The sequence below is a fragment of the Thalia democratica genome, chromosome 3 (genome assembly GCF_965202585.1).
Source record: "Thalia democratica chromosome 3, ktThaDemo2.hap1.1, whole genome shotgun sequence".
NCBI classification, from domain to species: domain Eukaryota; kingdom Metazoa; phylum Chordata; class Thaliacea; order Salpida; family Salpidae; genus Thalia; species Thalia democratica.
In genome coordinates, this window is record NC_139167.1 from 24,084,452 (window position 1) to 24,156,540 (window position 72,089).

Below are 72,089 nucleotides of genomic sequence, written 5' to 3' on the forward strand. Positions count from 1 at the left end.
GTAAAAAATACTTTAACATTATTTTTCAAACACTTTTTATACTTTTATTTAATATTAAACTATATAAATACTTTGCTCTTTTTGTATATTAAAACAAAAAAAAAGATTTACGTATATTTTAATTTAGCGTAGTGTTTAGGATTATCATTAAAGTTAAAGTAGTACTTAACCATTTCCATTATGTTCATAACAATCTGGCAACTGTCTCTAGCAGACAGTGAAATAGTTAGCTCTAAACATTTGTTTAATAAGTAATTATTTTGAGTAAAATGTTATTTGCACAAGCTATACTCTATTATCTTTTTTTTTTATTGGAAATTGCTAGCAACAACGAAAAGAAATTAAGTAAGAAAAACTTAAATATTTAATGATAAAAAAAACATATCTGTTTTTTGATTAAATTTAACTTTGTTTTTTGATATACAGTTATGAATATATTTTTAAGCAGTTTGCAGTGCCTTTAAAAATTTGTTTAGAAAAGGAAAAATAGTACATTCGTATCTATACTCACTGTTGACTAACTTTTGTGTGTAAAACGCTTGTGACGTCAGTAAGCATGTTAAAATACATTTACTATTAGTTAAGAACTGTGATTTGTATTACTAGGAAAAAATATAAACTGTGCTATTAACAAACTTGACTAGTTTTAAACAATAGTAATCTAACTTTAATTTATTTGATGATGTAAACAAAACAAATGTTATTAACAAACTTTAGATGTCGAATGATAAATTTGTTTAAATAGTTTTGAAGCAAAATTTTATAAATGCTTATGAAACACTTTTAAATGACATAAAACTCATGTCACTTTTATCAATAAATTTTTATCAAAAGTATTAAAAATATTTTCAAACTATATCGGAATTTCACTTTGCCAGTACTTATCATTCTAACAATCTTATTAAGAGAAAAGTTTAGAATTCTTATAACTTTTAAATTAGGTTTATATGGTTAAAAACAGAATTAAAAAGTTTTAAATTTTTAAAAATAAAACTATTTTACAGTCTAATGGAGAAAGTTACAAACTTCGCAATAGAAATTCCCTCAAACATGCGTAAAGGTAGTTTATTGATGTTTTATGCTAGTTTCTACAAATTTATACTATGACGTAAAATTTTACATCTTATAAAAAGTTTAATTAAAATTTATAAATATCTAAATATATAACTGAAGTTCTAGGTCATCACTAAATAGTAATAGTTCACTTAATTTAATCTTATCAGGCTTTGATTGTTAGCAAGTACGTTTTTTAATATCAAAAAGTGCCTCCATATAACTAAAGCAAAACCGATGTTAAAAATCACCATAAACAAAATAAAAGCAATTACTAGTGGATATTTTTAAGAGTCTCTTACTATAATGCTAGTAGATTATGGCTAAAGCTTTGTTATTTTGTTTAATAATATCTTTTTTAAGTTTGAATAAAATATTATATTTTCCATCTAAAAACATAAATAAGTTAAACTTAACTTAAATATTGAGGTTAACTGAATTATGAAGTAGTCAAAAGCTCAAGGTTTAAAAATGTGTTAGTGTAATTTAATATACGATTTATCCATTCGTATGTTTTGTTATCGTTGACTATAAATAAAACCTTTTATTACCTTCAATGGAATTCTTAAGTATACTTGTTTTAAACTCGTATTTAAAATTATTTTAAGTTTATAAAAATGTAATGCTGTTACTACTAGTCAAAATTCACTATCTTTTAGTCAAGCGCGGTAATCTATAGAAGTAGCGGAAAAAACATGCTGAACTGGCTACAAACAAATATAATTCAACCTTACTTTTTGTATAAATAGAGAGTTGTGAATAAATAAAGTGTGATTGACTTAATTTAGTAAATGGAAACGAAAAATTAGTAAAACTATCTTTTAACGTTTAAAATAATGTTCCTTATAATGTCAATGTTTCTAATAAAAAAGATATAATCATACTTCACTAGTTATCAAAGTATGATTATATGTAACATTAAAGCAATTGCTGGTAAAAACTATACATATTCAAGTATACTTAAATCTGAAAAAAATACTTAAATCTAAAAATATAAAAAAACATATTGTAAACTGTAATTCTATTCTTTTAAATTAAATCAAAAAAAACTTTTGAATTTAAATACTTTTTTCTGAATACATATTTTACCCAGTGTAAAAGAAACTATTAATTTTTCTAATAATTGACATTATGTAAAAGAGCTAGGAAATTATAAAGAGTCAAAAATATGTTTTATTCAAAATAAGTTTTAAAATGTTTATGACAGTCAAACTCATAAACTATTTCTAGATTTTCGTGTTACTTAACATATGATAAAATTAAAGTTATTTTTCATAAAACAAATGCTAAAAGTATGTTTTTAAAGTAAGATAATACAGTTTACATAAATAATCAATATATAAGCTTGAAATTTTTTTAGATGCTTCTCTATTTTATGAAAAACATGCGCTCTAACTTGTATAGTAGATGCCCCAAGATAACGCTTAAATTATAGTTGACTTAAATAAACTAATATGACTTACTTACTATTTACTAAAGGTTTAATAAATCAGTTACTTATACTAATTTAAACTTTGTTCGAATCTGTGATAATGATTATATTTACAATGAATTTGCGAAACGAAAAGATGATAAAATACTGCACAACATTACACTAATAAATCAAATTATCAATTCTTTTAAAGACGACAATACTGCATTCAAAGAAACTAAAAACCAAATGTTTAAACCAAACTCAAAAAGTGTTCTAAAATCGAAATCAACTCGACAACAAGATTGAAATCATTAAAACTTAAGTGCAGCGAAAAGCTGCACTGACTTCAGTCTGCTGCAACGCAGTAGAAACTAAAAGTCCAAATTACGCGCGATATTCTTAATTTATACTCGCTTAAGAGAAAAGAAGAAAATAAAAAAGAGACAATTACCGCGTAAGCGGCACAAGCCAGAGGAATATTATAATTTTAAAAAATTTTAAAAAAGATTAATTTACTTCTTTTTCATTAATTTTCTGTTATATAAATAAGTTTAAAGTATTTGTTAAACATTATAGTGGTAAATTTACATATTTATTAAAAAATTAGTTTTAGTTTATATTTTGTTTTAACAAATCCTTTTTAAACTCAATTACTATTCTGCGATATAATATCATAACAATAAAAAACTAGTTATGTAACTTTGTTACTTAAACTTTACAGAAAATAGTTAAAAGTAAAATGATTGCTTAGTTAAAATATTTTCTCGTAAATTCTTATTAAAAACTGAACACAAAATTTCTTTCTTGTTGAAGTTTTTTTATCAACTAGTTACCATTACATAGTTAAAAAAGGTGTATAGAATTGATTTATTTTAAATGCCTAAACTTATATTAATCAGTAAAGTACAATTTGGTTAACACTTTTCAAATTTGGTACTTATAAAAAAAAATCTAATATTTCGAAGTAATTGATTTACTTTCTGCTTTAGACAGCTACAAACTTTGGTAGCGTCAAACATCCCAAATAAAGAATATCTTATTTATTTATCACTTATATTTATTTTATCAGTATTTTTTAGGTAGTTTTTGTTAGTTTACATTATTACGTTACATATTTTAATTTGATTAAAATTGTATTATAAACTTTTCTGATTGATTAGAAGTTTTAACTGTTTGGTACAACTTTAAAATTTTTAATTTTAACGGGTTTAATGGGAACGTCAAGTGTCTTTGTTTAATCATTTTTCTATAATATTTAAAAGGTACTAACAACTTCCTTTAAACACATTGTGCTTTTTTTACTTTACAAAAAAAGTTGTTAAAATAAACAAACAGTTAATTCTTTAGTAAACACTAATTTATGAATTAACAAAAATATAAAAACTTTTTAGCTGTTTTATTAATAAAAAAAGTTTAATCCAAAACACTTAATTGAAATTAAAGTACTATTTTAGACTACAAAAACATAGTAAAATAAGTATCTAGTTAGATAAATTTTCCTTGCAAACAAATAAGAATTTTTGTTATGTTGATATCATTTATTTGTAATAAAGTATGCCTTATTTCTTTGTCAATCTCATTATCTTAAAAATATATTAAATACAAATAATTAAAAATAGTTTTCGGTGAGTATACAATATTTTATATAAAACTATGGTACAAACAATCTTGAGTGTAAACTAATTATGTAACCAAATTTGAAATTTAACCGATTCTAAAAAAATATATTAGTTCTCGCTAAAAATTATAAAGTTTGTGTTATATATCTAAGAACTTCAATATAAAGAACACTTAAAATCTGAACACAAATTTAAATAGATTAATTCCAAAACTTAGTAATTTACTGTCTACATAAGACAGCTACAAACTTCAAATTTTAGCTCAATGAAACATTAAAAAGGTCTAATTTAATTTATTATGTAATTTTCAAACTAGCTTTTGTCAGTTTAGATTATGACGTGTAGTAACTTTACTTTTATAAACGATTTAGGGTAGCTTTATAAACCTAAAATTAGTTTACGTATACTAAACTGAACTTTTCTTCTTACTTAAAATAATAAAACACCTTATTATTAATACTATTTGTTTGTTTAAGGTGGATGGGTATGGGTTGAAGTTAAAGTAAAATGTATAACAAGTTATATGAAACTTAAATGATGTTTTAATATACGCAAACCAACTGCTGGTTTTACAAGCTGCCCTATTTAAATAAAACTATTAAGATTGACACCAAATGCTACTAATTAGTTTAAAATTAATTTCGCTTCATCTAGTTAACAAGCAGTAGTTTTAATAAGAAATAAAAAATAAGAAACTTAAACAGTTTGTAGACATTTAGTTTTATATGAGTTTAATAAAAAGCTTGTCAAAATATTTTATTTTCTCAAAACAAAAAGATTTTTTAAAGTAAAACGCACACACAAACTAAACGTACTGAATGATGAATTTATAAAACTACAAGATACATAAATCATTTCTAGAAGTCTTATCAGTTTGATTTAATTTTAAGCGAGGAATTGTAACTATTTAATGTTAGTTAAAAATGTTGGATGTGTTTATGTCATACATTTTTCTTACTTTACTAAAACCATAAACTTAAAGTACTACAAAGTTTTTGATAAACTTTCTTAAAAACAGTTTGATTAAAAAGAATAAAGCAATTTTGAGGAATAACTTAATAGAAGTGAATTTCTTATATTCAAGGAATAGCTGTCTGTTCAAGAAAGTTATAAACTCAATAGAATATGTGCTACTATTATTAATAGCAAATATTATATTGCTTTTTTTATAAATTTAAGTGACATGTCTAAGCGATAACTTTATAAAATATATGAACTTTACTAGCTGTTATTGTTGCTACTTTCATGTAAAAAAAATTCTTTAAAAAAGAAACAACTGATGCGTCAGTTTAATTTATACTAAAAAATTAGTATTTAAATAGTTAAACTTAAATTATCTAAAGTATAAGCAAGTTTTTGGAACTGTTTTAATTGCAAGTAGTTTATTTACTGTTTGCTGTATACAGCTGCATACTTTTATAGAATAATACAGTTTAATAAGCAGTTAAAAATGAGTTAAAGTTCCTTCTCAGCAAATCAATGTTACGTTAACAAAGTAAAACAGAAGAAAAGTTATTTAAACTAGAACAGCTTAGATACAGCCTGAAATTAACGAATGAAATACAATTTTTAATTTAAATATAACTTTCCTAGTTGCATAAAGCTTTTACAACGGTGATATTTATACTAGGCTGTATTTGTAAACCTGAATCATAACAATTTATTTAAATTTAGAAGTTTATAAGCTTTTATTATTGCTAGTTCATATTTAAAACTACGTAAGGTAATAAAAGTATGGTAACAAGGTAACATGTCCTTGAAAATACATTAAAAGGCATCTGTGGTATGCAACTCGATAAATAAAACGTTTTTTCGTGTAAAAGGTTCTAGGATCAAGCAATAGAGTCTTTTCGTTTGTCGTTCAATAAAGTATAGTAACAAACAATTAACACATAAAATTTATACTCCTAAATAAACTAGCATATAAAAAACATATAAACCGTAATGTCTATAAAATGAGAAAAAGTTTAGATAAAGGTTAAGAGAGCTACTGTCTGCTGGAGACCGTTAAAAACTTTAACTTTTAAAACACTTAAATTTAGTAAAAAGCTTTTTCAATTTAAAAATTATTTTAAGCTAGTTTTTGTTTATTAACATTTTAACGTCATAAATATTTGTTCAAATTATTATCTGCCATAACTATTTTAGATTTCTACCGGATGTAATAAATATACTTTGAATATATTATGCTTTCTTATATCATATAAGAGATGTTTATAAACTAATAAACTTTTATTACAAATCAACAATAAACTATAATTTTGCAGTTAATACAATTTTTATCATTTATTATATAGATTGTAACAGAAAGTTACAATTAAAGTGAAGCAATCTACTTACTTAATTATAGTTCCTAATGACTTCTTTAAAAAAGTGAATTCTACAGAATCTCTAAACCAAAATTGTAGACAAACCAAAATTGCAATCATAATACTTTATTAAACTGAAAACCAAGAAATTTAAAAAGAAATTATTTAAACACCACAAAATATTTTCATTGATTTTTAGATTTAAAAGTTTTAAAGGAAGACGCAAAATTAAATTAATTTAGAAAAAAAAACCTAACTAAGTTGGTATTAATAACAAAATAAAAAAAAATAAATCACTAAAACAAAGAAAACTCTAAAATATGGTTGTTTCGTTTTTTAAGGTCTAAGAAACTATTGCACAGTTTATGGTAATTTATCAAATCGTAAATGATTGATTTTTTCAAGGATGCAACCAACAATATACCTTTTTATAAACCATAGACAGACCTCTTTTAATTCGTGTATATACTAGTTGGTTTTAAAGATACCACGCCAGGTAAACGTTTTAGGCAAACTCTTTTATTTGTAATCTATGTATACTCTACTGGAGACAGCTACTGGAGCTGTTTTTGTAAAATTCCTAACCATGTTTATAACTGTAATAGTTTTTTAAGAGTAGAGATTAAAATTTTAGATTCAAACAATTATAATTTTTTTTTAAAGCAAAAACATAACTTTTTTTGATATGCATTTAGTTTAAAAAAACTTTATACAGATACCACTTAAATTTGATTTTTTTTAATTACTTTCTGAAAATTTAAATATTTTTTTAATTAGTGCAGTAGCACAAATATTTTATTTAATAACAGCTAGATTTAATAAAACTTTTAGATTTAAACAACATGAAGTATGTAAAAAAGTTGCTGTATAAAAAAAAGTTAATATATAATTGAAGTTATAAAATAAAAATGGGTCTCTAATATAGATTAAATAAGAATTTTATTTATATAGCTTTTGTTTTTGTTTTGTTTTCAAAAATAAATTTTTGATTAAACAGTTAAATCTATTTTACAGTATTAATAAATTTAACATTAAAACTTTCTTCAGAAAAGTATCCTTTTATTTTAAACTTTTAACAAACATAGTTTATATTTCTAATAGATGTTAATTTTTTGAAGTTAAACGAAGAAAGTTAAATAACACAATAAATTAATTTAATGTCTGCTCGAGGCGATTTAAGTGTCTAGTGAAGCTGAGGCAATTTCAAAACATTACTTTGTATTGTAAAGTATATCTCAGCTAATGTTTCAGAATTTAAATCACGACGTCCAAATTCTTCATGATGATTGATTTTTTATCGTAGCACTTTTCCATATGATATTCTATATATTAGTATATAATAATGTAGTGTAATAATACATTTTAGTAATTGATAAACCGTCACTTTTAAAATTAGATACAAACATTTCTTTTAACAAAAAACAAAATTCAATTGACTATTAATTTAAAGTAATAAACAAAACATAAATAAATTACAACTAAAGTTTAATTACTACTATAACTTTTTTTATTTCTACACAACTCATGTAAAAATGAAATAGAATGTTAGTGCCTTCGAGTTAATTTTTTTTCTAAAAACAATTGTGAAAAAAAAAATCAGTATTATTTGAGACTGAAACTGCATGGTTAATTATAAGTTACTACTAGAGCTGCGTTATTAAATTTTTATCTTTATTTGGTTTGATAACATATATTACTAATATAACTGACCTGCGACTTTTAAACGGGCTGCTGACCCGATTTTTGATAGAAAATTTAATTTACAAATAAGAGTAAAAATATATTTTTTTACTTTTCTGTACTTATAACTAACTTAGCACACTTGATAGTAAATTTTAAACTTAAAGATTTAATAAAATGAACTAAATTATTATGATAATGGTATTAAAATAACTTTCTTTTACTTTTAAAAATAATAAAAGAGGTTTAATAATATTATATAAAAAACTTAATAACTTTAATCAATCATAAATAAAAGTAATGATTTAATAATTAAATTTTAAGTTTCAAAAAACTATTTGAATAAAAAAATACATTCTTCAATTAATTTTAAGTAGTGATACCTTATTACTAACAAACAAACACTAAACTTATTTTAGAACTACTTTTTTTAAAACTGATAGTTTAATATAAAATTCATAACTAAACTCAGATTAAAATATTCTATTAAGTTATGATCAGCCCTGTAATAACTTATAATCTAACGTATAACTAAAACAATTATAAATATTCTATAACTCTGTATCAATATAAAAATAACAAAATAAATTAAATATAACTTATTAGAAAAACTAGATTATAATAATCCTTTGATCTTGAAATTAATTAGCATTTTAATTAATAAATTAATTGAGTAGTTTTATTAAGTTTATTAATTTAAAAAAGCTATTGTTTTATTCCAAATGTATGTAGTATATTTTGAAGAGTTGTAGTGAAAATATATTAAAACAGTTAAGGACATCATTGAATGTTTATTTCTATAGGTAAAAAAAACTATAGCAGGCTTATGTTTGTGATAATAAAAAAAGACTGGAAAAAAATAAATACTTATAATTAAAAAAAAATTACTACCCGAGGGTTAGGGGTAACAGTAATATTGAAAATTTAAAAAAAAGTATTAAAAATATTTTTATTCGTGCAAAAGTGTCTTTTAAATATAAAATAATTTATTTCAACCTGTTTCGAACTATAATAAAATGTATTATAGATTAAGTTTTACCAACATTAGTTATGCAAGACAATTTAAAATGAGTTATAGAAAATTTTGCATTACAACTTAAGTTACATTACAAAACTATTTGCAACACAAAATAAAATGCCTTTTAAAATAATTCGCACTATAAAATTTTTACTGACGACATAATCCTCACCACAAACGCTCAGTTATTTGCAATGAATTTATTAGAATGACTTTTGTAAGCGCATAGTATTGTTTAAGCTTTAATTTCTATTAAATTTTTAAGTCGTGCATAATGTGGCTAATAAAGACTCATAATTTAAAATAATCCTAAATGATATCCGTCTTATTTTATCCGTAAAATTAAATTATTCAATAATCAATTGAACTGAATTGGTTGGTAAAATACCTTGATATTAATTAAAAATGTTACTCTTTTTTTTGTTGTTTTTGTTGATCTAATTACTAACACAAAATAATGACTGAGAAGCCAATTATTTCTTATAAATATTTAATGCTTTCCCAATTATTTTGTTATTTCTACCACAAAACGCAGCTTCTTTCAGATCAATTAAACAGCGCATTTTCGCATTATAGATAGAAACGAGCGATGTTAATAAAGGAAAAATCAAAGTTATCTAAATTATTTCTGTATTTGTTAAACAGTATAAAATGAACTTAAAAAGCAACTAAGTAATAGTAAATAATATTATTTTCAATTTATCTTAGTAGTTTTACGACACTAAACTTTAAAAAAATCTAAATAACTAAGTTTATATACAGGCATTTCACTTAATTTATGAATTTAAAATGCAGTTTGTAATGAAAAATAAATTGCAATGTAAAACAACTTGCATTGTAAATGAAATTACAATTTAAACTATATTACAATATAAACTAAAATATGCTAAAAGTATTTAGCATTACGAACCGAATAATAATTGCATAACTATCATTTGATTGTTTGCAATTTAACAATACTCATAAGTATATTATCTAAAATAATGCATACTTGTAACCTAGCAAAATATCTTAATTAAAGTCGTAAATAAGACTGCTAACCATTTTTTTACAGCTAATCTGCATTTATTTAACAAGGTACAAGAAGAAATATCCTGAACAATGCATGCGACAGGATATCTACGAGGTGTCTGAATGGGCCTGAAATTATAAATTAAAGTTTAATTTAAATCTTTATCTAAAAACAAAAGTAATTTTCAAGATCTTAACGCTACCTGCAACATTATTGTTCTGCTGTGGATTAATAATTGTTCTGCTTATATGTTTTTCATTTGAAAGATCTTCTTCTTCATCTGAATGCTCATCCACCAAGTTTAACCTCGTGCGAGGTCTAAGTTGTCTTCGTAGATGACCTGATAACATACTTATTTTTTTTTTAAAAATTAATTAAAAACTAAACTTTATTTTATAAAGCTTTCATTGAAGTTAATTTTTGTAAATAAACTTATTGTGCAAGTTTTTATCTTTTAATTTAGAAACTATTAATCTTATTCATTTAATCAATGTTAATTTAAAAGAATCGGAATTAAATTGCTAAAATTACATTAAAATTAATTCGCAAAGCTCCCTTGACCTAAAAGACCTACGAAGCTCCTGCACATTTTCATTGATCTCACTCAACCATTCATTTGCATAATTCCTTTATCTATAGATTCAGCTCTTCTTTCAAGGCGCATTTGCTCGAACTCATGATTGACGAACTCTTCATTCTAGTTGGGATTATCTTCAAAGTTCTCAACAGGATCGTCCCACTCTATAATGTGAGTGTTTTGGCTCATGATCAACAGGATTTAATTTATTTTGTTTTGTAAAAGTTAAGTTTTAAAACCTAAAAATATTGGTAAATTATTAAAACTTAAAGTTAACATAAATCTAATGTTATGTTTAACAAAATATTTTAAAAAGTTGAATGACTCAGAGTTACTAGAAAGCTTTTCGTTTAGATATTTTCTTTTTAGAATTTTTAGGTCAAAGTATTTAGCCCCCCTTGCTATAATGATCCATTAACTAACTAACTTAGAATGAATTTACTTAAAGTTTGTTGAAGTTATTTTAGTTGGTAAAGTTTCGTAGATCCTAATTTAGGAAACCATTATTACCTCTATCTTTTTTTATAATTTAACAGATCAATTTTGAGCCATTACGTTCAGTTCAACATTCAACTAATAAAAATTACTTACACTGCGCACACACAAGGAGGTTGCAACTATTTACTTCACAAAAATTAGATTTTTATTTCTTGGTGCAGAACATAAATTTTAAATAAAGTAATCTTATTCATTGCTGTTATAGCTAGCTTCTAATTTCAGAAACCAATAAAGTTAGAAATTTTAATGGTTCATATTTCGAAAATAAGCTTATTATATATACCTATAATAAAAAACTTATAGCACGGTTAAAATTCTATAAAATAAAGCTTTTTTTTTTAAATTGTGTGTTGTCTGTTTATGTGATTTATCACCTATAAAAAAAAGTAAGCGAATTTCTAAAATCGGGAGAACAGATGCAGCCTATATTTTTGTTTTCACAGCACAATTACTCTATTAATTAAACATATAAAATAATATTTACAAATCTTGACAAAACTACATACTTTAAAACAGAACAACTTACTTAATCAAATTGTCTCTAAAACAACTGCAGTTTTTTATGTATATATTTCTATATCTTAAAGAAGAAGTTTGAACTTTAATCGTAAACTTAATTTACTAATTAAGATTCAAATTTGTATTTTTTAAAAGATAATTAATTTATCTTAAACTCCTAGCCATAAATAAGATTTAACATCTTTCATCACTTAAACTTCAAGCAACTTGATACTTTTAACAGCTGCAGAGAAATTTTACTTAATCGTGTTAGTCTTAAACTAATTAAGTAAGTAATAATGAAAAAAAAAATATATCTAATACCAGGAGAGTCTTATTGTAATGTGACGTAGATTGATAAGTAATACTGTAAATAAGGTACAAATTATCCTAGTACTTGATAACTCTGAACCTCAAAAACTTATATTTCAAAATTTAAAGAAATCTACATAATCGTAGTAAAAAAAAAAGAATATTTTCGGCTTATTATGTTTACCGATTGTGTAGGAAAGCGTTAACTAATACGTTGCAAATAAACAGAACTTTTTGTTGATGAACTACCAAGTTTTAAACAGTATTGTTTTAATAGTTATCAATTATATTGTACAGCAGCTTTATTTACTGGCAATAATCACTTTTTATACTTTTGTGAAATTACTTGCTAATTTCAGTAAAATTGTTATTTTAAATTTGCAATGTCAGCTTTATTACTTAATTATTATTTACTTTTTATGTTTATATATAATTTTATAGTTATATATTTAATACCCTAATGGGTTATTTAAATTGCTATATCAGAAACTATATATGACTTCAAGTTAATTTTTATTACTAATCAAACTGTTACTATAGTTTTTCACAGTTTGCCAATCTCTGATACATACTTTTAAAGTCTGTACAGAAAAGTGTACGTAACATTCGGTTACTTTGTAAATAAACTTGTAAAATATTTTATAAACTTAATATTCTAGATTTTTGTGTGATAACATAACTAATTTTACTTGTTTAAGCTCAGGCAAAAACTACTTATTCTAAAACAATGTTAGATTTTTATGTAACATTTATGTTATAAGAAGCCTTTTAGATATATTCTCTAAACTTGTTACTTGTATTAAATCAGGATTTCCCCAACTTATCTTCATAAGAATTTAAAAAAAATCCTAGTTTATTATATAATTATAGTTCTTTACCATATAATTTTACAACGCCTTACTAATTAATATCCCCTGACAGTTAAAATATCCACTAAAGAGGCGATATAACCCACTTTGGTAAACTCTGGTCTTGGTCCACTAGAATTGTGACAGTGTTTTCATAATATTACAAAGTCAGCAACTTTATTTTATTCAATTATTTTTAAATTATAATTTTAGCCTAATATTTAATAAACAAGGAATAAAAAAAAAATTTTTTGCTGACTCATCTAATATTTAGGAAAACAATATCATATTACAACAAGACTCCCCTGGTATTAGATATAAAATATTTTTTTCATTTTTGCTAACCTAATTAGTTTAACACTAACACGATTAAGTAAAAGTTTTTTGCAGCTGTTAAAAGTATCAAGTTGCTTGAAGTTTAAGTAATGAAAGATATTAAATCTTAATTATTGCTAAATGTTTTAGATAATTTGATTATATTTTAAAAAGTAAATATTTAAATCTTAATTAGTAAATTAAGTTTACAATTAAAGTTCAAACTACTTCTTTAAGATATAGAAATATATATATATATATATAAATTCAGTTACTTTAGAGACAGTTTGATAAAGTTAGTTGTACTGTTTTAAAGTATGTAGCTTTGTCAAGATTTGTAACATTATTTTATATGTTTAATTAATAGAGTAAACATGCTGTAAAAACAAAAATATGGTCTTTCTGCATCTGTTGTCGAGACTTTAGAATTTCGCTAGTTATTTATTATGTAGGTGATAAATCACATAAACAGACAGCACAAAAAAAAATTAGCTTTAAGTGTTATGCTTTATAAAGTTATTTTTGTAAAAAAAATTTCTAATAAAGCTTTATTCTACAGAATTCTATCTGAGCGATAAGTTTTTTTTAAAAAAGTTATATAACAAAAACCTTCTTTTTTTTTAATATGTTACATTGTAATTTTTAACTTTATTGGTTTCTGAAAGTAGAAGCAAACTATAACAGCAATAGATAAAGTAACTTTATTTAAAATTTATGTTCTGCTCCAAGATATATGAAATTTAGTTTTTGTGAAGTAAATAGTTGCAACCTTCTTGTGTGCTCTCAGTGTGAGTGATTTTTTTTGGTTGAATTTTAAACTGAACAAAATGACTCAAAATTGATCGGTTATTATATAAAAGAATATTGGTAATAATAGATTTTTAAAATAGGACCTACGAAAATATACCAACTAAAATTACTTCAACTAATATCAAGTTAATTTATTTTAAGCTAATTAGTTAATGTAACATTACAGGACAGGGTATCTACATACTTTGACCTAAACATTATAGGCAAAAAAGTTAAACAAAAAGTTTTCTGGTAACTCTAAGTCATTACACTTTTTTAAATTAAATTGTTAAAGATATTTTTAATTTTATGTTAACTTTTATTATAATAACATACTAATTTATTTTAGGTTTTAAAACGTAACTTTCACAAAACAAAATTAATAAAATCCAGTTTATCATGAGCCAAAACACTAACATTATTGAGTGGGACGATCCTGTTGAGAACTTTGAAGATAATCCCAACTGGAATGAAGAATTCGTCAACCATGAGTTCGAGCAAATGCGCCTTGAAAGAAGAGCTGAATCTATGAGAGAAAGGGATGATGCAGATGTAAATGAAAGGTTAAGGGAGATCAATGAAAGAGTGCAGGAACTTCGTAGGTCTTTTAGGTCAAGGGATCTTCGCGATGGGATGATCCTGTTTGAGCAAACCAGGAACCAGCCAGTCATTAGAGGTAATTCGGAAGTTTTTAACAAAGAATTAAAGTACATAATTAAGTAAAAATAATGAAAATTACAAAACTCTATTTAAAACCTTTTAATGGTATTTAAAAACATTTATTTAAACATAAGTTATTTAGAGACAACTAAGAATCAACCTGCTATCAGATGTAATTTTACCAACTTAATTTTGACTATTTTTAAATTAACGTTTATTATATCAATATAAAATAATAATTTCTAAATTAAATGATAACAACTTGAAGAAAAAGTTTATTTTATAAAATTAACTTAAATGAAAGTTTTAAAAAGTAAAGATATTTTTTATCAATTTTGAGAAAAAACAGAAACGAAATATTTTCTCAGGTCAACTACGAAGACAAGTTAGACCACGCACGAGGTTAAACTCGGTTGATGAGCATTCAGACGAAGAAGAAGATATTCCAACTGAAAAACCTATAAGCAAAACAACTTTTGATCCTCAGCAGAACAATAATGTTGCAGGTAAGTTGAAGTTTTTGTAGATTACTTTTGTTTTTGGATAAAGACTAAATAAAAACTTTAATTTCAGGCCCTTCGCAGACACCTCTTAGATATCCTGTTGCAAGCAGGGTTCAGGATAGTTCTTCTCGATATCTTCAATGTAGACGGTACCCATTTGATTACTCACGATCCGGATCAAGATGAAATGGTTCAAGAAAGTTTCAAAATCTCTTTTCTCGTGTTTAATAAATCGGATGCGCATTAAACTTGGTGCTTAATATTTAAAGTGTGTTTTTTTACAGGCTTAATTTAGATTTTGCTTATAAATTTCTATGTGAAATAAACCTTAAGTATTGCTCGACTTTAGGTAAAGGACTTGTTAAACAATTTGAGATGAACTGTGTTTATAAACTTTTAATATCGATTTTAGTTATGGCGTCATTAATAAGTTTAAAGTTTTGTAAAACTTTATTTGGCCGAGATTATACTTTGAATACGAAAAGTAACTATCATATTAGGAAATTAAAAAATTAAAACAAAAGAAATAGCTTTATTTAAGTAATAAGCAATTATATAAGAATAAATAAAATTTAAATAATATTGTTTTGCCTTTGCTTTTAGTATCCAAAAAAATTGTCTTTTTTTTAAATGTTTATTTACTTATGCTTATATTTAAGGCATTGCTACTTAAAATTTAGAAAACAATGGCTGATAATGTTATTTTAAGTTCCTAAAATATGTTTAAGAACAAATATAACACATATTTATATAAATAAGAAGTCTGATTTCAAATTAAAAGATTGTTTTTTTTTAATATTGTACTAAAAAAATACTTAGTTCATACTTTTTTCACCTATATTTTGACACTTAATTGCTAAAGCTTTTTTATTGTATTTTAATATTAGAATTTCTTTAAAATTATTTACTAGAAGTAAACGTTTTTTTAATGACCAACCACTGTTTTAATACTAAATTAAATTACTTAAATACATCTAATAGTTGAGACAAACTATAAAAAACTATCAAATAAACTTAAATGCTTTTGTAAAAGTAAGCTAAGGAATAAAATATTCACTAGTACACTTTATATTAAGGTTTCAAAAACTTATATTCAAAATGACCATCTTGAAAAAAGTATTAGATAACCGCGCTTTTTAATAAGAATTTGCCCAATATTATTGATATTGTATTAGTACTGAATTACTCTCTTACAATTTAAGTAAAAGTAGCTATACTAAAAGTTGGTAAAGCTCTAATTTTTATCAGTAATATTCTATGAATTAATAAAATTTATTTTTGAATACTCACTTGAATGTTTTTTATAAAAAATTCTTTGGCTGATAGTAATTTTTGAATCTCTAAACGTATTTATTTTATCAATATTTAGTTCAACAGTGTTTTGAAAACACTGTGATATTTTATCTTCACGTTTACTGTCAAGAAAAAACTATAGTAAATACTAAATAAAGCATGTTATTGTAAAGTCCTTTAGCAATTTTTTATAATTTTTTAGTAGTTTTATAACTTTTTTTTATGTGGTGTAAATTAATTTTTGCTATTAAGTTAAGTTTTGACCGAAAATTTACCTTCTGTAAGAATAAATCATAATTGAGTTTTTACATTTAATTATTTAAAGATATCTAATTAAGATTATCTAATCTAAAACAATGTCTTTATACTCATAATTGTTTTCAAAGCTTTGTTTACTAGTGTAAGTTTGTTAAAAAAAAACACGAACTTATTTTTTTTAAAGATATGTTGTTGTGAATTACGGAGGTAGCTGGACACTTTAGTGGCCATGCTAAATCACGGAGAATATTTTCGAAAGGGTAGCTTTGCTACATCTAGACTAGAATTGGTTTATAGTTAGGGTCCATGTTAGTTATAATTGAATCTAAGATAATTTAATCTTAAGTCAATATAGATACTTATTATTGATTTAATAATATCATGTTATATTAATTTATATAGAGTCAATGTTATATAATGAATTTATTACACTTTAAATTCAGTAAACAAATACAAATCTACAAAATTGGAAAACTAATCAGTTATAAAAAATAGTTAGAATAAGTATCAGTTTTATCAAGATTGTATAAATTAGCAAAAAAAAAAACAAATATAAAAAATTTTAGCAATGTAATAGTATAAACCCGTAATAAAATTGTACAAAAAAGGCAGTAAAAAATGTTATTTATTTTGAACTGGAAGCTAAGTGCTGAGTTGAATTTCAACTGTTCAAAATCAAATATAGATTTTGTGTCCAAACAAGTAACAAATCCAAATCAAATATGCTGTAGGTGGACTGATACCAACACTCAAATCCAAATAGAGAATTGTGACCAAACAGCACATGAGTGGCTGAAAGCCAGTAAAAAAAATATTTTATAAAATCCAGTTTTTATGATTAATGTGCTGATTATGATTGGATGTACAGTTTCAGTTTGATATTCAAAACTTAAAACTAGGGATGCATTTCCGATGTATTACATTTTTTTTGCATACTATTTTTTTTCTATTTGAAATTTTCTAATGTAACAACACTTTCAATACTCATTATTAAAGTACTCAGAATATTAGACTTTAAGTTCACTACTTCGAAAAAAAAAAGATTTTTGTTAGTAGACTCATTATTGCAATCATTTGCTTCTGAAAAATTATAACTAAGAAGACTCTTGTTCATAACCTTGAAATTTTCTACTTTACATTTTAAGGTTTTTTGTATGTTTGAATATTTTTTGTTACTTCACTACTTTTTAAACTGATATTAATAGGTAGGCCACCCCTATCTTCTTTATGCTAAATTTTAAATTAAAATGCTTGCTAAGTATTTGGTCTTGATCAATATTTGGCCTTGAGACTTTGCTCGTTGTCGAACTAAAAGGCTTGCCAAGTATATGTGCTTGATCAATTATTTTTCTTAAGACTTTCCTCGATGTTAAAGTAGTAGGCTTGCCAATTGCTTGTGGATGATGAATATATTTTTCTCATAAGAATTTGCTCGATGTCGAACTATAAGGCTTGTCAAATACTTGTGCATGATGACAAAAACTACTTTTCTACAAGTCTGTGTTTAATTTTTATACTTTTACCCTCGAAGACATTTGTGTTTGAAAGCTCTAACGTTTGCAGCTTCTGGCGATTTTTTCTACATAGCACTATATCAAAATTAACTACAGTACCATATGTCATTGACTTCAGGAACTTGGTTTTGTACTTTTTCATAATGGCAGACTGGTGAAAACAAATATCATTCTGTCAGTTGTCACAATTAATAAAAACATAACCTTTGTGGTTATTCAACCAAATTACTTGACCAGTCACTCCTAAAGCTATTGTTTTTTTTTGTAACTGGAAACTAGTGCTTGGTTTTTTGTGACACTTTTATACACCCTTTAGTTTCACATAATGGAATTAGGTATCTAGAAAAAAACACCACTTTCTTTTCTAATGATCAAATTGACTATTTTTTGATGTTTTTTTTTGGGACTTTTTAACCAAAGGCTTAGTAAGAGATATGAGACACTCATCTTCTACCCCTCTCAATTTTTTGAACATAAGGATAAGTTTTTTTTGGCTCATAAGGCTCAAATATATCAGTAAAGTTACAATCCTTAGGCTAATTACCATTACACGTTTTTTCTTTCCAGCGTTGATGTGCTTGGAAGATTTTTCTATTTATTGAATTTTCCAAAGTATTATTGACTTCTTCATCATTGTGGAATTTATAGTAGTTACCATAGCTATTACTATGGTTAACATTAGTATGATGCATTCTATACTGATAATCATGATTTTTGGTGTTTGTTTGAAAATATCTATACTGATTATTTTTTTTTTGCTATGAAAATCTTCGAAATTTTTGTTAGGGGTTCATCAATAAATCAAAATATTACCCTCGACCCTTTTTTGCTGTTGACTAACATCACATATATTTTTACAGCAAATTTTAAAATTTTCTTCACAAAGGCATATTTTTTTTTCTCATTTAAGTTTTTAACTCTTTTGGTGCTAAATGTATATAGAGGAACTTAGTTAGATTACTATTTTTTTGAGCCCGTTTTCTTGTTTTTTATCTCAATGTCTAGTTCTAGACCACTCAGTGATGCCCAATCTTGCTAAGACCTAAAAACTCTCCCAAAATGACCATCTTTTGTGAGTAAAAACGTTTTTAAAAATAAATATGATTTATTGTCTGCCTTAGTTATAGCACAATAGTTTTTGATGTCTTTTCACAAGCTATACTGCCATTAATATTTTATACTTGTCGATTGGGTTGTGAATGTCGTTAATATTACATGACTCTTCGAAAAAATTGAGCTCGCCTCTTGGTTCATCTGAATCATCTATTTTTAAGTTGTTCTTAAGCAATTTTCTGCTTCATGTTTCACTCGTGTAAGTTAATTTGCCTATAAATTGGTGGACATTCCAAATTTCTACTTTTAAAGAGTTACTGGTCAAATTAATATTATACTTATTCTTAATACCCATTTCCATGTTACTGATGTCATTATTCAGTGTATCCAAAACAACAAAAAAAAAATAATAAATGTAAAGAAAAAAATTGAAACACTATAAAGATAAAAAAAAATCACTGGTCACTAGCTAGTTATTACTATAAACCAACTTAAAATATTATACTTTTAATAAGTATATCTATTAAATTTAAAATAATATTATACTTCATACTTAACTTTATTAACGTTGAACTGATAAAGTGATGGTAAAATTTTAATAAAAGTATAAACTTTATTACCTTAAAAATTTTTTTTTTTGCTTTTGATATCTGATGATGAAAAAAATTGTTGAAATTTTAAAGTTGATTTCGCTCAATCAAAATTTTTGTAGTTTATAAACTATGCTATAATGTGTCGTTTAATTATTCAGAAAAAAATGTATGAAACGTTAAACGAGCTTGTATTTAAAACGATTGTATTTCCAGAAATAACAAAATCTCAAACTTCGTAACAATAGTGTTAAAATACCGTGTTATGAAAAATTTCGTTAAAGCTCAACTTTCTAAATAAAATTTTATGTTTTGTAAATAAGTTTAAACTATTAGGTATTTCAGTCTACAATTAGTTTCATCATAAACTTTAATAAAGTACTAAAAACCCAAAATGCTGCTTTGATATAATAAAAGCATTTAAAATGATTTAAGTTACTTAAACTTCGAACTTAACGAGTTGCTTTTATTGCTAATTTCATTTTAATGAAAATAAATTAGATGTATAACACACTGTTTTTCTTAATCTTAATTTATAAAAGTTAAAAAAAAATATGCAGTAAAAAATTTTATACAACTTGTAGCTTTGTGATCGTTGCTACTAAAAACAAAGTTTATGTATAGTTAAATTGAAGTTTTAACACTAATACAGTAAGTCTTTTACACAATTAGACTCACCAAACTTAAACTTGACCTTAAGCTGTTATTAAGTTTAGTATTTTATATCATTTTTTTTTCTTCTATTAGAAGACAAAGTTCTAAGTTTGAAAATGCTATTTTCTTTTATCTAATAACTTTTAGTAAGTTTTTGTTTGTTTTAATTATAACGTCCCATTTACTATTCCATTTTATACTTCGTTAAGAATTTTTTGTTTAATATAATAACAGCATATAAAGTATAACTTTAATAAACTTTTCTATCTATTAAAAACCTTTGTTTTAAATATATAAATTACTTTAAATTTACTGTTTCCTACCTGGAGTTTAAATTAAAATGAAAAGGTATTTACAAAAAATAAGCTAGAATTTTAGGTGTTTATAAAATTAATAAAGTTTACGGTAAAATTTAAAATTCAGTAAGTAAAATATCATTCAACAGTACATAAGAACTATAAAGTGATAAAAATGTTTTTGAATTTTTGTAGTAAGTATTTAGCACTGATGTTTATTTTAAGTTAGTTTTGAATATTAAAATAAAATAAGTGCGCCAAATAGACTTTTCTGTAAGCGATTCGTATAAAAGCGGAATAGTAGAAAGCTCGCAACTGCTGGAGTTACCTATATGCTGAAACAACCTTTATCAGTAGTTTATCAACAGTCTGCTTCAGACATCTATAAACTTCAAACACAACATTTGAAAGGTTTCCATGTAATTAAATTTTATTAATTATAACTTTTTGTAGTAGTTGATGTTAAATTTAATGCATGACGCCACGTGTGATTAAGTTATTTAATACTTTATTACAAATACTTCATATGCAAAAGGTTACATATGATAAACAACTATGATGCTTCCTTTAATAGGTAACCTGTATAATTGTTATAGGTTGTGAAGTGTCGCTAATTGGGAGATTGTGCTTATATATAAATACTGGCCTAGTCAATAATACAACGTAAACTTTAACTTATGTAAGAGACAATCTTAAGTTAGCTAATTACTATATTTATTTAATAATTGAAAATGAATTACTTAGTTTTAACTAAGTGTTTTAATAGATTACTTGTTATACGGCTAACTTAATTGGACAAAATATGTTTTTAAAATAAAATATGTAAAAATATATTATAATAGAATTCTATACAACATAAAATATCATTTAAACAAGACATTACTTTTTTTAAAAGACTAATTTACTTAAATCAAAGAAGCTGAACACAAAAAGTTTTCGTTTAAAGTAAACTCATCGAACAAACCAAAAGAAAACTGACCGTTTGCTTTTTACAAGATGTGATTTAAACAAATTCATAAATTTGGCTAGAAGTTAGCTGCTAAGGATGCAACAAAAAAAATACAAACTCGACTACAAATTATAAAACTAATAATTTTAAAATTAATCAAAGTGAATCTATCTGACATAATAATTCAAACCAATATTAAATAGATTTATAGTTTTATATAAATTAACGACGCTTAAATGAAATTAACTACGCCACTTTGTAAATGTAGATTTCATAGGGAGACAGTAATTTAAATGTTCGAAATTGTTTAATTTTTCATGCGTGGCTCTAATTAACATGAATATTCATTTACACTTTTTAGTTTCAGTAAGTTTTTCAAGTATAAAAAACATTTTTGTGACAAAATATTAAAATATAATTAAGCAATATAACTAGCTGGCATAAATAGTTTTAAGAATTGAAATAAAAATTTAAGTTTTTGTTGAACATATAGTTTGTACTTTATATGCAAGTTTTCAAAAAGCTTCAACTTATTGTATAGCAATATAGTCAGCTTGTTAGAATTTTTTCAAGGTAAATTTGATTTTTAGGTAAACCGAGAACTATGATGATAAAAAAAAAGAAATCAAGCCTAATTTTTTATAAATTAAAGTGGCTTTGCCAGGAGTTTTCACTATTCTGTCAATTTAATTTTTAGCTGTTTTAAGTAGACAGTATTAAAATTCAATGTAAAAGTTTGTAAAATCAAGTTGATACTCCACTTTTAAATTCTTTAAAGTTTATCAAAAAAAAAATTTAAGTTATTTATATTAAATACTTGTTTCTTATAAAAGTGCTTTATTTTAGAGAATTTTATTTTTACTTTTTAAAGTATATAAAAGCAATTAATACTTGCTTTTATCTTATGTAATTATTAAAATAGAATTAAGAATGTTAAAAATGTAAAGTTTAAATATTTAAATTTAATTAAATATATAAAATGATAATTTCAAGCGCAAAAACTAGCTGTACTGTTTTTTATAAATAAAACAATTTTATACGTTCGTTACATCGGTTTTTATTAATTTATAGTTATCTTAAACAGATAGTAACTTAGATTCTCTAAATGTTTGATTTATTTTTAATTTTTTATATTTTACATGATAGTTTAAACTATTGTTTAACTTACTGTAAATTTTTTTTTTTAAATTTTCTTGTTAAAATGAAGAAAAAGTAATCAATCTGTAATTAATAATGATGTAAAGTATTATAGTCTTATTTAATTTATAGATTAAATTATTTTTTGTTCCAATGTCAAATTTACCATACAAGTTAAGTTTTACTTTTTAACTTGTTTTTATGTATAGTTTATTAGATATTTGTTAAGTTGTTTTTTTGTAGAGTAAATTAGATATTTGTTAAGTTTTCTTCAAAATACATTTGTACATTGAAAAGTATAATTTCTTTTTAGATAGATATTTATATTTCCTTAAGTTTTTACAACAGTTATAGTTATGAGAATAAGCAATCATATTTGGTTAATAACAAATAATAGATATGTTTTTTTTTAATTAATTTAATCACAAACTAAAAAAGTTTACAGATGTTATAAACGTATAGTATGACTTACAGTTTTTTTTTTATACTCGTGTTCATTCTTATTTATATATTTAAAGATGAGACATATGTTTTTCTTTTTCACTGCATTTATACGACTTTTCCCTTTTTATGTTATTATGAAACTTGGTTTAGTTTTTTCGTTTTTTTGTAAAAGATCAACAAGAAAAATGTTAACGTACATGATTGTAAAAGTCAAAATCTAGGGAAGGAGAGGGTGTAGTGCTTATGGCACACTATGGTTTCCATAGTCAATATTGGTAGAAATAGGTATAAAAAAAAAAGGCACACCATTTTTTTTCGTTTAAAGATAATCTAGTTTTGAATTTATTTAAATAGTAATACTTTGAAAAAAAAAATTAAGTAATAATGTTGATTTTTTGTTTATCTTGAGTTTATTAATTAGTTTAATTAAAACTGCTCAAAATAAAAAAATTATGGTGTGAGGCTCGATGACCGAAAGGTCTTTTTCTAAAACCAATCCTATGACCATAGTTGTGACTGTGAGCGTTCACATTTTTCTTTCTTTTCCTTTTTTATTTCTTACTTTAGTATTATTTCAATAAAAAATTAATGTTAATTTTTAGATAAAGGTCTACATTCAAAATTGAGCTTAATACCTCAGTTTTGTAACTGTAGTGTTTTTTTAAATCGTGGTTTGAACTATTTAATTCTCATTACAATAGTAAAAAGAGTAAAGTTTAAAAAACTAATTCACAAAAGTTGTGATCTTTATAAAGTTTACTGATATAAGTATTAAATATATATATAATATACACTGTAACTCAGGATTTCCTATTCCTTTACGTTAACAAAAGCAGCACGATACATGAATTAATTCTTTCGAAAATTTATTTAACAAACTAAGTTTCGGTCAAAGACCTCGTTAGTAAAAATAAATCTAAAAAGGATATGTGACAGTCATGGAAAATAGCATATAATCATTAAAATTACTATAAAACCAAATTGAATTGATTTTAATGTAGCTTATTTAAATTGTGACGTAATTATTCAAAATTTAAACAATCTTGTGCTTTTAATCGCTATGAAAATTTGAAATCTCGCTCAAATACAGCACGATATATTTTAAGCAGTTAGCAGTTAATGAACATTAAAAAAAAAACATAGTAAAGTATAAATTAAATTAAACGTATGTGACATCAGAATTTATAAACTAACAAAAACTAGCTAAACATTAAAAAATAAATTTGAGTAAAACATTTTGGATTCTTTAACTTTGTTCATGAAAAGTTTTTAACTGTCTAATAGTTACGTAAAATAGCTAGTGATATCAGTTTGCCATTTTAATAGATATTTTGACTTTAAATGTTTTATACACAAAGTAATATATTATTACTACTATTAGTTTAATTATCAGCAAAAACACAAATAAATACAGAAAGAGAATTGGTGTAATATATGTGAAACAAAAAAACTAAAACTTGAAAAGAAAAGTAGATATTTAAATAAAGTACGAGTCATAAAATTGTTGTTTGAGTTATTGACAAACACTACTACGAAGAATATTTATGAATTCTGTCTTAGATTGTTGTTGTATGTTATTATAAGTTTTATTTATTTGTTAATTTAATTTAAAGAAATCAAAAACGTTTATTCAGAACAACTTCGTGTATAAAAAATATTTATAGGACTTTTTTTAAAACTTTATTTTTTCTTAAGTTTAGCAAAATAATAAATAAATCAAAATTTTAAAAACGTGTTGACTTAGGGGAGTTATGTAATTTAGATTTTAGTATAAGTCATCAAATGCTATAATTTTTTTTTTTTATACATTGAACTAATTTCATAAGATTTACTCAATAAAAACTCATAGGGTGTGAAACGTTAAAAATATATTTAAGTTTAGGGATTTTTCGTGTAATGATTGACGCATAGTTAAATAAAACACAATGTATTTTAAGCAATATGTTAGAAACTGATGTTATTCTCTAAAATTTTCTACTAAAACAAGTATTAACTAAAAATATATAACGTCATAACTAAAACCAACAAAATTTATTTCGATATTTAGAAAATAAAATAAATTAGAATTAAAAACATTCTTCAGTAATAATTTCTAAAGTTTCTAGCAGTCTTCAAAAGCGAGTAAATTATTTATTTAAATTATTAACTAGCTTAATAAATATTTAGGTTTTGAAATATTTTCTATATTTTAAAACCAAAGTAAACGTTTTTAGTTACACCAGTTTATTAATTTAATGAAAATATCAATAACAACTTTACTTGTAAAGTTAAGGTTAAAAGTAAATTCAATACTAATGACACATAACAATTAAAAAACTAACTTAAACCCTTCTTATAATTTAGAATTAGTGGCTTTCATCGGCGTAGCGTAGGAAGGGAAACTAACGCTAATGTGCACCGAAGAATGATGAAAACAAGAAAGTTTAGAATGTACTCCTTTCCAATTTAAGCATTTAATTTCTCTACTTATTTTTTTTTTTAACTGTGTATATGTACTATTAAAAAATTAAACGAACTTTTTGGATACCAAATATTCATAACCGTTGCGCAGAAAAAATTGTGTATCGGCTTTAATGCAAAAGTCCATTCTTTGGACTTTTGCATTAAAAATGGATTAAAAATGGAAATTTTTGCAAATGGATTTTTTCTTTATTCGTAAACTCTATGAAACTTAAAATTCAAAAAATACGCACTAATGTTTGTGCACCGTGGTAGTATCACGAATTTTGATTATTTTTTAATAATGAAATGAAAAACATTTGTAAATAAAATATCGAGAATAAAAAAAATTAATAACTTATAAAAAATAAAAGCAAACTATTAGTTTAAAAAAAAAGTAAAACTAAAACAATAAATAAAAAAAAGCATAATTTCTTTACAAAAATTATATTTTTTCTTAATAAATAAACACTGCATACTGTGAGTACCGTGTTAGCCTCACTTTACATAACTTTAAAATTATACAAATTAATTTAAGTCTCAGTAAACATACAGTTTTTAGTTAAAGTAGTATTTTGTTCACTTTAAAGTGAACAAATTACAAATTGAGATAACGCTAATCAGTAAAGTTGAAAAGTTTATGAATTTTCGTCGCAAATTTATCTATAAGCTTTTACACTGGTTTTATTCAACTACTCCCTAAAACTCTTAGTTTATATCAGTATTTTTTTTTACTGTAATAATATATTTTAAAAATGCTGAGTCTTTATTGGTTAATAAAGGATAAAAATTTTAATAAGTCTAAATTAAAATTTAAAAAGTAATTTTTTATTATTGAACATGCATTTGGTAATTAATATCCACTGTTACTACAAAAAGGATCTATAAATACTGTGTAAAAAAACCATATTTAAAATAGAAAATAGTAATATCAAGTTATAAATAAATTTATTAAAAAAAGATGAATTATTTTTCTTATTTTACTATCAATTAGTGCTATTTTTAAACAAAAGATAGTTTTTTTTAATTTTCATTATAGTTATAAAATTTCCAAATATTATTATTTTAAAGTTTCTTTTCTAAAGTCTGTTTGAGATAAAAACAAAAAATATTATTTTAGATTTTTAAACGAATTTCTTTCAAAAAAAATAATTTTTTTAGATATTTTCATGTTTTAAAAAATTCTAAAAAGAAATTGAACTATTTAATATTGTTTTATATACATTTGGTTTGTATAAGAATTTATTATGAAAGTGTTTTTAACTAAGGGTTTGCACAAGGTTTATCGGGATTCTCAAGACATTTAGGGTAACTTAGGATGTATTGAAGTTTTTGAAAAGTTTATTATGAATCAGTACAGCTTAGAATAATTCAAGATTATTTTAGGTTATTTTTCAAACTCAGGATAACTCAAGATAGTTTTGTTTTATATAAAAGACTATGGATAATTAAAATACTTTAAAAAATGTACAGTTTTTTATAGTTTTGAATGATATTTAGTTGATTTAGTTTCAATTATTGTTAGCTTATAACCAATAAAGAACTTAATTATATTTTAACTTAGAAAAAAAAATTTAAAGGTTATCAAACTTCATAATGACTCAGAGTAATTATTTCTAGAGTGTACTTTTGTTTGAAAACTAGTCAAGTTTGGTAAAAACACAGTTTTTTTCTACTTCTACATTAAGCGCTTGACTAAAAATAATACTTTCTGACACGCATAATGACGTCACAGGAGTTTTACACACAGAAACTTAATCAAGTTTGAGTATAAAAAGAGATGTATTGTTTAAATGATAAGTTTTAAAATAAAAGTTATCAATCGATATAAAATTTTAAAAGGCACTGCAAAGTGCCTAAAAGTGTACTTAACTACTAGAAAATATTATTTTCTCATTTTCGTTTTCTTTTTCAATATATAAACTTTGTTATTCTTTAAATTATTGTTTTAAGAACACAAAAGAAGACTTTACAAAACTGTGTTAAAATAACAGAAAATGCGAAAATTCGAAGTTTAAAAGTTTTAGCAGAATCAACACAAACAAGATTAATGGTCATGCAGCACTCAAACTTATAGTTTAATAAATTAATTAGTTGAGTTATTAACATCTTCCTTCGGGCAAAAATTCATTGATCTCCAGTCATGTCAAGATAAAATATTCGAAGGCTTTAGTTGTAGTTTTTAATTTTTATAACAAAGCTAAAGCAACTAGTAAAAATTTATAAGTTTTACCTGACATCATTTTTTACTCTTATTTATAAACCGAGCAATATCTTTTGTAAATTAAAAAAAAATTTTGCAAAGTTTGTATATTCAGCGACTTTAAGCTTGCCGACCTCTGCATCAAACAGTAATAAAAACAATTAGAGTACAATTTAAAGCTAAATATTAAATAAATTTCGAAATTGTTCTTTCATACACATACTATATGTTGCTTAAAGAAAGTAACTCAAATTTAAAGTAACTTACAGTAAATAAGGGTCTATAAAGTTTTAAATAAAATATAATTCAAACAAAAGTACATCTTTTAAATTGTGTCAATATTTTTCTCTAGCAATACTAAAAATATGGATATTAATAGAGGTTTTCTCAGTGTAGAAGTGTTTACAAATCTTTGATATACCATGTTCTAAATTCGTATCAGTTTATTTTAGAAATATTTTGTTAGTATATTTATATTTTATAATGTTTACGTTCTTGAAATAAGTTTAAAATTAAGATGAACTATTAGTTTAGTTTGTTTAAGGCAATAAAAAATAGAACAAAGTATTAAAGTAGTATTTAAACAAAACCTAAAGAAAACTGAAATTAATAAAACATTAAAAGATCGCTAGTCATAAAAACAAGGCAAACTTTCATGAATAAGTAAAATATTATCTGCTTTAGACAACTGCATTTAATTGTAGAAAACGTCTATTTAATGTTTTTTTAGTTTATTCGATTGTCACTTATAATGAAACTACAGTGACTTGTAACAACAAAAACTCAAAGAAAACAAGATTTTTTGATACTAGAAGGCTTTGGTAATAAAACTAGACTACCACCTTTGAAAACTAAACTTTGATTGACCAATAGTTTCTTTTTATTTCATTTAAAAAACTTTCCTGCTAGCTCGTTTAATTCAGCACCAGTAAAAAAACCTTGAACTTTATTATAAAATGAGATGTGTTATATACACTTTTTTTGTGCATAAAGTACTGACTTACAGGCTTTTTTTGTTATATTTATATCTTAAGCAACAACTTTTAGCGAAGTTTAGTTATTTTATTACAAATACTTTGCTGATCAAGTATTCAAAATTAAATTTGTCTAACTTTAAATAATATAATTACCTATTTTTTCAATCCAATGAAATATATTAAGCTTTAAACTATGTAAGCTTATTGAGTTAGTTTAGATTTTATCGTCTACTTATAAAGACTACAAACTGAAAAAGCGACAAAACAAACTTCAAAATAGCTTTTTTAACTTTTAACAAATTAATTTAAAAGTATTACTGGTTTGAACTATTAGGTCATATGTAAAGAATTTTAAATGGTTTGAGTTTTATTATGTGTTGCTATTGCTACTTTAACTTTTATTAGATGTTTGACTATGAAAAATATAATATTAGTTTTACGATTCTAAAAGTCTAAGTCATTAAGAATCTGGAAATAATAGTTCCATATAACGACGAAGTTTTTGAAAACTATCGATTAACTGTCTGTCAACTATCCTTCGAGAAAGAATAATTAAATTTTACTTAATGTTTCTTTAAATTATAATTGTTTTAGAGCTATGTTTTATGAGTTCTAAAAATCAAATCACATAGCTTTTTTCATTTAGTGTTGAAAAAAAAATCATTTTTGATCATAAGATATATAAAAATTTTATTTTAACCCATGTCGCCTGATTTAAGAAACGAACAAAAATTATTTAAAAAAGTAGAAATTTTGTATAAATACTATGATAAAGTAGAAACTAAAAGTTTACAAACTATATAAAGCGTTTTCAATTATTGAGTGTATTATAAAAAGCAATTTAATTTTAAATGACAACATTAAACTAAATAAGTTCGATACACTTATTTATGACTATTTTCAAAATATTTTTGCAAAATTATCTTAGTTTTTTATGTAAGTCTTCATCCAAAAAATGAAAAAAAAAATGTAATGTTAATTTATAACATTTGATAGAACCTAGTTATTTATATATAAACCTAGTAAGCTAAATTTTTAAACTATATTTCTAATAATAGTTTTACAAAGAAAAACTTTACACTTAAAGTATAAACCATAAACGAGGCTTGAGCAGAGAGTTATAACTTAATACCTTTGTCGTTAAAAAATATAACAAAAGCTTGCTTATTCAATTTCTACATTTTTAGCCGTTTAGCAGTTTTGTGGAATTTCTTAACACGATTATGAAGCAACTTTTTAGCTGTCTAAAACAGACAGTAGTTTATTTTAATTTTGATGAGATAACGGATTAAATTTTTTAAAACTTTAAGGTACGCATTTCTTGTAGATATAAACTTTAGCCTCAGGTCAAGGAGCGTACCTTGATGTCCCTACTGTATTAATTGCTTGTTGTCGAAATTGAAATTAAAATAAAATATTAGTATGCACAGTTTTTAAACATTAGTTTTAATAAAGAAAAATATTGTTGTTTTTTTAATATCTAAATTAAACAATTGGTTAATCATTGAATAGTACAGCTAATAAAATTGAAAATTTGATTAGTATGTAAATACCATAACAAAAAAATTTAACAAACTAAAAGTTTTAAATATTTCTATTAAATTAAACTTTAGTTTTAGAACGTCCTTGGTTTAAGCTTTGACAATTTTTGGGTGTTTTCTACAAATAATATTTGATTGTTTTTTCAATAAAAAAAATAAAAGTAAAGCCTTTGTATAATTTTTTAACTCATAGTTCATTTGAATTAGTCAATTTTATTTTTGTTGCTTGCTAACTTAAAAAGCACGGTAAAATTTTAGTAAACAAAATAATCATCTGTAAAATCAAAAAAATCAAAATTTATTGTTATTTAAGATACGTGGTGTCATTATTCATACCAACAAAAACTTGTTCAAAAATATACAATAAATTATAGTAGCATCGTGTAACCTTATGTATTTCACCTTTGGAAGCTTGTAGCTGTCTTTAGCAGAAAGTAAATAAGTAACTTTATTATAATTGATAAAAAAACAATTTGTACGTTATTTTTTTCTGGTAAACAACTTAAAAAAAACGCTTTCTTTATTAAAGTATTCTTATAAGTAAATTTTTACATATCTTCATAAAACTGTGTTTAGTTGTTTAACACAGCAAAATACATATTAGTTCAATAAACATAAAGTTCAATTTTTTTAGTTATAACTAATTGTATTAATATTAAAATACGAAATATTAAGATAAAAAAAATTGTTTAAGTGTTTCACTATCTCCTAGAAAGAGCTAAAAACGTTGCAAGATAAAATAGCAAACCATAGGCAAGTACATTAGAAGTTTTTTCAAAATTATTAATCTGAAGAAGGTGACTGTGATTTAAATATTTATAACTAAATATCTATGCGAGAGCAAATTCATAAGATAATTTATTTGCTGTTTACTGAAGACAGCTACAAAATTTGATAATGACATTGATGAAACTATAGAGAAAGCTTCTTTAATTTATATTATAAAAATGAGTTAGTTTGTTTTAGTATATGTTAATACGTCACACAACTTTGTTACGTCTTATGTTTTTTATATAATCATCACTTGATGCTGATAGCATAATTAAAGTATACGTTTTTTTTCTAAACGAACAATAAAAATTTGAGAAATTAACAAAAATTTATATAAAAACTATTTATATTTTTAACATAAAGTTTTTAACATACTTACTTTTAAAAAATAATACAAACAAGACTATATAAAATGTGTTAAAACATCTGTAAATAAAAAGAGATTGATTATTTTTTAATCAATTTAAAAAAATTATTTTTTTTTTGTTGAATGTTAATTCAGTGTATTTATTTTACTTATATAAGTTTAAAATTTATCATGTACTGTACTACATCAGATAATAATAACATACTTTTTTCGTAAATATGAGCATTTAAACAACTGTTTTAATTTACAAATAGCAAATACTATTTTTAAATGTTTTTTTAGTTTTTATTATTATCTGAGCTAGCTTATTTCTTATAATCGTTTTTAATAAATATTTTCAATGCTTAAAATTTAAGTTTTTTAACTTTAATTATAACTGATAAGTATAAATTTTATCTTTTAAAGAACCAACAATCTAAACGACATAATCGTAAAAAGAGTACTTTTTTGAAGTATTAATTTATATATTGACACAAAAATTCGTACTTACAACACGTTATTTCAATTTATTTTTTATTTTGATCGATATTTCAAAAATTAAACCATTTCGTCTGATAAATATATCTGAGTTACAATTTTTTAATTTACAAAGATTAAAAACTGTGTATAATATTGAATAAGAAATCGATAGTTTAATTTTATCTTAGTTTTTTTTTATTTACACTGTAACTTTCGATGAACAATAAAAAATTTCCTACGTTTTAAATAAGTTTATAGTTCTAACATGTTAATGAGTATTTTATTCCTTATAAACAAAACCTTTTTAAAGTTCTTTTTAGAACATTCAAAAATATATGCCTTACATTCTTCATATATATTATTTATATTTTCCAAATTTTTACTGTGTTTTTTAGCAAAGTGTAAGTATTATCCTTGAGAATTATTGTTTGTTAACTGAATGAAAACTGATAAAGCTTGAATAAACTACTAGAATCTGCTGAAAAATCAAAAAAAGTTAAGTAAAATATAGTGTTGTACCGGACTCACTATCCGGGTCCGGCCGGATATTGCCTTTTTTGTCTGATATCCGGATCCGGCCGGATTCTAATTTGAAAAAAAGTCAAGATCCGGTTCCGGCCGGATTCTAATTTAAAAAAAAAAGTCCGGGTCCGGTTCCGGCCGGGTTCTAATTTGAAAAAAAAAAAAGTCCGGGTCCAGTTCCGGCCGGATTCTAATTTAAAAAAAAAAAGTCCGGATCCGGGTCCGGCCGGATACTAAAAAAGATCCGGCCGGACCCGGATCTAGTTAGTAAAAAATAGTTTACTGAAAAGTATTTTTTCATAAACAAACCCTGTGTAAATTGATAAGAGTCATTTTCGTCAGTTAAAATTAAACACCTACCGTGATTGGCTCATTTTGTACACGTGACTAATTTACATTTGTTTACATTTAAACTATGAAATAAACATTTCATGAAGTGCAACTCTTTACATATGTTGTAAAATTGAAAACTTTGGAATGAATACTTGCATTATTTATTGTTTAAAGTTGAGCTTAGAGAATATTTAGTGTTAATACGGTTGAATGTACGAGCCAATGAGAATCATATGACGAAATTTTTCAAACTAAATACTGATGTAACAAAACATCAGAACATGACACGCAGTTTATATGTAAGCAGTTAGTTAGTTTGGTGTGTAGCTTGAAGCAACAAAATATCTTGAACGTTTTTGTGAATGCTTATTGTAAGTAGTGTTTTGTTTTAAAAGTGAATATTTCAACAGGTGTTTAATTGTTTAAATATTTGAGCCAGGTTTATAGTTTAATAGTTTATTAAAATTTTTACAGTTTCTTGTTTAATAAAAGTTTTATTTGATTTTTAGTTTTTTGTCTTAAGTCTTTTGATATAGATTTAAATCGCTTCCAGTTTTTAAAGTGTTACCAAAGTAATTAATAATTTTGTATATGCTAGTATTTCTTGTTGTGTTTTATATAAAAGATTTATCACTCAAAACTGTCGTGTCTGATTATAGAAAGTAGTCTCAGTTAGAATTTAGTATTTGTTAGATATTAATTAAATAAGGTAGGATTTAACTATGATGGGTAGTACTAATAAGTTAAGTGTACCACAATCAGTCCTCAACTTTACTACCAAATTGTCAACCTTTGCTAGCTGTTCTACTGACTATTAGATTAAAGTAATTTTTCAGTTTTTAAAAACCTCATTCTGACTCAGGCTTGTTTATACTCACTCTAGCTAGTTTTATTGACTTAAACAGTGGCAACCCTGCTAGTTTGAAAATTTTTGGGAATTTTAGAAAATCTTGGACTGCCTCAGGCTAGTTTAGTTTTTTATAAAAACTCAGGCTAGTTTTCTTTTAGATTTTAAATGAGTTTGAGCTGATCCAATTTTCAATATTTTGTAATTTTCTAGTGTATTTTGTTCAAGAACTTTATTTCAGATTTTTAATTGTAAATAACACCTAAATTTGTAAACCTTGTGGCTAGCTGTTCTACTTATTTTTAGATTTAAGTTCTTTTTTTCAGTTTTTAAAAACCTCATTCTGACTCAGGCTAGTTTATACTAGTGATGTACCGGACTCACTATCCGGGTCCGGCCGGATATTGCCATTTTTGTCTGATATCCGGATCCGGCCGGATTCTAATTTGAAAAAAAAATCCGGATCCGGTTCCGGCCGGACTCTAATTTGAAAAAAAAGTTTGGATCCGGTTCCGGCCGGATTCTAATTTGAAAAAAAAGTCCAGATCCGGTTCCGGCCGGATTCTAATTTGAAAAAAAAGTCCGGATCCGGGTCCGGTACATCACTAGTAAAATATTAGTTTTAAAACTTATATGTGACGTAAGAGTTTAAATATTAACTTTCATCTCATAAATATCGCGGACCGAAATCGAAGTTTTTACTTTATTATATACTCGAAACACTTAGTTTATAAGTATATAGTTTCTTAAAATTTTCTTCAGATCTTTTTTTCTATCAATTTTTCAATTAATATCTTTAAGTTTTTAGATTAAGTTTGAAAACTTATTTTGCAGGCTTAATTACTATTTTCCGACATTTACCCTTCGCCACACGCATTTTCCTAATGGACTAGAGTTTGCTGACCCCCTGCATTAAAACCATAGAAACTTTCGTATTTAATTTCAAAAATTACAGCTAATTGATTACGAAAAGTACAAGTATGTTCCTTTACTTAAACAGATTACATATGTTAACTAAAGAATATACGATAAAACCTAAGCAATTAACAGTTATTATTATATTGTTTATTGTGCAATGTTGGACTCAGGCATCAAAACCTGAGCCACTTAAACAGGACACACAAAAAGAGAAAAAGAAAATAAACTTATATTCAAAACTTTAAGATAAATTATACATATATATATATACAAACACAATTTAAATGAAAACACAAAGTTAAACACAATATGATAAACAAATGAACTAAATTGAAAATTCAGTTCAAAAAATTCAAATTTATATATTACTTAGTACACACAGTAAAGAAGTTTGTCTAATATCATGGCTTATAAAACAATATTCATAACTACAAAATATATAAGTAAACTAATAGTTTGTAGGGGGGAGGCGTAGGGAAACGAATATTTTTCCTTTTGTTACAGTGGAAAATTAGTTAATTTTACTGGTATTTATCGTATTTAAGTCAAATCTTTTTAGCTTTAAACGAAATTGTTCTACCCTCTCACAAGATACTATATCCTGAGGTAGTCTGTTCCACATAGCTTTTGCTCTGTGAAAAAATGCGCCATGCCACTGACTGTTTTGAAAATCATGTTTACATTTTATTTTCAAATTATTTCCTCTTAGTTGATATTTATTTTGGGAAAAATTAAAAAACTGGTCAAAAAAACTTTTATATTTGCCATTGATAATTTTGTAAAGAATTAATAAATCAAATTCCCATCTTCTATATTCCAGTGATTTCAATCCAAATTTAATCATTCTATCATTATATGACGTGTAAGATATGTTGCAACGATTACAAATATGACGGGTAAAACTCCTTTGCACAGATTCAATTTTGTTAATATCCTTTTTTAAATGGGGTGACCAAATTTGGGTACTAAACTCAAGTTTAGGGCGAACGTATGTTTTAAATAGTTTTGTCAGAATTGAAGCAGAATTAGTTTTAAAACTTTTCAATATTTGATAACATGTAGTTTTTGCAATCTTATATAAATAGTTGATATGTTCATTCCATTTCAAATCTTTGGAAATATAAATTCCTAAATCTTTAAAAACTTTAATTTCTGGTAACTTGATGTTATTGATTAAGAGGTCAGTTGGAGAAGATTCTTTTTTGTTAATGGTTAGAATTTTACATTTGCTAGGATTTAAGTTTAGTTTTCTTGTTTTTAACCATATGTACATATTATCTAAAGATAGTTGTAATGAAGTATTTGACTGACTAAAGATTTTGGCATCATCTGCAAAAAAGCTTAACTCACTTTTAATATCAATGTTTGAACAAATATCATTAATATAAATTAAAAAGAGAAGGGGACCAACTACACCACCTTGTGGTACTCCACTGTAGATTGTTAAAGAGTCAGAAAGCGTATTATTGATGAGTACTCTTTGTGATCTATTATTTAAAAAGTTATCAAACCAATCAATTAAGCTTTCATGTAGCCTATACTGATTTAAAATTTTTAATAATCTTTTGTGTGATACTGAATCAAAGGCTTTTTCAATATCCGTATAGACTACTTTAGTAAATTCATTTTTGAGATAAGGAACTAACCAAGAATGTAAGCATGTTAACAGTTGAATGGTTGATGAGCGGTTTGGAACAAAACCAAACTGTTTGTTAGTTAATAATTTGTTATCAAAGAGGTGATTGAGAATTTTTACAGATACAATATGTTCATAAATTCTTGAAAAGCCACTTGTTAGAGATATTGGTCTGTAATTTAATGCATCGTGTATATTACCTTTCTTGTGCACAGGAATAATAATAGATGTTTTCCATTGTTTAGGAACATCAGATAGTTCTAGAGAGCAATTAAATATTAATGAAAGTGGAAATATTATTGATTGGATAACATGCTTGATATAATAGGGTGGAATGTTTTCTGGCGTTCTTATGATTTTATCTTTTAAGTGGTTAATTGAACTTATAATGTCTTCATAGGTTATGAAAAAATTTTGCATCTTACTACAATTTTTTTGGGGTAGCTTAAAAGACTGGTAACTCTCGTCTTTTTTAAAAACTTTTTGAAAATTTATGTTAAAAAGTGTTGCTATTTCAAAATCTGAGGTTACTGTTTTGTTTTTATCATTATCATATAAGAGATGTATGGAATTATTTAACTTAAGTTTAGATTTCACGTAGCTATAAAACTTTTTTAAATTTGGGTTTTTGCAGAATTTGTTTTCATATTCAAAGTTGTATTTTTTAACAGCTAATTGATATTCTTTAGACTTGTTTTTGTATTTTATCAAAAGTGATTTATTTGTCTTACTTTTTTTGTATAGATTCGCTTTTTCTTTTAATAACTTTTTAATATGAGATGGATATTTTTTACTTTTGTTATTTTTAGAAAAAATTGGAACAAAACGTTTGATTGAGATTTGGATTGAGCTGATGAATTGATCGTAGAAATGCTGGAGATTTTCTGAATTTTTAAATAAAGAGGTCCAATTAATTTTTGACAGGAAATCATTGATGCTTTCAAAATCTGCTTTTTTATAGACATATGAGACTTCTTTAGCAATAGGTACTGTTTTATTTTCAATTTTAATTTTTAGTGAAAGCAAGTTATGGTCACAAGTGTTTGTTAATGGAAAATTAGTTGAGTGTGATATGATTCTATCTAGACCAAAATGATTGCAAATTATGAGATCAAGAATGTTACCATTCTTATGGGTTGGATTTTCAATTACTTGGATTAAAAAATTGTCTGTACAAAAATTAAGAAAACACTCATGGGGTTTATTGAAATCTGTGCTAGGAATCCTCCAATCTATATTTGGCATATTAAAATCACCAAGAACATAAAAAGAACACTCTTTTGGAAAAACCATTTTAATCATTTTGATTACATTTTGAACAGTCAGTGCGCATCTAGCAGACAGTGGAGGAAGGTAGACACAACAAAACCTTAATTTCATCTTTTTAAAAATTACATCTACACATAGGTATTCAAAATTGATGTTGCTAGTAGAGATAGAATCGTTTTTAACTTTAATAACTTTAAGCGAATTTTTGAAAAGGATAGCAACACCTCCACCCCTACTAGACCTATCACTTCGGTAAATGTTATAGTTAAAAGGACACACTGTGGCATCGTTGACCTTATTAGTCAACCATGTTTCAGTCAAAAAAAATAAATCAATGTTATTCAAATTTATATAGTTCTCTAAAATATAAAATTTATTTAAAACAGATCTTATATTAGTGTAACAAACTTTTAAATAGTTGTTGTTACAATTTATATAGGAAAACTTGTTAGTGTTAAAATTAATCCTATCACTTAATAAGTTTATACCCGTTGACTCACGATTTCCTCCACTAATCCCAGATGTCCTGGGAGCGGTAACGAAAGGGCTGTTTTGTCAGTTCAACTATCTTGTTGTTCCTTATAACATATTTTATGTCCAATTTATTCTCATCAGCGATGGCTTGCTTTATTTTAACTTCTTTTCTCAATTTTCTGAAAGCTTCAATTTCCAAGAGAGTTCTGTCAGGGTTGATGTAGACTTTTGATTCAATTTCACCATTAAACATTTTCAAATCTCTCAGTCTTAACAGTCTGTGTTTGGATGCTAAATTATTTAATTTGACTATAATTGGTCTGATTTTGTTAGCTGCAATTTTACCAACTCGATAAAGTGACTTAAATTCTTCTTTTTTCATTTTATTTTCTCCTAATACTTGTTAAATTATTTTTAAATCATTTTTGCAACTTTCTAGTGCATTATGAGTTGGATTTTTACTTTCTGGAATGTTAAATATTATTACATTTAAAGCCTTCTTTTCTTTCAGTTTTTGTTCATTTTCAGCATCTATTTTTTCTGCTACTAAATTTAATTTGGTACTAATGTTTGTGATAAATTTTGTTGGTTCACTTTTCTGCATAGCATCAGCATATTTGGAGAATTTAGCTTCAAACTTGTTAAATTTAGAAGAAAAATCAGACTTAAATTCTGAGAAACTTTTTTGTAATTCTGTAATTCTATTTTCTATATTGTCTATTCTCTTACTGCTGGATTCATCTTTTTGAATCTGATCAATGTTATTTTCAATAATTCTACTTTTTTCATTATAATCTTTCTTCAATTTAAGCATCTCAGCTTGAAAACAACTAAATTCATTGTCCTTCTTGCTTCCAATGGCAATCAGTTTTTCTTTCAGCTGTTTCCCAATTTTGGAGGACTCAACTAATGCTTTAATTTCAGCTTCAATAGACATTTACTTTATTTATTACAAAACCTTATTCAAATAGAAAGACAGTTAGTTCGAATTAAAAAATATAATGTTAACTGTACGTTTTTATAAGCAAATATGACGTCATAGTCTAAAGTAAGAATAACTAGATTAAAATAATGTGATAAATTAAAGTACCGTTTTCATTGTATGCTCAAATAAACTAAGTTTGTAACTGTCTCTAGCAAACAGTAAATTAGTTTAATTTGGAAGTTTTGTCTAAATAATGGTGTTTATATTTCAAATGTTTTAAGTTTTTTTTATTTATAAAAAATGTTAGCAAATTTCAAATAGCAACAATAATACCGTCTAGAGTTAATATTTAGAACAAAATAACACCATTTAACATATGTCTAAGATTTGCAAAATTAACTAAACAGTTTCTTTAATAGTTTAAAAAAAACTCTTGAATTTTATGATATTGATGTTAATCAAGTTTGTAGCTATGTTAAGCAAACATTATATTCTTGAATATGTACTTGAAGTTTTTAATATTAAAGCTTTAAGTATTTTGAAAATGTTAGCTTTCTAAGTTTTTGAACTAAATTTGTTTTACTTTTTAAGCTTAAGTTATTTTTTTTTAAAGTAAAGTAATTTATTTAAATACAATTCCAAAGTTATGTCATACTTTTTTTAGTTATGCTTTTATTAAAACCTCACAAAATTTCTTACTTTTACGATTATAAATTTTCTAAGGTTTTGTTTTGCAAAGTTTTCTGTTTTAGTTTCTATGTTTTAAGATTATTCTTTTATTAAGTATCGAAACAGTTTTGTTTAGCTTCTTAAATTTACTTTAACTTTTTTTTTTACAGTTTGTTGAAATGCTGTAAAATTACTTTTATATTAGTAAAAATATGACTATCTTAAACCATTTATATACTACTATGTTGTTAGTTTAGCATAGATGTAAAAATAAGTCAAGTTGTATAAAAACTATTTAACACCAATATCTATATTAAACTTTCTTATTTGATACTTAGACTTATCTATTAAAATATTTTGAAAAGATTGTTTGTTATTTATACTTTTAGAATAATTATTAGATATAATGTTTGTTTATTTTAATCTTCTTTGTAAATTAATTATTTTATCAACTAAAACAGAAATCGGAAGGCATAAGATAATAAGCAAAAACTAATCGAAAAAAAAAAGTTTTTTTACTTTTCAAAACATACCATAGATATACAGTGTAGGTTTTTAGTATTCTTTAGATTTTACCTCAAACATTTTTCTACTCTCCATTTTAGTGCATTTGCGGATCATATTTTCGTCAGCCGCATTTTTCTAATTAACCGCAGTTTGCTGACTATTGCCTTAAAACAATAAAAAAAAAGTATATATAATTTGGAAACTTACAGCTAGTTACTTACATTAAGTACAAATTTATTATTTTTTTGTGAAGTTTTTGTTATGTTTTCTAAAGTAAAAACTAGCTTGTTCGCTTTATATGGATTAAAGTAGTTTAAAGAAGTACTTCATTTGACTAAATTTTTAGTAAAAAAGTTACATCTCAAAGTTTACAGCTAAAAGCTATTTTAGTTAAAATATTCTTTTGTGAATTTCATTTTTAAAAATATACAAAAATAACGTATTTTTACTTTAATTTCTAATAAAATAAATACTTTATACTACTTGTAATGCTTTACTTAAAAACAAATTAATACATCTGTAACACAATAGCTCAAAACTCACAAACACTACTTTAAATACTTCTTAATTTTTAAAGTAACCTTAATGATGTACACATATTTCTTTTGTCTTTAGTTTGTAGCTGTCTAAAGAAGGCAGTTCTAATATAACTTCTAAAACCTTGCATTGTTCATTTATATCTTTAACTTTCAATGTTTGAAAATAACAGTTTTATTGCGTTTTAGTTTTATAAATACTCTGGAGATTTGAGCCTTTTGTGTTTAATTCATGCATCTATATACCTAAATTTAAAAAAAATATGAAAAGTAACACTCTGAAAGTTTCTGCAAGCTAATACTTTTCAAGTTAAATTAAATTGTAATTTCTAATAAATGAAAACAACTGTTAACGAAAACATTTCTTATTTGTAATAAGTTTTTTTTTTTTTAATATTTTCAAGATATATTTTATAATTTAGAACACAATAACTTCTCGCAAAGTTATTAAATTACTATAAGTATTTTGTGGTATAAGGACTTTTGGTGCTATTTAAACTTTTCATGTCAATAAATTTAAAAGAGCTATAAATATATCAGTAAAACTACATTGAAAACTTCTTTTGACCAATATCATAACTTTGTTTTGTTTAAGACTTATGTTTTTTTCTCATATAAATAAAGAATATTTTTGCAATTTTAAGTTTTCTCGCGAGAAGTTTGAATTTATCTGATAAGATATCTTAAAGGATTTAATGCTTTGTATAAATTTATGTTAGTTATCACTTAGCTATACTTAATTAATTTCAGTGTTTTACTTTACTTTGTTTTTACTTAATTGCAATTCCGCTGAGCATATTTTTAGATAAACTATTTTCGTTTGATGTAAATTTGAGTATTTATCAAACTAAATATACGTGACGACATAATTTAAAGAAATTGAATCTAGTTTGAAACTTACATATTTAATTTACAAAGTTTTTTACAGCACCATCTGATACCTTTTTTCGAAGTTTGTAGCTGTCTCCTGCAAACAGTAACTTAATTTACTTAGTTTTACTATAAGTATTACTATATTTTTATAAGTGACAAAAAAAGCTTTATTTATTTCAATTTGTAGATGTATAAAATCTATATGTTAGCTATTAAATACTTTTCTTTGCTAGTGTTATAAAGGATGCAACAATATTTGCTTGTAAGAGTTAAATTGTTAATAAGTTAGTACTTATAACATAAATACCTAAATTGTAGCCAAAATTTTTGTTTTAAATCCTTTTTAAAATTTTAAGTGGCTAAAAGGTAATGTGAGAGTTGATTTTGTTAGGTCTCTAGCTGTCCAGTTTCTTTATTTGTTTTTAAGGTGGTTTTAGAGAATATGTTTTAGTCATTGAAAAAAAAAGCTTAAATTTATGTTTATTTTATTAGACCTAATTGATCTAAAACTGGTAACATTTTTTGTGTAAAACAGTTCTAAAATTTTTAAGAAAAACATTTTTGATTTACTAAAATTAGTTTTTAAAATTGCATTCCAAATTCTACTTTCTTACACTTAATAAAGAACTATGCTCCTTTTAAAACAAATTAAAATATATTTGTAAACTGAAAAAAAAAATCACTGAAGTATTTATGCAGCCACAATAAAAAGTTGTATTTTACTCAATTGCTGTTTAAACAATGAAATTTTAATTTGATAAAATTTTGTTACTTTTCTTTAGAATCAATCGTATTTGCTAAATCGTTTTTATCTGCTCTCGTGTTTTTTTTTATTTTTATGGTTTTATAAAAGAATGAATAATACTAAACAGTAATTTTATTATGACAAACCTGAACATACATAGTTACTTTTAACCATTCAAAAGATAAACTTAAGCGTTTGTGAACAAAAGATCCTAGAGAAACAAGTTCACTTGAATATTTAATGATAGCAAATTATACAGTACTGTTCTTTTACTACAGTGACTTATGTTTTTGTGTGTTAAACGAGTCAATACAATTCAACTAGGTAGTTAGATATTTATTGTATAATATTTTATATAGTCTTTAAACACTAGTGCAAAATAATTTTAGTCTTTAGAATTTAATTTGATAATTTTTACAAACAATATAACATAAAATAAAACTTTCACATGATTATTTAATCACACTTTATTTTTTTGTTTTAACAATTTATGATTGTAAATTTATAGAAGCACGAAATTGTTAAAGTAAACAATTGAAATTTCACAAGATCCAAAAACTTGATTATTGAATAACAAACAAAATTGTACTTAAAATAAAAATATGTGACGTCTCAACTTAAATTAACAAAATATAGTTTAAAATTATTTAACAAATTAAACTATAATTTAACTAAATTGTGCATAATTATTGTAAAAGTTTTTAGCTGTCTGGAGCAGACAGTAAATTACTTACTTCTTAATACTTTACCTTTTCTGTTCTTATCTCGTGTTTAAGTAATCTATATGCATACTTTTTAATACTTTTCTAGAGCTATAAAAAAATTAAAAAGGGATTATGTAAAATTTCATTTAAAAACTATCATTCGGACCTTGTTTAACTACATAAAAAATCTACGATTGTAAGTCAGACAAGTTTTTTGAATAAAAATCTTTAAATAAAACATAACAATAAAACATAACAAACTAGCTTTTCTTGTTTATTATTTCAAGGTTAGATTTTTTTAAAGAAAATTTTTTCAGTTTATATTTTGGAATAACTATGTAGAACTATTATTTATATAATTAGCAGTTTAAGATAAAGTTGATGCCATTATTTTGTTAAACAAAATATAAATATTCATATTAATAATTTTATTAAGTTTATATATGTTTGTTTACTAATACAAAAACTTTATTTAAATAAAAAGAGATTTTCAATCATCACTTATCTTTTTAATTGAGTTACTAACTGATGATCAGAATCTGCTACTATTATAAACTGTAGACTGTCAGTTCTACTCTGCGATCAATTTACACCCAATCAAATCCGGAATAGCTTACCGACAAAAAGTAAGGGTTAAGGGAAACAGTGATAGTAAAAGAAAATTAATTAAAAAAACAATCATAAAAATTTAAAAAGGTTAGTTTATATAATAAAAGGTTGGAATTACTTGCAGGTTGAAATTGTTCGTGGATGGGAATTACAAGTATACCGGTGAGCATGTTTAAAGTTTAGTTTAAAATCAACTGAAATAAATTTCGCGCAAAAGTGAAACTTGTGCATTTTTCCGTTTTAGATGATGGATCGGCAACCTATTTTAATTCTGAGGCCAGTTTTCGTAAAAAAATGCTCGCAGGTCTAAGTCATTTCATATAATACCAGTATTTAATAAAAATGAATATTTTAAACCATAATCTTTATAAGTTGAACTAAAAGCAAACCCTAAATATTCCAAACTAAATCTTAGTTAGGAAAATAAAAGTTAAATTTAAAACGGATCTGTCGGAAAAGTTAAACACAAAAACTAATGTTATAATAATACATAACTATTTTATTATTACCAGAGATGTTTTTAAGTCAAAACTTTATTCCGACTAACGGCGTTTCACTGCTCTCAAATAAATTTAAGAACAGATCTACGAAGTCTATAAAATATTAATACACATTAGAAAAAAAGCATGTATAATTATGTATAGTATTTATGTGAGTAGTAACTATAAACTAACTTTATGGTTTAAAAACAAAGTTTGGAGTAAAAATATAAAAATGTCTACAAAAACTGCAAATTTAATAAAAGTATATACTAACCTCAAAAAGAATAAAAAAACTAAATAAAACTTTTAAACAAAAATATATAATTCAAAAAAATATAAAACTAAGAATTTATGGCCAAAACCAACATTATTAGAAAAACAGTTTTGTATTAAATACATAACTTTCCTTGTTTTATGTTTTAGTTTTTTTCTAAAGGTTAAATTTTTCTTCTTTAATAGCACAATATTATCTTTTTTTTAAATTTAAAACAGTATTTTTTACTAACCTTAGAAAAAAAAGAATTTAGACTAAATGAATTTTTGTGTGTCTAAGATTTAAATCATTGATCAAATTTAAAATAAATATCCTATCACTAATTTTTAGCTAAGTTTTTTTTAAATTAACGCCTTAAAATCATTATGTATTATAATAATGTTAACACTTTCAGATTAAAAAGCATTGTCTAAGAATTAAAGCGACTATTGACAAAAAATTGTATTAGACACTTTGACTATAGAATGAATTTAACTAAAACTTTAAAATCTGAGACATTAAAGTAATTTAAAATAAACATTATTAAAACACTTCGTAGAAAACCGATATGTAAAAATTTTTGTCTACTTAAGACAGTTATAAATTTAATAAAACTCAACCTACAAACTTTAATGTCGCTACATTAATTTCAATAAGCTGTTATCTTTTTTGTTTTACTATTCATACGTTTTTACTTATTCTTAACTACAGTTCTTTATTTTTAGTACAAACTCCAGGTTGTAATAAACTAATTAATGGTGTTTCAATAAAACTAAACTGAAATCAATTAACTAACTTACTGTCTATCGAGACAGCTACATACTTTTAAGTTTAGTTTAAACGAATTTAAAAATGTTACCTGATTTTTAATATGTTTTTAAGCTAGTTTTTCTCAGTTTAAATGACAATGTCACCTGCTTTTGTTTAATTTACTGTGTCATTAATATTTTTCACATCTTTATTATAAGATAATATTTTAAATGAATTACAAATACTTCTTTTAGTTGAAAAATCAGATGTATGTATATACATAATGTAAAACAAAATTAAACAATAAATTCTACTAACTAGACAAAACTTTTTAATTGAGAACCGTTAATTAGTTTAAGTTTTTAACATGTTATACAAAAAATTTTAAATTACAATTTTACTGTCTGCAGGAGATAGTTAGAAAATTAGAAAACAGAACAAGAAGAGTTTTAGATTGCTTCTTTAATTTCTAAAATGTTTTTAAATAAATTTTAGTTAATTTTAATTACGACATAACATATATTTTGAAAACTATTAAAAAAAACGAACAGTAAATAAAAGTATAATCAAACAAATAAAAAAACAGAAATTGATTTTGCTTCTCTTTTTTTTGTAAAAGTGTTATATAAATAATTGCTGTAAAACTAAATAAAAAAATTACTTCATTAATGGCTTAATAAATTTTATACTTACGTTAAAAGTGTTTAAGAAACTTTATTGTCCGTTCAAGCTGAAATATAATTTTTTTTTTGCTATATTATTATTTCACTCTGTTATTTCTTTATTTTGAAAACTTTATTTTGAAAAGGTTGTGAAACAAACAGGCTAGTTAAAAAAATTAAAAAATCAGACTAGGTTAGACCTGTTTAAGAGACTTTTAAAAGCTCAGATGTGTGAAACTTTTGTTTTAAACACTTTTAATAAATCTTCGACTTCTCAGATATTTTTTATAACTGTAGTGTAGTTCATTAATTGTAATTTTTAGTTTATTTAAATATAAAGAAGTTATTCATAATGATGGTATTTCAATTAGGTATTTACGTTTATTAACATCAAGCTTTAAGCATTTTCAACTTTTGATAAACTTAGGCTGGTTTGATTCAACTCTGACATTTTCGCTTTTAAATTGGCAACCAAGTAAAAGAATAATAGATTACTAATAAGTTAATTTATTAAACTATATAAGCTTGTTTTGGTTAGATTTTTTCTACGATACAAATGGGTGATATTTCTTTTTTGTTAATCAGTCACTGAATTTTTTAATGAGTACAAATTATTTAAAACGCACAAACTATTTTCAAAAGTTAATGTACTAAAAATAAGAGAAAGTAGTTCATAAAATGAACAATGTATAAAGTGACCCATAAATATTATTCAAGCTCGGTTTTTTACAGAGTTAGTTTAAAATTAAAAGAATAAAAATATAAATTAACTTAATTAAGTGCATATGATAGTACAAAGTTTTTCAAAGACTTAAGTATATTATTCAATGTAAATTTTATTCCAATAAATTAGTTTTTTTCATGTATTGAGTAAAGACTAATTCATTTATTTCAAAAATTTTACTTTTGTTCATTTATGTTAAATTAAATGTTAATAGTCACTTATATTTGTGAATATGTATACTATATTTATTTTTAGTATACAGACTAATTAGTATAGAAAATATTTTCACAAATAAAAACATTTTGATTTTTTTTATAAGTTGTTTGAATTAATGTAATAAGTTTTTTATTTAAATAAACATTTAGTTGCAACCTAACTAAATAAATACGACAAAAACTTTAGATTTTTACATTTTAGGCATTTTTTTAAGGTGTCTAGATTTTTTTTTTAAGAAAATATATTAAATTGTAAAAAATAAATATCAATATAACTTTTAACATAGTGGTTATAAAAGTGAATAAATGAAATCACAAGATTTATACTTAAAATGCTAAATATTTAACACTTTTATCACACTAATTTACATTTAATACGTTAATACTATTTTAACTGCTAAAGGTATGTGTGTTCTACAAAAGTTTTTTAGTTGTGTTAAAAAAATACTTAAAATTTATTTTAAGAGTAACAAACAAAATTCTTAAATCTTATCCTAAGATTAAATAATAAATTAAAAAAAAAAAAACGATGAACCGTCGCAATGTAGACAGTAATAAAATTATGCTAAGTTAATACCAAAATCAAATTTATACTACAATATTTTTTTACGTGACAAAATAAAAGAAATATGTTTTAAAGTAATTAAACACTTGAAAAAAAATTATTTATTTCACTTTAATAGCTTCATTAATACTAGTTTGTTTTTGTATGAAATCTAAGTTAAAAAATAAAAATAAAATATACAAGTAAAATGGGTTAGAAGTGATCGGGTTAAAAATTATTGGGTTAAATCGGGTTAGAAATTATTGGGTTAGAATGAATCTTGTTAGAAATGATCGGGTTAGAAGTGATCGGGTTAGAAGTGTTTGGGTCAGAAGTGATCGGGTTAGAAATAATTGGGTTAGAAGTGGTCGGGTAAGAAATGATCGGGTTATAAGTGATCGGGTTAAAAGTGATCGGGTTAGAAATGATTGGGTTAGAATTGATCGGGTTAGAAGTGATTTGGTTAGAAGTGATCGGGTTAAAAGTGATCGGGTTAGAAGTGTTCGGGTCAGAAGTGATCAAGTTAGAATTAATTGGGTTAGAAGTGATAGCGGGTTAAAAATGATCGGCTCCAATTAAAGTAAGTATATAAAATTATATAAATTGATTGTTGAAGAAAGTATTAGCGAAAAAATTTAATTTTTTTATAATTTACCTTTTATATAATTTAACTTTATTTATTTGTTTTTATTTAAAAAAATTTCTGTAAATAATCAATAGTAAAAAAATTGTAGGTAGTTTTTAAATTAAAACAACTTTTACTAAGCTAACGAAACAAAATCGATTCAAAACTTAAATTATATACATATAATCTTTAGACGAGATTTTATTTCAAAATCGAGCTGAGAGTCTTTGTAACCAGAGAAAAAAACAAAATATGCATTTTAAAACGCTAAAAACTTAAGTTATTGCGAGGTTGATTGGTTGAGGTGTTTAGACGCCGGCTGCTCAGCGCAATGAACGTGAGTGTTGCGAGTTCAAATCCCGGTAGTGTAACATTTTGACAATCGGTTAAGACTTTAATTAGTGGAAGATAATTTCTACCCACATAGTTATAAACTTTGTGTTCTTATCAGAAACTCTTCCGTATAGCCTCTTTCATATTACTGTCTATATTGCGACGGTTCATCAATTTTATACTTTTTAGGTTTTACATTTTGGATAAGATTTTAAGAATTCTGATTGTTACTCTTGAAATAAATTCATAGTTCTTATTTAAAATATCAAGAAAACTTTTGTAGAAATAACATACTTTTAGCAGTTATAATAGTATTAACGTTGACTTTTTGTAATTGTTAGAACACGGTAGAATGGTTTATTTTCCAAATAAGAGGAGTTAAATATTTTGAGAATTATGTTTTGTAAACTAACAAAAGTAACGGCTAGACTTATTGAAATATTATGGATAGGTTTTTTATTTAACATTTAATAAAGAAAAAAAAACTTGAATATTTTTCAACCAATTGTTAGATTTAAAAGTATATTTTTGTAATTTATATTTTCTATACTAACAGAAGTGCTGGCTTGGCATATTATAAGTATTTTGGATATTTTTTTCATTTAAGATTTTATAAACAAAATAAAAAAAATTAAAATTGAACAAACATTAACCAATTGTTTGATTTATAGTTGTATATTTGTAACTTATATTTAGCAAACTTATAGAAGTATAGGTTTGGCGTTATGTGTACTATTTTGTGTAAACAATTTTATGTGTAGAATTGCTTCAATCAATTATGCTGATAATTTGATGTGATTTAATTTAAATTATTGGTAGTATTTGGTGTTGCTGCAATTAAGTTGCTGCAATTAAATAAAATATTAAAAACTGTCTAGGCCTTATGAAAATATTCTGGTTAGTTTTTGAGGTTAACATTTTATAAACAAAAAAAATAAAAACAAATTAAATAAAAATAAACTAATTGTTTGATTTATATGTACACTTATTTAAATTATATTTTGTAAACTAACAAAAGTAGTGGCTAGGCTTATTAAAAGATTATGGATATTTTTTATATTTAAGATTTAATTAAGAAATAAACAAAAACTTGTATACACTTAAACTAAATGTTTATTTTATATATATATTTTTTTAATTTATATTAAGTAAACTTATAGAAGTAGTGGCTTGGCCTTGTGTGTACTATTTCATGAGCACTAAATTTTTAACAAAATATAGTTGTTATATGTGTAGTTTTTATTTAGTAAACTAATAGAAGTAGTGGTTTGGCCTAATGTGTACTATTTTATGGGCACTATTTTATGTGTAGAATTGCTTTAATCAATTATGCCTAAAATCTGTTTTAGCCACTACTTCTGTTAGTTTACAAGATATAATTTAAATAAATGTAAAAATAAATCAAACTATTGGTTTATGTGTATTCAAGTTATTTTTTATTTGTTTGTTTATAAATTTAAGATTACAATAACTATTCATAGTATTTATACAAGGCCTAGACAGTAATTTATTTTTCATTTAATTGCAGCAACATCTAAATACTATCCATAATTTTCATGACATCACATCAAATTATGGGCCTAATTTATTGCAGCAATTCTACACATAAAATAGTTCCCATAAAACGCTACCTATAAAAAGTTCTACCGGTTTTCGTAAAGTTAAGTTATGACGTCACATATCTTTATAACAAATTTATCAAGGTTAAACAAAAAATATGCATTCATTTGAAACTTATTGTGCTTTAATTATTTTGCCACAAATAAATATTTAAGTACTTAAAAAATTCTAAATTAGTAAGTAATAAAGTATATTTTTATACAATAATGACTTTTTTTTTATTTTCTAATTAATCAAAATTTTAGATATATATTTTGTAAAAAATTGAATCAAACAAAAATATTATTTTAGAATAGTTTAGAAGTGAAAACCGTACATAACCTTATAAAATGTTTTAAGAAACAAATGAAAGTTTCAAACAAGAATAGAAAACTCTTTTATTTAACAAGCTTAATTATTTAAATGTCTGCATAACTAACAAACATAACTTTATATTTTTTTAGACAAATTTATAATAATACTATTCAGAATATAGTTTAATTTTATTCATATACAATTTAAAAAAAACATTTGAGCAAAGATTTAAATCATTTAAACTAAATAAACTGTTTTTTGATTGTTTGAAAAAATATCAATTTAGTTATAACAACTTATCAAAATATGCAAACTAAAATTGAGACTATTGCAGAATAGAAAGTTTGAATTTTGAAGCTGCCGGTAGCACAGAAAATTAGAACATAGTTATGATATGTTTGACTTACTGCTGATTAAAAACCCATCATATTCAGCAATAATTAATATACACCTGAAAGCAAAAATTATAATTACACATCATTTTGATAGAACTCTCTAAATGGACACACAAACTAAGGCTTGAAATCTAAGTTTAATTAGTTATCTAAAGACAAAAAGTTCTATAAAACAAAAAAGTAAAATAAACAAGCATAGACCAGGTATAGGAGATAAATGTAGGTTTCGCCTTTTCAAAGTACTTATGATTTGGCAAACAAATAATAACCGAATTAGTTAAAACAAAATATAAAATATTTCAAACGTAAGTAACGAAATAGTCTAAATAACAAAATGATATAACAAATTAGCTCTCTGTAGGTACAAAAAAAAAACAAATAGCTTAGTTCTTTTCTTTGATAAACTGACACACTGTTCTGTATTGATAAACGAGTTAATAGTCTTTTACGGTGTAGTGTAAAAAGTCTAATACTACAAGAAAAGAATATAAAATAAAGTAGTTGGTATATATTTCTACTAAAGGTAAACAAAACTACCTCTAAATATTATTTTAATTTAAAACAAAACTGTTGATATTTATTGAAATACAGTAGACTACCGCTTAAGTTCGCACCTTTTTTGGTACGCACCCCGCCTTAAGTACGCAATTTTCCAGAGAGACAAAATCTTACTAGATTATTTTATGTTTCCAGTTAGAATCGTCAACCTGCTGAGTTACTCTGAGATTTCACAAAATTTTAAACTAGGGTGAGTAATCCTGAGTAGTCTAAGTGGCCTGAGATTGTGACAGTTCTGTTATTAAATGTTTATAAACTAAATACTTATGTAGTGGTTGCAAAAAAGTGAAAAGAATAACGATATTTGAGCTGTAATGCTATAAAATAAATAAATCTAGATGACAAAATTAAAAAAACCTACAAACACAACATAGTTAAGTCATAATTTAATTTAAATGTACACACTACACACATTGATGTTTTAAAATTGTTTGATAAACACAATGTAGTTTGATACTTTCCCTCTAACAAAAAAATATGGAAAATATGGCTAAGTATACTTTTTTATATCTTTAACTGACATTGACTTTCTATATTGAATTTATGTATTACTTATGTAGAAACGTTTTATAGAAAAAATTAACTATTTTAAAAACTATCAAAAGTTTTGCAAATTAAAATTATTTATTAAATGTTTATTAAAATAAAAAGACTTATTTATTTGGCTTAATTATTTGGCGGCTAGTTTTAAAATAGGAAACAAACTACTAAATTTCATATTATACTATATCGTCAAAAAGTATGCACTACCCGTGCTAAGTACGCACTTTTTGGTCGGGTTCAATTAGCGTACTTAAGCGGTAGTCTACTGTAGCATATTTTTATCACTTTATTTGTAAGTTTTGTATATGTAAGTTACGATATTTTTACAATACTAATAGAGAAATTTAGAAATTAACCGTGTTATTAAACATAAAATATACTGCATCAACTATAAACTTCAATTAGCATAACTACATAAAAGTCTTTAAATGTTTTGAAAATGAAATTCAACGAAACTGAAACTAATAATAACGTTTAATATTTAAATAATTAACATTAAATACTTTAAAGAGAACAATAAAAAAATAAAGTAAGTTTTGTTTGACGTTTAAAATACTGTCTGCTCAAGACAATTACAAATGTTACCAAGAAACTCTACTGCTAGTTTTAACTAAATGAATTTTCTAAATTAATTAACGTTAATTTAATTCTTTTTATTAAAGCTATCAACAAAAAATATTATGCTAAACCAGAAAATTGATTAACTTAGTATCATCAGTGGTTTAATTAAGAGTAATTATTAAATTAAGTTGTAAGTGTTTGTTACAAAAATGATTTTTTGTTGTCTTGAAATAGTTTTTTTTTGTAAAAAAGTACCGTACGGAAGGCACTTTTGGTTTTAAGGGCCGAACTAAATATCTTGTCCAATAATTTTTGTTAATGAAAACCAAATCTATTCGAAGTACTATTACTAACGGAAGTAAAAATATAGATAAAAGGACATATGTTAAAACAATTAACTTATAATTTTATTTAATAGTTTTATCCTAAAATGAAATACTTTTAAAGCTGAACTGATAATTTAAGATATGAAAAGTAACATGTTTCGTTATAAACAAAACAAGTGTAGGAATCAGGGTTTTTAACAAGTTTGTTTGATGTTGTAACAATTTTTCGAGTTAGGATTAGAAAAGTACGATATTCTATACAAAAACTAATTTAAAAAAAACAAAAAAAGGATCATTTTTTATCTTATAAAAATTTGTTTACCGTTTTATAAGATACTATTTAATTGCTGTATGTACTTTTGAAAACTAGTAGAAACATTTTTATATAGCTTTGTGAACACCCTTATTTTTTCTTTAATTTTTAATTTAAATAAAAGATATACTAAAAGGGTTAAATGAAATAAACGTTTTAATTGGTGAACGTAATGAATAACTAATTTACTGTCTTCAACAAATTTCAAGTGTTACTAAGAAACCAATGTACAGAATGCTTCTTTTATTCATAAAATATTTTTAATTAATGTTTTGCTAATATTAGATATTACGTCAGATTTCTTTACTTCAATTGACTAATTAACCAAATTTTAAATATCATCAGACGCTAATAATATACTTAAAATTTATCGTGCATCCTTTAAAAAAATAACAATTATTTGAATTGTAAAACCTTACATATTTTATTTACAAACTATAAGTATTTTTATTTGTTTTAATGTATCATTCTTTGACAAAACTGTTAGTTTTAAACAAAAAACTTTAACAGTTTATGAACAGTAGTTTATGACTAACTTAAAATAAACACTACCCACAATCTCTTTAAAAATATTTTACTATACAATTCTACGTTTATGGGAAAAAAATGATTGTTTGTTTGGATCACAAAAAGAATTATAACTTATTGTAAATAATACAAATGTTCAGAATTGAACGCCTTATAAATAATATATAAGCTAATTATAAAGAATTACAATAAAATATATGATTCAATGAAAGTTTTAAAATATTACTAACAACCGCGTATAAACGTCTCGTACGAAAACGCTTTTCCACTACAATAAACTAAATACTGAAATTATTGATGTTAAGATACTTCTAATATTTTGCTTTCATCAACTTGTTTCTTGAGTACCCACTTTCCGGTAAATTTTTTGTTCAAGTTCGTAGTCAAGTAAAAATTTACTGTATAAGATACAAAATAACGTTGCAACGAATAAGTTCATATTTTTCTTTAGCTCTCTGTCTATTGAAGACAGCTACAAACTTTAATAGTTTTAGTATTTCCGCAGAATAATTTTTCAATTTATCATATATTTAAGAGCTAGATTTTGTTAGTTTTTATCATGACGTCTTTTATTTATATTTTAAGTATGTTATATTGTAAACTTTAAATTTTCTTAACAGAATCTAGTATTTTATTTAAATTTTATTGTCTTTTATTTAGTTAACAAACAAAATCTTTTTAAAATAAAAAACTCATATTTTACTTAAAACTACTGTATAACTTGTAATGTTAATATGAAAAAGTTTGCAACATAAATTACTTAGCTATTTATAAAATTGCTAAACTTCAAACATAAAAGTTTAACACTACTTATATTGGTTTTATACCTTTACATTGGTTTTCAAATTAATAAAAAAACTTAAATTAAGTTTTGATTTAATATTAAAAATTTAAACAAGTTTGTTTATACTAAATAATAAATTAAACTTGAAAATTTAAGTCAAATAATTAAGTTAGCGATCATTATGTGAAAAAAAAAACTCTTAAAATTTTTTTTTATTAACAAACTTATGTTGAACTCACCTTTTTTTAATACTAGTAGGTTTATTTTACTTAATTGATTTTAAAGTATATTTTCAAGCTAGTTATTTTTATCAAAACTATGACGAAGGCATTGCCTGTGTAATAAAATAAACAGCGTAAAAAAAACTTGTATTTATAGTAAAAAGTAAACTGTAAACTAAAACTAGCTACAGCATTTTCCATTTTTTTAAACGTCAATCAGTTTTAGGTTACAAATAACTACTGATTTGGTTTTAGATGTCCTAAAACATAATAAGGGCAAAATCATGGTTGACAAAAATTTAATGTCTTGTAAAGACAGTTACAAACTAAAAGAGAATTAAAACAGCGGCTTAATATAACCTTTTAAAACCAAAAGATATTTATAAACTATTCTTCGTTAGTTTAAATTTTGACGTCAGTTACGTTTGTTTCTGTAATTTTTTTATAAACTTCTCGATTTTTACTATACGCTTATAGTCTACTAAAGAATATATTTTTGAATTTATTTACCTAGTATTAGTTAACACAGCAATCGGCACGCTGATCAAAATCTGTGTACACTTAATTGCAAAAAATTAAATCTGTGCCTCCCAAGATCTTATTTTGATGGGGGCCTCTAGTGATGGGACTACGTGAACTTTTATTTCACTAAAACTACTCTTTAAAGCAAAATGCTGGTTACATGAAAATTCAAAATTATTTTTAAAATAATTAAGAGACTATATCTAATTTTTTTTTTTTTTTGAAAAATAAAAACAAACGTTTGTTGGTCTTATGATATAAACAGGTCATTTTTTTCCTAGCTTTTAATTAATTAAAAATATTCAAAAACTAAAAATAACTTTATTTTTAAGATTTTTTCATCCATATCTCAAAAAAATATTAAAATATTTAAAATTGAAAAACGTGTTGATATTTTCAAGACCTACATACGTATATACTTTTTTTCGTTCAAAATATACACTACTTTTGAATTTAAGGTCCTTTGATAACCTTTTTAGTAATAAGTACTAGGATTGTCCGAGTTTAATATGTCATGCACCCAAATTTCTTGTTGTTTCCTGTAAGGATATATACTTTCATAGAACCAAATAAGTTTTAACTCCTATTTAAAAAAGTCACAACTCAGTTTATATTTATATGCAAACCTTTTAATAACTAGAGCTGGAATTTATTGTTTGATACTAATTTTAACGAACCTTTCTATTTAGTGTACCTTATTTCCACAATGATATTTTAATTATATAGTCCTGTCTTACATACTTATTAATTGAACACGTCTCCGCAGTCACTACAAAATCCCTAGTATAGAACTCTTAAACTATCTTTTTTAATATTAATTAAATACATGACACTAAACAAACAGACAAATGTCAATAAAAAAACGAGTTAAAAACAGCTAAATTATAAATAATGTACAGTATATCTTGTTGCTCCCCGTATAGCTGGTGAAGTTTCTTACATAGACTGAGTTTTTGCACTTCACGAAGTTCAGGGTTGTATCTGATTGTCACTTCGTTATGTTAAGTAATAAAAACTTAAAATTTTACTATGTTTCCTTATAAAAATTGTTACATATAACTACTATATGTTTGCTTTTATCTAGGCTTAGTGATTAAATTTAGAACTCTTTCAGGTAAAAAAATCTTGATTGACCATAAAACTAACAGTTTGAAGTTTTTTTATCTATTTTAAATTACAAAATATATATTTATTTGGCCAAAAATTATAACAAATTAAAAAATATCAATTAACTTAACAAATAGTCAGTTGAAAAAATAGCCTAAGAATCACAAAAAATATCAAACTAGTTTGAATTTTAAATCAAACATGTGTCAGCATAAGTATTTCAAAACAAAAAAACTTTTCCAAAGCTTTCCAAACTTTTTAAAATAGCATAAGAGTTGTACAGAGTAGTTTTAGTGTATTAAAATCCGGTTTTTTAAACAACTAAAGCCATAACTGATTTTAATCTAGTTTAATCGATATCAAAAAAAAAAGCTAACTAGCTTTAAAAAAAGCTTTAAAATCTTTTTATCTATACAGTAAATTCTTGAGGTGTTTAGTTTTAACTAAGAATATAAATTTTTATCTTTTTTAAACTATTTCACTTAATTTTATTATTGTTTGTTTTTTTATACACATAGTTTTCCAACAACTCAGGATAAGAAAATTAAACTTATTTTTTGTGATTGATACATTTCTTTACAACCCTTCGATTATCCAGTTTAAGTTATCAATATAGTTTAGAGTTCTCATACTATTAGGAAAGCTTTAATCTTTATAAAAAATCAGACTATTTGAGTTTACTTGTAAACAAACTTGGGCTGCCCAAGGATAATGAAGTTTTTAATATGTCTCGTTTATTGTTTATCTAAATTTTTTACTTTTATTTTCAGCTTTTTAATTTTTAAGTTTACAAACTCTTTAAAAATTCATGATGACTCAAGCTAGTCTGATGCAACAAGTATTTAGTAACTATATTGAATTTTAATTTTTAAATAGTTAGCCTTGTAAAGTTAAAAAGTTAAAAAGAGTAGTTAAAAGTTAAAAAGATAAAGTTCTGTTGATACTTTTAGAATGTTTGTCAAATACCATTGTTTGTTTAGTTTAATGTTTTAAATATAAATAAATTATTTATTTAGTTCATTTGAAAGAGAAATCAGCAAGTATTCGATAATTGGCGAAATAACTGAAAATAAAAATATTCGTGGGCTTCAGTTATAGTTTTTATTTTATATTCTAAAAAAAATTTATTATTTCCTGTAAATTGTACCTGATAACTTTTTCTTAAACTAATTTGAAGCCCCTCAATATCTAGTATAAGTATCAAAGTTTTTATTTGCAAACCAAGTTCGCATGTTCAGGAATTTTTCCTTTGTCGGCCGTAAATTCATAATTCAACGAAGTTTTCTAACTCTTACATTAAAACTATTATAAAAATTTTATTTAATTCATAAGTTTACAGGTTATTGCATAAATAAAATAAAAAAAATTCCTTACTTGTTAGTATTTTATGTTAATTAACTAAGCATAAATTAAAAACAAATTTTACGATAAACTTCTAATATTTAGCAGGTAAAGATCAAAAAGCAAAAAATATAATATATTAATAATAAAATTATGTGACGTCACTTTTGAACTATCAAAAACTAGCTGAATATTACTTGATAAATTAAAGTTGCACGTTGCTAATATATTCAATTATGTCTTTAAATCAAATAATTTAAAATTAAATCTCTAATAGACAATAATTTCTTCACTGATACAACGAGTTCTCTGCGTAAAATGTGAACATTAATGTTATTTAAATCTTTAAAATTAAATAAAAATAATCGTATGATCGTTTATTAAATAAATTTAAAGTATTACATAACTTTAATTTTAATAGTTGTTTGAACAAATTAATACTAGAGGCAAACTGTTTTTCGTGAAAATCATAATTTTTTTTAAATTAGTTTTCTAAAATGCATTTGACTAGATGTACTTTAAGTGTGTAGTTTTCTTAATTTAATACACACAAATGTCTTAAAAAATAAGTTTTAGCTTGTTTAAAAATACCAGTTATAAAAATGCTCAAATTCATTTTGTTTTTGGACTAATAAGTTTAAATCATCTTAACACGTTTCTTTATTAATGTTATTAAGAACTCAGTATAAAAGTTATTCTACACGTTATATCTACAACATTTATTATGATATGATTGACAAAACTTTTTTAATAACTAAAGTCTTTCAAGTAGGTTGTTTTGTAGTTTAAATTTTTGTTTAATGTTTATAAACATTAAAATAATATATTAATATATAAATAGTTAAAAAAATTATTTTAGGATATAGTAAACTATAAAAAGTACTAAGAGTATTTTATTTTTAATGTTACAGCATTAAAAGCTAATTATCTAACTTTATGTTTTACCTGAAGAACAGTTAAGGATTACATATAGTACAATAAAAAAAACACTGATTTAAAAAAATATATAATAAACTATCAATCAAACACATACTTTTGAGACTATAACTAAAACAAATTTGCGCAGAATAGTAACAAAAAGTTGCTGAAGTTTTATTAAAACTGAAATTAAAAATAGTCATCACAATATACCAGTACATTTGTAATATCTTAGCTTGTTCTACCCAAATTTATATTTAACAAAAAGAAGTAAAGTTTTTTAATTAAAACTTAATAACAAAGCGAAAAGTTAAAGCAAATCAGAAGCGCCTATATACTGCAGCTGCCAGTTAAAAGCGTGCATTTATCGTGGTAAAATTTTAGAACTAAACAAATTTAGATGCATTTATAACTATATTGCGAAGCTTATTGACGTCTTTAATTTTTCGCACAATAAAAAAAAAACGAAAAGCTACTCATTTATAAAATTTTTATAGTGAATTAAAAGCCTGCTTCTATTAAAGTTTTTTAAATTTTTAAATGCACTTCAAAATGCCTAAATTTCATATTCCTCGAATTTTCAACTATATTCAGATGATTTATAAAAAAAGTATATTTTAGAAAATTTAAAAAAAATTCTACAAAAGTGAATAATAAACTTCAATTTAAAATTTACTGAAAGTTATTATACTTTAGTATGCTTTAAAACTTTATCTTTGCATTATCTCAAAAATTAATTTAAAAATAATATTATGTTTGTCTAACTAAGATATGATAAAAAAGTTTACAGTTTTTTCAATATTATTTTAAAGATAAAATTCAGATATGAAAAATCGAATTCAGAATTAAAATAATTTTTAACGTTTGACTTTAAGTCGTCAAAGTTTGAATTGCCTTGCAGTTTCTTGTAAACATAAAACTTGTTGTCGTTTTAACAATTAAAAAATAACTACGAATACAAATTTCCGCACAATTTTTAAATCATCTCACCATCTGTTATGTACACTAATTGGTACTCTCCTAAAGATTTTATTTAAATTTAACTGTAAACTAAATAGGACGCAGAGATTACTTTACCAAAAGATATTAACTTTAGCTATATTGTCAAAAATATGACTTAACTTTAGCTAAAATGAGAACACGCCTGTACAAAATTTGTATCATGCTCTAGGTTTATAAGCCATCGCCTTTGCTTTTAAAATGTATTTAATACTTTTTATAAAACTTAGCTGTATCTGAAACTTTTATTTCAAACACTTTGAATAAATCTTCGAATTTTCAGAATAGTTTTTATGACTGTAGTGTAGTTTACTAATTGTAATTTTTTTGTCTACTTACATATTGTGCTTTTTTATAAAAATGATATTTTAGTTATGTATTAAAGCTTGATTAAAAGAAAGTTTTTAGTTAGTTCAAACTTTAAGAAACTTTTAATACAATTCAGAAACTTTTGCTTTTAAAGTTGCAACCATATTACTAATTAATTACTAATAAGGTATTTTATTAAAGTATTAGAGCATTGTTTATGTTTAAAAATTAGATTTAGCTTGTCTACCGTATAAATAAGTATTAATTTTATTTATTTAACTACTTATTAAATTTTTAAAGAGCACAAACTATTTAAGACGCAATAACTATTTTCAAGGGTTAAAATTTTTCATATTAAGAAAAAGTTGGTTTATAATATAAACTGTTTATAATATGTTTTTTAACTCGGTTTTTATAGAGAGTTAGGTTGTAAGTAATATAACAAAAATAACTTATTAAGTTAAACTTATTAAGTGTTTAAAAAAGTACAAATATATTAAGACTATATTTAGTATAGTAACAACGTAAAAATAAAATGTTACTGTATTTAGTATAATAAAAATGTAAATTCTATTCTAATAGATATCTTTATTTTAAATAGGCATTTTAAGTGTAGCTAAAAGTCATTTAAAGTGATAAAGTGAATATAAGTAAAACTATTTCTGTTGTGACCAAAACTAAAGCCAAAAGATTATTAAGATATCACTAAAAAATGTGGTCCGCGAAGATTTATAAAACGTGAAATTTCGCCCGCGAGCACCAACTGCCTGCCGATCCCTGTACTAGAATAATTCTAGAGAAAAAATGTATTATAAGTAATGGTGAAAATTCCATAAACGAGTCAACAATGTCAAAAAAAGTGTTTTTCCATGACCAAAAGCCTTTGAAGTTTTTTGAAAACCAACTGCGTGAATTAATTAAAGCAATATCAGAGTTAAATAATCAAAAGTTCACAGCTAAAGCTATTCAAAATTTGAAAGCAAACAGACTTCAACAAATAAGTAAAACAGTGATCAGACAATCAAAATAATGTGTAAAAGTTAAGTTTACCAATGGAAAAATATTTTAATAGTGTTGCTTAGCTAAAACTCGAAAGATTTAGAAAGTGGTGGAAGTCTATAAGTTGGATTAGTTGATATATTATGAAATTTCTACCATGCAAAACCTCAAATACAGAAATCAGTTTCATTTGTAACGAAAAAATACAATAAAGAATGGATGCATTTTTACTTGAGGCAGCTAAAAAAATTGCTGATAAACTATATTTTCTAGTTTTGAAAATAATTGCTGATTAATTAAAATAACCTATAAGTTTGTTCTGATCTTACTTTTTGTTGAGTTTCATTATAAATTAGTAAATACTATAAACTGTGATATATTTTATGTTTGCTCTTCTAGGTTATGTTTTCGTTATTGTGTTTTTCTTTTTTTTATTAACTTTTTATAGGGTTAACACTTTTACTCTGGTTTTGTTTTTATTAAAATTGAAATTTTAAGAATATGCAAATTTATACTAGTTTATTTAAAGTTTGACGTTGGTATAAGTTTTATATAAAATATCACACCAGTAAATTGGCAAATTATTTGTTTGATAATCTTTTTAAAAATTATAATTTTTTAAAATTATTCAGCAAAATTTAAAGTAACTATAATATTTTAATATTATTTTAAGCATTTTACTTCTTAGAATTTCAAAATTCTGTGCAATTTAGTTACAATGTGTTAAACTTGAAACATTTATTTTAATATAAAGCATTATAAGTCCCCTTGTTTTCTGTAGTTTTAAATTTTTATTTAATATTTTTATTTTTAGTTTTTTATTTTATTCATGATTGAGTTATTGTAAAATAAAATATTTATAACAAATTATATACAAATGTCTTTATAATATATCAAAAATCAAAATCATAACAGTAAAATTTAGAAATGACAAAAATCTCGTTAATTATAAGTTATAAGTCAACAGGTTTTCAAGATATATTAAAACCTGTTCACAAGTTTTTTCAATAAACAAAGCTTTAATAAACAAAATTCATAAACAAGATTAATATGATAAACTTAGTTTGATCCATTACTTTTTCTTTGTTTTCAGAATTTTTTTCTGTATTTATTTATTAGTTTAAAACAACTAATACTTACTTTGGCCTTTTCGTTTATTTCACGTCAACGTTAACTTTTTTAACGTTTTTACCACTAACCACTACTAGTAGTTGTTTTTATAATATATATAAAAAATAAACATAATACTTAAACATTTTGTAAAAAAAGTCTAAATTCTAACAGACAAACTATACAACCTTGAAAATTGAATGCTATTTGTCGGTGGTTTTTAAGCTTACTGATAATTACTATCTTTTAAAAACGCTCATAATTGATTAACAGTTTTGGTAGAAGCTTGATTACTTTAAAATTTTTTTTTATCAACATTTTTTTTCTCGCAACTTATTATAAGTTTACATCAACCTTTGTGGTAGTTTATTTGTATAGAAACTTTAAAGTTTGTCTCGAGTATTTTCGATTTTAATACAAGATTAGTTAACTTATGAATCGTTAACTTTAAGAATTTTCTTAAAATGATACTTGAGTAATGTTTTTAGCAAATGTATTTTTGAAATATTTTATCGTTAAACATTATACTTTAAAAATTAAAAAAAAATTGTATTAAAATAAAAATCATTAGAAAAAAAATATTCAAGCAAAATACTTAACACCAAGCATAAGAAAGATTATTCATTTAAGTGAATAAACAGTCGTTAAGCTCAATTTTACTTATGTAAGTATACCATTAACAGGTATTTAACCATAATGAGGATTTAATAAACCATTAGTAAAACAAAATTAATTTGCACAGTCCTAAAAAAAATTTTATGGTTTATAAAGGTGAGCAAAAATTTTAGTTTTTATATGTCAAACGTCTATTACTGAACTAAAAAACCTGTTTGTCTAAATTTAAACATAATTATTGGTAAATAAGACAATTTATATTGACTTCTTATAAACCATATTGTTCAGAAATAATTTTTTTATATGTGATTAAGCTTGAAAGTTAAGTGACAATAGATACATTGTCTTGTAACCTTTGTTAGATTTAAAATATGTACTCAATTTTATTTTGAATCATGATATTATAATTGTTTACAAACAGGAAACAGAATACTAAAAAAAAATTCATTTGAAATTTACTTTAAAGTAGTTTTTCAAAATACTGCTCATTAAGCCAAACAGCAGAATACAAATGTTTTTCCAATATACTTTAGTTTATTTTGTAGTTTGTGTATTAAAGTCTTAAATTGGTGTATATAAAAGGTACACAATTTTATTTATACAACTCCTTATTAAAATTGGTTTTCAATAATGAAAATAAAGTAATAAATAGTTATTAAAAAAACGTATTAACAATATGTAACATCAACAAATGAAAATAGTAAATAAAAACGAAAGGAAAAAAAATAAAAACTTTGAACCAAAGTTTAAATCTAAACTATTGTATAAAGCTTGAAAAATAAAATGTTGTCTAATTCTAATGTTAAAGTAATTTTGATAACTATACTAAGAATTTAATTTTGTTAAAAAAAAATATATTTAAAACTTTTGGGGTTTAAACCAAAACTTCAGTTATTAAAAAAATAATTTTAGTTTTAATTTCACAAAAAATACTCAACTGACAATTTTTATTGTTTTTAACGAAACATTTATAATTGATTAATTTTATCCAGATAAAATTTTTTTGTTTAGCTTCGACAAGTAATCTTAAAAAAAATAACAAACACTTACAAACATTACAAAAATTTAGTTAACAAAAATAACTTTTGATAGTACTCCAGTTTTATTTTTCTATCTTATAAATTACTCTAAAATTTTTCTACGCTCAATCCATTTGATAAAAAACAATAATTGTTTTCAAAAGTGTGAAAAGAAAGTATTAATTCTTTTTAAATATAAAAAGCTTAAATAGAAAAAACTAAATAATTTTTTTTTTTAAGTCATGTGCAAAAAGTAATTACCTATTAATTTTTTTAAACCTTTTTACTGACTTATACATAACTAGTTTAAATACTTTTTTAGGCTAAAGTCTTTAATTTTAATTTATATTTTTGTATCGTTGTATCAAAACTTTTTCTTTGTTTTTCATCCTTTTTGAAAATATAAATTATATGAACAACAAAGTTTACTTTTATCAAAAACCGTGATTTTTATTTTAAAATCTATTATACTTCACTTTTAAACTAATTATAAGTAGTATTGTTGTAGGGTTACCCAATAAAAAAAAATCTGATAAATTATTTATTTTACTATTGTAGACTTAAACTTCCATGTTGAAACCTTACCGATTGTAGTATTTTCTAACTAAATTAACATTAATGACATAAATAAATTTATTGAAACACGAGAATATGACAGTATTAAACTAAAACTATACTAAAGTACTAAACTATATTTGTAAATAATAAAACATTACATAATATTTTTTTTACTAATTTGTGCTATGTGAAGCTTAATATTATTGAGCTTTTAATTTTTTTTTAAAAGTAAAACATCTATTAAAGTACTAAGAAATATTTTGTAATTATTTTCTTCATAATTTATCAAGTTTAAATTTAGTAATGTTTCCTTTAAAATAGGGGTGGGCAACATACGTCTCGCGTGCCGGATCCGGCCCGCAGAGTGAAAATGACCGGCCCCCAAACCTTTTTTAATTTTAAATTGAATCCGGCCCGCGGACTACATTGATCCGGCCCGCAAGTGGATGATCCGGCCCGCTAAGCATTTTCAAAATTTATATAAAATCCGACCAGCCAATTTAATTATTACAAAACTTGTACAAAACCGTTTTTGAACTATTTCATTAAACAAAACTGTAAGACTTTGACCCTGAAAATGTTTGTTAAAATGGCTTATTATTTTGTGGTGATAAAACACTATTTTGTTATAGTATCTTATTCTGTTTGAAGTCAGTTGAAGTAATCCTTTCTCAAATTATCCAAAAGCAATTGTTTGCTGAGCTAATTTTGATAATCTTACCTACCATAATGTTTTCTTATAAAAAAGAAGTGTCAAAAATTGCTGTCTTTTCCAGATAAGTATTGAGTTGTTTTTTAAATGTTTAAAAAAGTAAAAAAAAAAAATTTCTTTTTAAACATCGACAATTGTTTTAGGTCAAACTGCTCAAATTTAAACTTTTGTCAAATGTTTTAAGTTTAGACTACCATTTGCACTTTTTCTGCTACTGTTTTTTCATAAAGGACTTTTTGATTAATTATATGGTTAAGTTTAGTGATGACCAATTGATGACAATAGTTCCACTTGATAATAAGTTTGGTCGTCTTTTTGCAGACTTTTAACAATTAAGTGAAGAATTAGACATTATTTCATCACCGTCGACGTTTGACACCGAAAATGTACTTAGTAATATTGTTAGAACTGTTGAACTTCAATGTGGCAGTACACAAAAAGAAAAGTTCAAAACTGAAAAATTGACAGATTTTAAGACTTACTTAACAAGTAAAAGTTTGTTAATTTAAAAAAGATGACAATGAAGTTATTTGTTCTGTTTTAGTCTACATATTTTTGCAAACAAACATTCTTAACCATGTATATAAACAAAAGTGTGCTGTGTTCAAATCTTACTTATACGAATTTGCAGTAATTACTGAGAATATCTACTTCAAATAAACTTCCAGATTTTAAACAACTTGTTAAAAACTTTTATGATCCAAAAATGTCTCATTTATTTCTTTTTAGTGTAATTATGCTTGCTAAATTCTTTAAACTTAACATTTAAAGTATAAAGTGACAGATTTATGTTTTAGTTTTTCGTTTAGTAATATTTTCACTAGTGAAATCGATTTTAATCTAAAAGTCTACTAAACTAAAATGTTTGTTATGTAAAAATATATATTTATTTCTTTTTTGTTTCAATATTTCGTTATTTTATGTCAGTACTCTTATTAAAGTATTTTAGGTGGACTGTTTGATTAATATTTTTAAAGTACAGAATTTAGTTAAATTTCGTAAGTTAATTATAACTTTTTGATATTTTGAAAGTAAAAGTGTTAAAATTTCAAGCCAAAGTAATTTGATACCTAGGCTTTACTGTTTTTTAAATAAGTTAATAAGAAAATTTGAAATCAAACATATAATTGTTGTTGCTTTTATAAGATTTTTAGATAGATTTTATGTATTATTTATCGAGTCAAAGTTTGTAAACTTCTAAAGATGACCATGGAACTAGTTGCGTTGTTCGATACTTCATACATTTAAAAACAAACATTTCCGACCATAAACATTAACAAGGATAAGCTATCTTCAAACCTAATCGGTTTGTCAGTGCACTTGCAGATTTTCCAAAACTTTCATGCAACTAGATTTAAACAACTCTAATACATGATCAACTTTAAGTGTTTCATCGAGATCTTTTATTTATTTATTTTTTGCTTTTTATGGTAAAACTGTTTATTATATCAGAATTATTTTTTGTTTTGTTTCTTTTATACATGCAAAAAAATGTAATGAATCTTCTTTAGCTTAATTAAATTAAATAACAGTAGTTTAATATTGAATTGTTTGTTAATTTTTGAAAAAATATTATCACTATAAACTTCAGGTAAGGATTTCCAAAATTAATTAATTTCGAATAGTTAGCAATTTTTTTATGTTTTAGTTTGAAATTTTAGGCTCGAGTAACTTTTAGTAACAAAATTATAATTTTTCTAGGACTAACTAGTATTAATTCGGTCCAGAGTTATAATATATATAGTTTTATGAATACTTAACTACATTTAACATAAAATTTCATACTTGAGAACCTTGGTAATTAATGTATTGATTCAAAATTCTGAAAAACCCGATCAATAAGAATCTAACCGGATCCAAATTTTTTTGAAATTAGCTTCCATTCGGATCCAGATCTTTGTCTAAAATTAGTATTTAGCCGGATCCGGATAGTATGTTTAAAATTGGTTCCGGATCTAAAAAAGGATCCAGCTGAATTTAAAAGATCACTAACTTGAAATGATCCGGCCCGCTGAGGACTATATTTTTCTGGATCCGGCCCGTCAACTATTTACGTTGCCCACACCTACTTTAAAATATACTATTTATTATTTTTATGTAGTGATAGCTTAAACTTTTAGATACAAAAAAAATCATAATGTAATGTTTAATAATTTCAAACTACAAGTTTACATATACAAATTACTCATGCAGAAACAAATATCCACTAAACTAAAAAATATAGTTTACTTTTATATTTTACAGTTAAGAACAAAAAAATTTGTACTTCATTCTTTGACAAAAATATTTAGAATATTTGGAAAAGATCAACAATTTATAAAAGTTTTAAAAATAACAAAAATATATACCATTTTGAAAACTAAACTTTAAATAATAAGATCATATACAATTTAATTTTTTTTTTAGCTTTATAAATTCAATACATTATTTATTTTTTGTATAGCTTTGTTCTTTCAACATTTTAACATTTACAATACATAACACATTAGAATTAAACAAATACAAATGTTTTACAATTGCAATTAACACTAAACATAGAATGCATAAAAATTCTAAATATTTATAAATGTTTTTTATTTTTCAGGAGCTTAACAATGATAAAGTTGTCAATGAAACTTAGTTTAAGTTTAGGAAAAATTATGCTTGGTTTCGCTTGAATATCTATAGCTATTTGTGCTTACAAGTTATCGTTTTTAGAGGAAGTTAAAAAAATTACTTCTGATGAAGATAATCATGAAAGTGGAAATGAACAAAATTATTGCACTGAAGACGATGTAAACAATGTCAAATCAACTTCAATTAGTAAGAATATACTTTCTAGTGTCATTGAAGCAAATGAAGGCAAAAATGAACTAAGAATAAGTTCTGAAGGAGCAGTAAGTCAAAAAGAGAAATCAAACTCGACAATAATATCAAATGATGAAGGTTGTGATGATGTCAGCGAAATAAACAAAAATCAAGAAATAGATGGTAGTTTAACACCTCCTAACGAAATTGTGAATTTTATTAGATCAGATGAATTTAATAAAGTTGAATTTGAAAATTATTTTTTTGAAGTTATAGATAACCAAAACTCGCTTCTTCTTCTTAAATTTCACAAGAATGAAATAGGAACAGTTATAACTGAAACAGAAATCGTTGATGTATCATTTGAAGTTATGATAAAGTTATGTGACAGAAGATTGCAGCAATTAGAACCTGATAGAAATAAGCGGTTTGCTGCGAAACCAAATGGCAGCTTTTAACCGTTACACCTCAGAGAGAAAAAAGAAAGAAGTTCAATAAATGTAAATATGTATTTAGTTTCATCAGCTCATTTTACGACAATTTAATCATTTATTTAGAAAAAAAACGTTGAGCTGAATACCCAGCTAATTACCTTAACCGAAGTGGACAGAGAAAAAGTTTTGGATGATTATTCGAAAATAGTTGACGACATATGTGAAAGTGTCAAAACTATAGATAACTTTATAAATGGAAAGTTTAAAGATTGTATTGATATCATGGTGAACGATTTAGAAGATTTCTTTTATAGAAGTCCAGAAGAAAAACTAGATTCTTATGTAACTGCAGTAAAAAGTACAAGTTAAGATGCAAAAACAAAACTAGAGGATTACTTTGAAAGTCTTGAAGTTCAAGTGAATTTATTATTTGAAAGTAAGTTACTGACGCATTTGGATAATCAACAGAAAAATCTGCAGCAAGCATTAATAGTACTAAAGAAAGATGAAACTGAATTTAAAGATAATACTAATTTGATTGACTTAAGAATCGAACAGCTAAAAGAAGTTATGATTGATGATTTACTCAACGAGTTGTTTAAATACGAAAATGATGAATGGAATTGATTGTCTACTGACTATTATCACACATATTCTTCTTTAAATAAATTATAAAATATCTATTGTTTTTATGGCCATTTCAGAGATGTATTAGAAAAAACCTATGATATAAAATCAATGTTAATTAGTGCTATTCATTTCGAATGTGAAGAACTGAATAACTTATCCGAAAGTATTACTTCATTAGTTAGCGCAGCTAAGGAACTACCCATTGAAACATATCATCTTATAATAAAAATAATTAACAGTTTGCTGAAACAAGTTATTGAGCTTTTTTGGTTATAGTTTTTCATACAAAACTTTGTTGGCAAATAGTTAATTAGAGCTGCTTTGCGTGTATCGTCATAAGTTTTTATAGTAGACTTCGTTATTTTTTGACTCTTATTTAAACATATATTTTAGTTATATTTACTATGTTTTTTCGTTTCAATTTATTTTCGATCATTAAACAACTTAATCCTTTAAAATTGTTGTTTTAATTAGTTTTCGTTATTTTGATTATTAAATAGTTATATAAATACTTTATTTTATTAGTTAGGAGTAGTTTCTTATTATTAATTATATTAAACTACATTTTATATTTTGTTAAAAAAAAGGAAATATATAAACGCGTAAGCTAGTAACTACATTATTACTAATATATATTTCTATTAATTACATTAGTGGTTTTTATAATTATATTGATGATTATGCATTTTAATTATTACTAATTTTCTATTACAATCAAAACTTTCATACTAAATTTAAACAGTAAAAGTCAAAATGGTCATCTAAAAAGGCCTGAAAAAATATTTAAAATTCATCTATACTTAAAAAAGAAAAAACATAAAAAAGGACAAAACATACTAAGTTTTCAGTTAATGAAACAATATAGGTTGTCTAAGGGTTTTTTTAACACAATAACAGAGTATAGCTGCAAATATTAAATTTTTTTAAATTGTTTTGAATTTAATTTTAATGAATGCACTTATGGGAATAAATTTAAGCTTACAAGTGTATAGTTTGTACATGAACTAAAATAAAGCATACAAATATTAACAAGAGTTAAGAAATGCAACCATATTAGTCTTAAAAATCTAAACTTAGATACTTCTATAGACTTTCATTATTTTTTTATTTTAAATGTATCTAATACGAACTTACCATCTGTTTTGTCTAAAGAACAATGTTTTTAACATTGCACGGCAAAAGACAACTCTGACGTCACTGATCAATGCCAGCAAATGGTTGCTTTATATTTATTAAATCCTATTTATTTAGTCTATATGTTTATAGTCATTTTGTTTCAAGTATGTAATTACATTGTTATTAAATTCAATTAATTTAACAAGGAATTATTCTTAATTTAAATATCTTATTATGGATGTGGTAAAATGCCCATTTCAAGTTTGTAATTCTATCGTCTTGAAATCTTATTAAGCAGATATTTTAAATTATATTTTATCCATGTTTTTTTGTCTCGATTTTATTTGCCATCAATAAAAAATTGAAACCTGAAGAAGTTCTTAATTAGTTTTTGTTATCTTAGTTATTAAGTAGTTATATAAACATTTTAATTCATTTGTTAGAAGTAGTTCCCTAGTAAAAAATTTTACTCGACTATATGTTATATATTATTAAAAAAAACTAATATGTATTAAGGGCAAGCTAGTTACTACATTATTACTGCTATATATTTCTAATAATTACATTCTTGGTTTTAATATTTAGTTGATTATTATTCATTTTAATTGTAACTTATTTTCTATTATTAGAAGAGGACAACAAAACTTAAGGCAATTTAAAATTAAACAAAAAGTCGAATAATTAGCTTAAAAAAAAAGAAAATAAAGTTTCTAAAACAACCATAATTAAATTAAAAATTATAATGAAGTTCTAAAGTAATTGAATAAAAACATACAATTTAACTTACTAAGAAAAAAATATAAGCTGCCTAAAGGGGTTCTCTTAACACTATAATAAAGTATAGCTGAAATGTAAAAAACGTTATAAATGTTTTAAACTAACTTAAATACAATTCACTTTTGGAAATATGTTTAAGCTAACAAGTGTGTAGTATTTACATTATTTAAAAAACAGTCAACGTTTACCAAAGTAGGAACAGTTGACATTAGAACTTAATAAAAATATTAGTGTTTAAAGTACGCTAGCAACTTACAGCACCAGTAATACCACTATATAAACAATGATGAAAAAATTATTTTAAACGCTTACTACAAAATTCATGTATAGAAAGATAAAATATAAAAGCAATAAAGAAATTAATGTTGTTTAATTTAAAATTATACTGATAAATAATGTTTTAATTTAATTTTTTAATCTTTTTATAAAATAGTTCAACTTTAATTTTAAAAATATTCTATTTAAAAACTTATTCTACAAGTACTTATAAATGTAAGCATACTAGTCTTATAAGTATAAACATAAACACTTCTACAGACTTTTACTGATGTTTTTGTTGGTCGTATTTAATACGAAAGTACTGGCTGTCTTGCCTTGTAAACACTGTTTTAAACGTTTTACGGCAAACGACGTTGCTGACGTCACTGATCAATGTCAGCAAATGGTTGCTGTGATGTATTATAATTTAGATGATTTTAATTTAATGTTTATACACTTTTGTTTCAGATAGTTACATTGTTAAAAATTCACTTTATTTAACAAGGAGTTATTCTTTATGTAAATATCTTACTATAAGTGGTTGAAGTGCTCAATTCAAGAATGCAGCTACCAAATGCCAGATGAAATATGTGAGTCAGTTTGCAGGATTCAGGATCTGTATAAAGTTGATAATGAAAAGAATTCTGGTTCATCAAAAAGTTTACCAATGCCAAATGAACCTCAACTGATTCGGCCTAGAGTGGGCCATGGGATAAGTCAAAATACATGGGTTGTTTCAACCCCAGTTGGGAGCCCAAACCCAAGAGTGACTAATTTCAAACTTTTTCTTCAAAAGCTAAATTTGTATGCTCGGTGAAATTTCCTGATTGACCCCTTGATTAAAGCTATTGGAAAAATATTATTTAAATTTTAAACTTACAGCTAACTGCTTTCATTTAATATAAACTATTCATTTTTCGAAATATTTTGTTGTTTTTATTAAAGTAAGCACGATAAAATTCTAGCAATTATAATATGAAGATCTAAAAGCATAAAGGAAAAAATTCATTTAAATAGAAATATTTTACGCCACTATTTGAACTGATAAAAATTAGGTTAAAGTTATATGATCTAATAAAGTTGCACTTTGCTAGTAGATCGAAATATGATCTTATAAGTTTTTAACTGTCTATGGTAGACACTAATTTAGTAACTGATACAAAGTTCTTTTATGTAAAGTTGATAATTTTAAAAGTATGCAGATTTATAAAATAAAGTAAAAATAATTTTACGGTAGTACATTTAGCAAAACTATGTGTTTAGTATTACATATGTGTTAACTTAATACTTGTTTTAACGAAACAGTTTAAACAACTTAATTTACTTAAGCTTCCTAATCAAGACGAAACCGGTTTTAGCGTTGAAACTGGACGACCGCTTGTTTTCTGATGATTGAATTGATATAAAACCTTGCAGCTTAGTATTTGAGTCAAATTGTTTTCTGTGAAAATTTAAAACGTTATTTTTCAATTAAAGTAACTTTCTAAAAACTATTTGACTAGATATTGCATCATGAGACTTACGTGGTTT